Raw genomic sequence first — 62,470 nt, 5'->3', positions numbered from 1 at the left:
GCACCACGAGGACTCCCAGCGTGTCCCGCCGTGGCCTCCCAGCTCCTACACCCGACACGGGAGACGAACCGCCGCTTACTCAAGGAGCGCAGGGACCACGCGGAAAACCGGGAGCTGCGCAGAGGCAGGGACCCCCGGCTGTGCCCCGGCCCCTGGGACGGCGCCTCGGGGTGCTGGCCTGCTGGGACGCCCCGTCCCCGAGAGCTTGCTGCCTTCAGAGGAGTGATCACCAGGGAAAAAAGAACAAAGTGCACTGGCTTATAAATTTATTACCAGTGATGGCTTTCAGGAGTAACTTTTTTTTTAAAAAATGAAATGGTAAAAAAAAATAGCAAGAGTAAATGAACCATTTTTTTAAAAAAATGTTCTTTTTCGGTTCCTGTAAAGAAAGCCTGCACTCTGGTAGCAGAAGTAAAGTTGTCCCAAATGTGTCTCTGTGTGGAGTTGCTGCTTGCTGTGCCTCTCATGCGCTGGGTGGCCGTGGCTCTGTGGCACCCAGACGGCATCTGAAGAAGGTCCCTGGTCAGAGGCTGGCCGCCGGGTCTGTGCTGATGAGGGCGGCTGGGGGCCCCAGACACCCCAGGGATTCTGCATCCCTGCTGAGGGTACGGGACATCGGGGCAGTGCATAATTAGGAGGCCGGTGGGTGGGAATACAGCCTCCCCCTCCGGCGGGATGCACTGTGGCGAGGGTCGATCTTGGGTGCAGGGGCCGTGGTGAGGCCGAGCAAACGTCCCGCCGGTCCTGCATCCTTGGCAGCGCGTGGGAGGGAGCGCGGCAACCCGGGGTGCGCAGGTGTCCCCGTGGCTTTGTCATCCACAGCCCTGTCCTGCTCAGGACAGATTTGTGCATGGATGGGAAGGGTTAGTGCTGCTGCTGGTGCAGTCGGGCCTGGCATGGGCCATAGCGTCAGGGAGCTCGCAGCCGGAGCGACCAGCACCAGCCTCAGCCAGGAAGAACATCTGCTTTTGGAAACCACGCTGTCCAACCGCGTCCTGCACCACACTTACCCAGAAATCACACCTACGAAACTCACGGTGACTGTCCCTAAGGAGGGATGTTCAGCATTGTACCCATCGGGTGTACGTGGTTTCTGTTCTCCCCGCTGCAGCCACACGTGAGCCCTGCTCACGGCCCAGCGGGGTCGGTGGCCTTTCCCACGAGGGGAAGGTGCCATTTGCCTCATTTCTGCAGCCACGCCGTGTTACCCTGTGGCAGAGCGCGATAGCTCCCAAAGACGCCGGGGTGAAGCGAGGGAGCGGGGTGCGTGCCAGTGCTGTGCCGGGGACGTGCTGGGGAGGAGCCACCACGGCTGCCCGTGCCTGTGCTTTGTCCTGGGGGACTTCATGGTGCGGCAGGCGCCGTCGGCACAACCCTGCAAGCCCTCACCGTGCACTCGGGTGCCAGGGAGGCATTCATTCCTTTTCCACAGCTTAGCTACGCGCAGTGGGGTGGATGGGCTTGGGGTGTTGCTTTCTTTTAAAGCAGTCCCTTCTGGTCATCTGCAGCCTGTGGCAGCAAGGCAGAGCGATGGGGATCTTGAGGGGCACTGAGGAGGGGAGATGCCTGTAACCAGGCTGGGAACCTGTTGTATTCAGCAACTGCAGTGAGCCCTACATCGGTCAGCGAAGCAGTCACCCAGCGTGGTACTTGAGCTGGCCCTTGATGTTCATGTGCATAAAGCTGTCCAGCTGCAATCCCGAATGCTTTCTGCAGATGTAGAGGGGGTTTGAAAGTCCTAAGCGATGCTGTATGCAGGGGCAGCATCCATCCCATGTGCGGAATGCCGCCCGGTGCACGCGGTGTCTCAGGGGCAGGCTGGCGGCTGACAGCCCGCAATCGATGCCCTGCTCACTCATGCAGGGAGCAACATTATCACATCCCAGGTATTGGCCCCGCAGCCCAGCCTCAGCACTAAATATCTCCAATAACAGGGCTATGTGGAGTGACAAGGGCTATTACTCTTGCCCTGCAGCCCGGTCTCTGGAAAATGGAGCTGCTGGACCTTTCTGTCCTGTGACAGCGCCTGGGGAGCGAGTTGGACCGCGTCGAAACTCCACCTGGCATCAGGGGCTGGCTCAGCAGAGCGAGGCAGGAGATGAGCACTTCCATTTATCCAGGGCATCTCTGCCACAAGCCGGAGCCACTGGCTAACAGGAGCTGGACTCCCCTTTGCACACCACTTGCAGGAATGGCTCGGGGGTGATGGCGTGGGGATGCACGAGCTGCTCTGGGCGGACTGTTGAGCCCTCACCCTCGGCAGCCTGATCAAACACCGGATCTCACGGAAACCAAACACAGTTTTAGCTCCACACACAGGCTTGGCAGTAAATATGTATATATATTTTTTTACTGATCCTAGCATGCTCCTGGCCTTGAGCAGTGTTTCAGCTGAAGCCGACAGATCAGCGACAAGGTGGGGCTGGGCCCTTCTCCCTGCCCCGGCCAGGGCTCGGGTGAGAGGCTGCAGGTCGCTCCCGGCATCGCGGCGGCTGCAGGGCTCGCTGCCTCATCGCCTCCATACAGACACTGGCAGTCAGTTCATCATGATGAGGATGGGCAGTATCACTGAAAACATGCCTTCCAATGCCCGGCACAGGGAACAGTGGGTCCTGCAGTGCTTTTCAGGAAGAATCTGGTTTTATTTTCCATTTGAAATCACTGCTGATAGCTGAGTTGGCTTTACAATAAACCTAAAGCAGGATCTGATGCAGGAACAGCCTGCCTGGGTGAGCCGCAGGTTAGCGGTTATCATCATACTGTCTGCCCTGACCCGTGCAAAGGTCTGATGCACCGTGCGTGGCACGGCACAAGCATGGGCACGGCCATGACAAGCCCCATTCTGCCTGTGCCGTGCCGTGCCGTGCCGGCCCTACGCACCGTACTGGGCAGGAAGGGGCACACGGGGCAAAGGCAGGAGGGCTGTTGTTCGTGGTAAATCACTAGGAGTGTCCAACAGCTCACCCTCGTCAGCAGGACGAATCTCATTATTTGATAAAGCATTAAAACAGTCGGTTCCTCTGCAGTCCGTGTGCTAATTCACTGCTGTTCTTGGTGATGAATTTAAACAGCGGCACCTAATTAGAAGCTGCAGGGCATGGATTATACTGTCAAGGAAATGTTATTCAAACAGACACTCATTTACCTTCACATTAACTGTGTGACCTTAATTTACTGAAATGTGCACGGATTCAAGCCTGGGTTTATTCCTCGGTGTGCAGTGCACGGCCAAGCGGGGTGGCGGGGAAGGCACCGAGCGTTTTCTTCCAAAGAGCCTCTGGGTAAGTCCCGGATACTCAGAGAGCTCTTCAACATTTCCAGCAAGGATTTTGACATTTAAAACAGCCGTATTTGTCTTTACCTTTGTGAAAATCAAGTTACATGTAGAGCGCTGAAACTCAGCTCATGGAAGGATCGGTCATGGCTGAGGCCGTGCTGCTGTCGATGGGGTTACACGGGGCGAGAGGGGAAGCCCGAGACGTGGAGCTCTCGTTTCCAGGCATTTTAAAAGGTTGTGGCATCGCCCCTTCAGGTGCTGAGATCAAAGCTGAGCCTGGCTGCTCTGCAGGGCACAAAGGTGCTGGGCTCCTGGTGCGGGGCATGGGGGGTCCTGCAGCCGCGTCCCTGATGCTTCTCCTCACAATAACTGGGGTCCCCCACGTCCTTCAAACGCCTGGAGTCCTTTGGGACAGCACTCGAAAGGTCCTGTGCCAGAGTCCCACTGAACGCCTCCTCCCTTCCCCATCGCAGCTCCCTCCTGTGTTGCTGCAGAGCCTGCTCGGGGCCATGTCTGGGCTGGGTGCCGTCCCCCCCGGCCACGTCTGGGCTGGGTGCCGTCCCCCCTGGCCACGTCTGGGCTGGGTGCCGTCCCCCCCGGCCACGTCTGGGCTGGGTGCCGTCCCCCCCGGCCCTGCTCACCTCTCTGTGCAGCCCAGCACCCTGCTCTGCCGCCAGCACGCCTGCGCCAAGGAAGCGAGGGCACATCAGTGAAATATCATTAGAAAACCAGTGCATATCAGCTCAAAATTAAATCTTAAACAGATTATTTGGGACTGGAAGTTCTTATTCGCTCCCACAAGTGAAGATGAGATGTGATAAAATTAGACTTCTGTGACTGTCATTAGCCACTGCTCAGCAACAGCCACCCTCCCACAGCACAGTGAGCCGTGGCATCGAAGTAAAATCACAAAATTCATAATAAATATCTTCCCACCTTTCTGGAAGGACCTATTTCACCTTTCCTTTCCTCGCTGCGAATCCCTGGCTCGCTCCCACACGCCTCGGTTCGTGCCAGGCTGGGCACTGAGCACAGCTCGGCTTCGGCAGGGTACAAGGGCGAACCGCCGTGGTGAAGGCACTCACCCACCTGGCGTGCACGGCTGGACCCACCGCAGGCCGGCAGCCACGTCACGCACAGGAAAATAACTTATTTCTAAAGCTTGTGGAACGAACATGAAGAAAGCGAGAAGGAATAGCTCTGTTGAGTTGATACCCGCTTACTGTTGCAAAATAATAGCGGGAGTTGGGTGCGTTGCCGTGCGTTATTGCCGTGGGGGCAGCTGAAAGCGGTGTGGCCGGAGGGCAGGGTTACGGAGCTGGGGCCATCGGGCACCGCGCCCCGGGGGGGGGGCACCGGCTGGGAAACATCCCCGACGGCTGGGAACGTCCCCAGGAGCCGTGAGAGGCGCAGGTCGGGTTGGCGGCACAGGTGGCACAGCCTGGGAGCCGCGGTGGCTGTCGAGGGACCCCCGGTGCTGCCAGCTGCTCATCTGGGGAAGGAGCAGGGTTACAGGGCCCCGTTTATTGCTGTTTGCAAGACCGGCTGTGATCCTTCGGGAAGGCTCCGGTTCTGTGCTGGCTCCCAAAGCAGGAGACCGAAGAAGAAACCACGGAGCAGTGCCAGGTCTCTGCTCAGCAGCTGGAAATGGTGACACAACCCAAAAGGAACTAAATCCCGAGATACAACTGGCTCTCCAGTGGGTGACAGACTGCAGCTCCTTACCCCAGAAATTAGTCCAGCTTTTCAAAATTTGAGGATTTTCCCCTTTCCTAAGCTTGCTTAGATTTAACTCCTGCCCTGCCAGCCCGTTGTGAGCGCTCAGCCACAGCAGCAGCCCGATGGCAGGGCCAGACCGGGGGAGCTGCCAGGCTGTGACGGGAAAGGTGCTAGAAAAGTTGCCAGCATCCCTTATACCCAACCTCCCCCCCGCAGCTGGGGGACACAGGGAACTGTGCCCAAGGTGCTGCAGGGACAGGGGACCCGCTCCATGATGTCGTGCATCACCAGCGCATCCTCCGGCAGCATCGCTGCGGCTGCAGCGGCAGCACGCCCCCCACCAGGGGCCCGGTACGTTAGGTGTAATTACTTTATCCGCAGAATAAGCAGATAGATAAATGTTAATGAACATCTGGTCTCCATAAACAAGATAAATTAAAATTAATAGCAATCTTATTCATTTAATGAACAAGTTAACCATATTTTAAAACATCCATAAAAAATGCATGGCTTCCTCCAGGGCCGCGCTAAGCTGAGCGAAAAGAAATTCACTTACTGGGCAGAGCGGGGCTCCGTCGTGCTCTCACAGCGAGCGGGCATCTTGCCACAATTCCCACCACCAGCGTCCTACTCTGGGCACCTTCCCCTTCCCAAATGTGGCCACGGACACGGTGCTGTTGCCGAGGGCACTCGAGGAGACATGACGGGCCACGCCGTGTGCAGGGACGGCTGTGGGGTCCCCCTGCACCCAGGGGTTCAGAGGATGAGCGCCAAAATGAGCTGAACGGTCTGTTAGCATCACCACTGCCAGCTGGAGTCATCTCACCCTCCGCTGCCAAAACCTTCCCGTGCTGTGGCTTAGTAGATTCTTAGTTTGTTCATAAAAATGAAGATTATTAAGAAATTTAAAAAATAAAAAACCCTCTTGCTGTTCTGTTTGCCCAGTAGGGATCTGGCTGGTGACAGGCACGCGTGGCCGTGGCAGTGTGGAGTGGGGCGGCCGCTGCTGGCCCCCCCAGCCGCCCCCCGGCCCCCAGAGCCACCACTCCCCGCTGCGGGGTTTGCTTCGGGCGCCCCGCACAGCACCAGCGCGCGGCCTTGGCTGGTCAGGGCAGCGGCCGCCCGCTGCAAAGGACGGGTCCGGCTCGGGGCAGCTCAATGCAGAACCAATGCTTTTTTTCTGAACTGATGTTATTGCAGCAAAAACTTTTGACGTTTTGTTCTTGGCAAAACCGTTCCGGCTCACCTTGTACTGTGCTCCCACGCCAGTTCCTCGTGCCCCTCACTCCTGTTTTCAGATGTGAACAAATAAATGTGAACTCTATCTGCCTGAAGCAGGTAATCCAAAACGCTCGAGACATCTGACATTCAAACATCAAGAACTTGTTAAAAATTAAGACAACTGCTGAGGGTCCGACTTGCTAACACAAGTTTATCAGCAGCAGCTGTGGGATTTGTCCAGGTCCAACAGCACGGGCAGGCAGGGCTCCCCACGGGCCCTGCAGAGCGCTCCGCAGCCCCCCCCGCTCCTGCGGCAGGCGTACAGTCAGGACTGCACTTTCCAGCTGGGAACTACACTTCCCACAGGGTCTAACATCTTTGGCCTTACGCAAGCTACAATCCTCCTCACTCCACTTCCACTCCCAGCAAAGGCGTTGCCCTGCGCTGGTTTCCGATGCCTTGGGTACCACCACACTGACGGAGCGGGCAGGCACTGAGAGGAGGGATGCTTGCCTTGAATTTCGGGAGTACGTTCTTACTACAAGCACCATGTTTCAGATGTCAGCAGTACAAATCCCTCCCAAGCTGTCTAAATCTTTGTGAACAACCTTCCGTCTTGGTGCTCAGACTGCAAGTCCCAACGGCTGGCCACTGAAAGAGTAACTGCTGGGGAGGGGGGAAAATCAGTTTCTCATGGAAGAATCAATCCTTCCCCACCCTTCAGCTCAGAGGGAGAGATCCATGTCAAATACAGAAGAAACAGAAGGAAATACTTTGACACCACCATCCCTACCATGTCATATTTAAGCAAAAGACTAAAGAACTAAACTAGAAAATAATTTTGCTTGGCACCCCATTGCACGTACGCTGACCTGAATGCTGCTGCTGAAGTTTAATCCGATGTCGCGCACTGCCTCAGGTACTGTTTTGCCAAACACAGCCAAGAATTTACATGATATGACTTCAGTTGTTTGCTTTACTCTTAAATTCACAAGTCCAACAAAATCCAACAAAAACTGGTATTAGGCCTGTACAATCCATATATAAAAAGGGTTGGTTTATTGTAGTTCAAATACATAAACTGAACAATCCCAACATTTCAAAATTAAACTTTAGAAACACAAGTTTAACATTCAAAACAGGAGTATAGTTTACAAGAATTGCCCAGAGGGGAAATCCACAGTCTAATCCAGAAGTATGTAAAGATCACTTTATCGTAAATAAAAATGTGTTTATACAACCGTCCTGTTCTGCTCCAGTAACCACTGTTATTTACCAAGTGTTTCCAACTTCGAGTAAAAATTATTAGACAAATCTTCACTTGGGCAGAGCAACCTGATTTTGCGTCTAATTCATGGATAGGGTAAGGAACAAAGCAGACCTGTGAACAAATTTAATTTGGTCTCTTAGTCCTAGTTCTCCTCTCTCGGTTCTAACTCTGGCTTTAATGGATTTAGTTCCATTTACAAGGGTGAAAGCAAGCAGAGAACTGGAACTTGTGTTTCCAGAACGCGGCCTTCAGTAATCAATAATCAGACAGCATTTCACCTCCTCAGCCAGGGACCGCGGGTAACCATGGGGAAGCTGGTGGGACACACGCAGTGCAAGTTCAAACCACAAGCATGGTCATCCTTAAGACTCACATGTATGACACTGCTGAGAAGAATGCCTCCAAATATCAGACATCCACACCTCATATACAGATACTGCATTGCTCTGAGATCTGAAGTTACCAAACAGCCCCCATGTTTGGATTTTTGTCAGTCACGCCCCAAAGAAACTCATAAATACCTTTAACATGGGTTTTCTGTTGTTGGTCTTCTCCCCCCAACCCCCTGAGACCATTTTATGTTCACAAATGCTGCTTCTTCCTCTGCTCCTCAGATGGTTTTGCAATATATTCACGGTAATGTATATGTATAAACCTGACAGATGGCTCATGCAAGCTTTTTGATTTAACAGATACCCTTGGCTTAAGAGTATTTCATAACTATTTTGTTGTTCGTCTTGTAGGCTCTGAAGCTGTGGGTGGTGGAGGTGGGCCTCGACGGTCCAGGTCATCTACGTAGGACACAATGAGTTTGCGTCTCTCTTCTGGTACGCAGTCAAGTACCAGATATCGCTTGTCGTTTTGTAATATCTTCTCTACATCTTTCAGATGCTGATCTGACTCCTGGATCAACTTTTTGGATCTGAAAGCAAGCGTAAGAATTACCACCTAAGAGTGGTCCGGGACGCACAGAACGGCCCGGGAACCCACCCTGCTCCTGGCGGTGGCTGCTGCAAGCTCACAGAAGCTGCCCTCACCATAAGAAAGCACAGGTAGAGTCAATGAAAGGCAAAGCAGGGAAAGAGTGTAGAGACCTGCCTGTCTTCTTGGCTAGAAAGATGTTGCTTTAGGTTAGGACTAGGCACATCAACAGTACTCTATGCACAGGAAATAAAGGCTTGTTGTCTACATTTGGGCTACATGAATTAAGCACCATGGAAGACCCATGTCTGGCTGCAATGGCCTTGTACAGCACTACACAAACGCTAAAACCTAGAGGGGACAAAAAAAAAAATACATCAGAGTTTTAATTTCAGCATCTGAATGAGGCAATCAGAATTTGGATGTGGAAGTCTCAGCTGCGGTCCGGCTTGACTGATTAACTGTGTCCACAACACCAGCTTAGAGCAGCGTCATCCAGCTCGCTGACAGCAGCACCACCTGAAACCAGAACTCCAATACACTACAGCGCTGTCCGCAAAGGAACCATGCGGTTCATTAGGATCCAAAAAACTTAATTTCATTTTCTCCTTTTTAAGCGAACTCATGTTTCTGATAGGAAACTTGTTTTGGTCCATACCCAAGATTCTACATCAGCCTTACCATCCCCTGAAGCCGAGTGAAAAAGTCAACCACTTTGTAAATCTACTCACCTGTAAGGCACACCCTGTCAATGACATCCTCCCACAAAACCCAGGCAAATTATTTATGCTTTTTTAATAAAATTTCAATGGAGGCAATATTTGTTTTCTGTCTACTCCACAGTCCTGAAACAGAGTCCTCACTTCAGTGTTGATCCCTCCTGAGTCTAAACCAAGGACTACTACAAACATGAAAGATGGCCCTCACCACAAAATGCATTTAATGCCTGACAGCGCAGAGCACTCTTCACAGAACACCATTCCGAAGCCAAAGAGAACCTCAAACCTGTCTTGGTTTGATTTTCATAACTTGTTAGTCAGCAGCAGAAATGTCAAAATAAAGCAAAAAGAGGTCTCTAGCTGCTGCAGACTTTTTTTTTTTTTTGGGCCAGGTTATGAAAGGTTGTAAAAGTGTAACTTGACATCACCTTATGCTGGGGGAAAAAACAGACATCAGTTTGTTTCCATTTAGATGGAAAAGCACAATAAAAAGATTAGTCCTTTGTTGACATTATGCTACACACCTGTATGTTATAAATTTGGTCTCTTTCAATAGTGTTCGGAAGTCAGCTTTGGCAGTTATGTATTTGTCTCTAATGTATTCCTCAAACTCCCTTTGTTTTTTCTGAAAGAAAAAAGATAAGCTTAAAACACTGGATGCAGGTTAAATACTTCACGCAACTTAACATACTGAACATAAGCAATAATTACATGTTAATTATATTTTTCCTTATCTTTTACATTTTTAATTAAAAAAAAAATCTTATTTAAACAATAATACTTCTGTTCACATAAAGCAGAAACCACTCCAGCAGCCATTAACTTATTTTCTCTGTATCCTGCAATATACTGAAAGTTAGCAAGTGATGCAAACCACTTACCCTGTCACTCGAAGAAAATTTAATGCACCTTGGATCTTCTTTAATGATTTTTTTCACTTCTTTCCATGTTGATGTTAAAGTTATCTTTCAAAAGAAGCAAAAATAGTTAAATTAAAAGAAAATTAGATTCTAAGAATATGGAATGTAAATATTACTACATCTGAAGCTTTTAAATATCTCCCAAGTCCACTGACAAAGTTGTTGCTGTATTTTTAAGTGTTGGATTTTGATTATTTATACTACTACATTTGTATTTTTAATTAGTTGATTTTATATATTTACTTTTCTTCAGTATTTTGGAGATTGCATTTCCAGATCAAAGTCCTCACAAGCACCATTTACATCCCAAAGTCTTTTTCTAGTACATATTTATGTATATAAATGTGTTGTTAAAAATTACCTACAGAAAACTTGCTTCAGAGTTACACGTCTTCCCTTTTATTCTACCGCACTAAAAATCTGCCTGATGTTCTAAGTGCTTTTAACTAATGCATTAAAAAGTGAGGTAAAAACTTTCGGGTTGAAAGCAAGCTGACTGAAATTGGCACGTAACTAAAAAAAGAGCAAGACTCAGTAAAATCCCACAATACACAGAATAGGTGATAGATCTCCATCCCATTACACAGAATAAAAGTTCAGATTCAGTAGCACAAGATAAACCAGGAGAACATTAAAACAGATGAACTTTGTAAGATTATATACTGATATTCATTAAGACAAACACACTGGATATCTGAAAGAGCAAGATGCCATATAGTAAAGAGCATCAAATAACTCAGCATTGAAGAAATGTAACATCCTGCAGGAGACAAAAAGATCACTGATTAGAAGTTTAAACGTAAATGAACTGTATGTTAAACCAAAATAACACTCAAGATACACAGGTAAGAAAACACAATGCACAAAGTTTGTTACGAAGAAGAAAACATAGTGGTGAAGCAAAGGGGCCCTGGAAATAAAAACAAACAAATCAGATTGTGTGACAGAAAACTAGAAAAAGATAAATCACAATAGGCTGGCAAAGATTTGAAGTTTGAATATATACAGCTCTTACCGCTGAAGTTTCATCCAGAAGTTGCCTAAAGTGTTCCCTCTTCTTTTTGGTAAGTGCTTCAATGTGTTCATTAAAGAGCTTCTCTTTCTCTTCTCTTTCTAGCAAGGAGCCAGATTCCCATCGATGATCTTTGCGTAGAGTCCTTCTGGTATCAGACCATGACACATCTGAAGAACGCACCTGAGCCAAAAGATTTTTTTTTTTTTAAAGCATTTTTTCTACACTTCACTGATATTTCTTACATACTACTTAGGTTTTTTTATTTCTCTTTAGTTAAGGTTTAAATTAAAGATAAAAAACCAAAACCAAACCAGCTTTTAAGTAAGAGACTAGTAGCCTCCCCACAAATGCTAAACAGGCAGCAGCAGAAGGAATTACTTTGCATCAGTTCAAATACAGATGGAGATAACCCACTGACCTGGCTCAGTATTCTCTCAAAAAGAGCTCCTCCTCTGTGCGTAACATACTATATTAACCGTAAGTTGTCTGGAAAGGCAGCCTCAGAGAAAATTATTTCCAAAGAGACACTAGGAGCTTTGCAGTGCCTTGCTTCTATTCTGGAGAGCATCCTCAAGGAGCTGTTGCTTTATGTTACCGGCTATACCACCAGACCAGAGTGATGAGCCGTTTATATCCTGCCCCCTTATAAAGATTTCAGTGCTGAGACGTGGAACTGAGCACTAGTAATGTGTTTGGATTCCATATCTTACACCAGGGAGCAAGGGCATAGTACGCATACTGGTGAAAACTCTAATCCTGTCCTCTTAATAGGACATTTGCCACAGGAACCGCTCTCTCACAGATTAGCTTCACCAGCAGAACAAAGTAAACATACAACACAGCAGAGAAACAGTAAGACAAAGGCGCTGTGTTTGGAGCATGAAGAAGAGACAATGCAAAAATAAGGGGACTATTCCTAATGCTCAACAACATCTAATTTTCCAACAGACATACAGAAGTTTACAGTAGCATGACTGAAAATCTGCCATCCCCTGTGAGACTCCAGAGAAACACAGCAGGAATAATGCTGTCCACTAACTGCCTGGGCACGATGCCAGAACAGGAACGCTAAAGGCAAAGCGTTCTGTTCCAACCAAGGCAAAACTCCCAGCCGCGAGTGAAGGGGAGGGGGGAGAAGACAACAGGATTCTATTTCTATATAAACTTACCTACAAATGCCAAAAAGCTTTTACGTAGTGCAACAATTAGAAAAAGAATGCACTGACAAGCTGAGAAAGCCTGTCCGTATCTCACCATGTCAGACAGAAGCGCTTTGAAGTTTTGTATAGCTTCTTCCCGTTTGTGCTGCTCACGTTCTCTATCAATTTCCTTGGTTTGCTCCGAACGAGCTTTCTGGACTTCCCTTTCGCGTTCACGCAAGCTCGCCTCAATGCGAGCTTGTCTTTCCAGCTCCTTTTCTTTTTCAGAATCTAAATTCTGAAACATAAGAACGAATTTTTCTCAATAAAAAACAATACAACACCTTTCACATTTTCATTGGACAGGTAAGTAAATAAAAAGGTTATCAAACTAAAGGCATCTTGGAACAAAATACTTCAAAGTGATTTGAGATCTATGGATTACAAAATTTTCCTTCAACAGCTATGTTGAAGCATTATAGGCTTTACATGGGGGAAAGAGAAGTTTGGTACAAGGCTGATCACAGAACAACTATTCTCAGGAGCACGCGGTATGCGTACAGTGACAAACTGCATAATGGGGGGATGGGGGAGAGTAGTATCACTATTTGTTAGCCCAGTTTTACATTCTCAACCATTAATCGCCTGGAAGAGAAAGGTAGGAATATTGGATTAAGAGAGAAGAACCAGCGAAGGAACCATGCATGAACCATCTATATTCCTGAATGAAGCTGAGCTGATACAAAAAAATCACAGTAACAGAAACTCTGATCATCCTGGTAGGAAGTAATCAATGTGGTGTCGGTATTTTCTGAAGTTTTACAGCCATTTTTACAACCAATGGCTTTACATGAGTCTCTGCCTTTCTTGTTCTGCTGGATAAATTCTCCCAAATATCGTGTGTGTGTACACGCATATGCGCATACACGTGCCATGAACGTCTGCAGCACCACCACCACCACCGGGGACAGTACTTCTAAGTTTCAAGCTGTCATTCTGGGTTACTTCTACAAATAACCATGGTATCGAATTCTCTTTAAAGCACATATTAGTCTATCTTCTAGTTAGTTACTTCACACATTAACAGCAATGTGACCAGCAGAACATCCAAAGTTATACTTCCGAACGTCACATGCATACCTTAGCTATTTTTTCGATGTACTGTTTGAAAAGGTCTTCCCTCTGTGAAGAGCTATCCACCGCTTTGTAACGGGGGTCAGTCTCTACTTTGTCCTTCACTTTGCTCCAGCGAGACTGACTGTCCAGGTGGTGATTAGCCAGTAGTTCAAAGAAGTCCATTTTGATCTGTTTTACAGATGGAAACAGAAAGACAATACTTGAGAAAGATACTTTGATACGCAACAGTTTGCTCTTACGAAAAAAGGAGTCAACTTACCTCCAACAGAGGGAAGCATATTAATATTACATACCATTACAATTTAGAGAAATCACTAAAACTCTGAATTTAGACATAACCGCATCTAAAATTCACTTCCCCTTGGGACAATTTTGCTAAAGCAGATACATTAAGAAGATCTGCTACGTCTAAGATGAAGTATGTTCTTTAATGAAAGATTCACCAATACAGTTTTTATTATTTTACTCCAATTCAAGCTTCTTTTTTGAGCTTTTATGTATTTCTCTCTCAAAGTAACAAGTTACTGGTTCTACATTATAGCATTTTGCATATTAATACTACAGAAGCTATGCAGTTTTAAACAGACAAATTAGCCAAATCAAGTATTTATGGATTCATCCTCCAAGTGTACAATGAACAGAGGTAAATACCTGGATCTGCTAATAAAGAACAATGTCTTAAGATGGATCTAACCAATAAAGAATTACCCATATACGGTAATTAAGTAATTACATTTAAGATGGATATGCACTTGTATATAAAAGCTTAAGGAAATGTTTTAGTCTACTTTTTCACTTGGAAATGGCATGTCAGCACTCTGTCTATAACAACAGCCATCGCAAAGGGCTGGCAGAGGATCAATCATATTAGTTTTTTTTTTTATCTTGAGACAACTAGCAACACATTTTCATCCAAACTCCCAGAACCAGCAGTTGCCAGAGCGACTACTGTGCCTTTACTACATCTCTTTTTTCTGGGGTTGATGATCTCCCTGTTCCTGCTGCACTTTAGGTCCTAGGTATTTTCTCCTTTTTATTTCCTTAGAAGTCCGGTTTGGCATTTAAGCCGCCGCCTCTCTGAGGCAGCGAGGCGAGGGGCTGGTTCGCCTCACTCGCTGACTGCCAGGGAACGACTCTGGGGACTCCCACACACAAGGCGAAGCATGCTGCCTTCACAGCATCCCAAACCCTGCTGGTCCACAAAACAAAACCTGTCTTTGTTGCACACCAATTAAAAAAAACCCCAAAACTAGGAGAAGGGCTGGCCATTTGGTTTTTTTTTTTTGCTATTTATCTCCTCTCCTCATCCCTTCGAGAAAGTAAAACCATCAAAAGCAGTTTAGCTCCAGAACACTGAGGTCCATAAGGGAAGCGGGCAGATGGGCAGGCGAACAAGCTCTGGCTTGACAGAGAACTGTCACATCCCGATTCTCTAAAAATGCGTTTAGTTACAGAATACAAGAACGAAACGCAGATCAGAACCAACATTCTGCAGCCTTGCCCACCGATAGTTTTAGTTCTTCACAATATTAACATATAAACATAAAAGGCTTTATAGGCTTTTTTTCTTTACTATCTCAACAGACAGATTAAGATAGTAAGCAGAGATTAGAAAACAACTGGTTAGTGGCAGTGGGAAGTTGCTCTACATCTACAGCACTATCGCTTTCTCTTAAAGTAGCTGAACAAAATGCTAAGCAAACTGTTTATTCATTGTAAAATTAAGAATGTTGTTTCAAAACATCTTAAAACATGCATGCAGTATCAAAAATATGAAGCTTTCTAAGCCATGGCATTAGAAATATTTGTTAAAAATCAAACAATTCCCAGACGTTACTACAGAAGTCTATAAAGTAAGGGTATCTCAAAGTTTCTGCACGAATCACATACGCATATATATATATATTCCACAGCATAAAAACTGCATACCCGCAACGCTGCTGGAAGCACGGTGGCACCAGCTGCAATACAAAACCGGACCTAAGAACACCACCACAACCTGCAGAAAGATGCCGGAGGAGCCGCCGGCAGCAGCCCCTTCGCTCCCTCAGAAGCACTACCGAGCTCCCGCACTCCGGTACGGAGATGCCAGCAGGGCCATCTGCTGCCTCGCAGAAAACCAGGAGGGTGCAGCCAATTCCCTCCCGAGAAAAACGAATGACACTTCCAGACCTCTCATGCTCTTAAAGCATGTGTTTAACTTCAGTCATCTGCAATGAATATAGCATGAGTATTGCAATTTGGTTTTCAATTTAAAAAAAAAAAAAAAAGGCAAAAACTTCTCAAAAAATTGAGTCAAAAACATCTCACCAAGGAATAATCTCTTAAGATCATAGCTCTACAACGTGGCGAGTTCAGTATATCTATACACAGTAACTAGCTCGACTAAGTAGGATATCACATCAGAAAACTGTTAAGAGATGTGGATGCAGGGTAGATGACAGATGAGACAGCCCTCAGCACCGGTGGGCTGCAGGATGTTTGCAGCTGAACATTCCAGCCAGTCTACGTGAAGTGGGACGCCAGGCTCATCTGCTTGCACAGCTCATCTCGAGGACAGGCAACAACACTGTGTCCCGGGACAGCACCTGAGCAGCTTGGTCAACGTTACTAGCTCATAGTCCTTTCCCCGACATCCTCAGACCCACGCATACTTTGTCATCTCTCTCATCTAAGAAGTATTAGCGTTGTATTTACTCACTGAAATTAGCCACATAAATAAAAACAACCATCGGAAAAGCTGGCTGCTCCATCATCACCCAATAAGCCATAACTCAATGAAGCAAAATCAAAATATTATATAATTTAAAACCCTTACGTTAAAGATTTCTGTAAAGTTGATCCTCCTTAAATAAAGATTTTGGACTTTTAAAACAGACTGAGAAAGCTTCAGGTTAAATGCCTTAAAATTTTCTTTTATGTTTTAAGCACTTTCAAAATCAAAGGAAAATAAGACTGAAAATATTTCAAGGTGTATTTAGAAGTCTTTTTTTTTTTTTGGCAGTTAACACATTGCAGGTACAACTCTCATCACTTCACAAGGAAAAAAACTAAAAAAATGTAAAGTACCGGAACTGCGGGAGGCTAAAGTCACCACACAGAGATACCAATTCTTTCCTCACTAGGGAATCCCATAATATTTGCGTGTCAGTGATTGACAGCTGTCAGACTGAACTGATTGACAGGCCGCACAGCACATAACTGTAAAGTCTATCCACTTGTTATAAAACAGAATACATAAAATGGTTACAAAAGGCTTTTGGAGAAAAAACATTATTTCAAAAGCAAACAAACACAATCTCTCTTCTTTTAACTTTTCAACTTTAGAACAATCATGCAACAACAAAACAAATATTTACTTTTTTTAAAGTCTTCAACTGCACTATTAAGCTGCAAGAATGCTTTAAAATTCCATATTCATAATTGAAATGCAGTATGTAAAAGTCTAGCTTTGAACTACATCAGTTCTCCTCTGAAAGCACAATCATTTATTGAAAATATCAGTAATAAGTCAACATTTGAAAAAAATTGAGTACAGAATCAAATTAGACCAGAGCACCTAGATTAAAAGAAATATGCAAAACTTATTCAATAACGAAACTGTCCCCAAATCTAACCTGTTATTCAGCACTTTTCTCTTCTGTAAGCATTCTTAGTAGGTGAAATTTGCAATAACTTTATACTACAAAATAAATATTGCAGACTTTAAAATGTCAAAAATGATTAGGCTTTAGAGGTTATTCTCTCCATTCGCACAACACACAGGGACATTTAAGTAAGCGGCTCCATATTTTGATGATAATATTTGATGCCACCTCCATAGCGGCCTGCTTCCCCAGCACTGAAAGCCTGCTCCCTGCTATTGACAATACGGTCAAATGACATTTGGAATTCATTAATCTTTAATAGCTGACCTTTAATTCTAATAAGCAGCAGTTTATACATAAGATATATTTACTGAAAGATTAAAAAGTCACTGAAGTGCTAGCTTTTAGATGGAAAGAGAAGATGTGGAAGCCGTCTGAAATTTAAACGGAGTATCCTACAGAGAATTTCAAGTTCTTACTGCCTCCACTGAGAGAACAGAGAGGTAATGGCCAGTTCTGGGGTTTCCAGTCAAACAGGACAAGAATCCTTTTCCTTTTAATGCTTCGGGATAATAGAACTTTAAAAAAAAATAAAATAAAAATCAGGCATTATTCCAGTTAAGAATATAACGTTACTTGCTTAGGTAAACAAAAAAAAAGTGTGATTATTTAAGTAAACTGAGCTTCACAAATAAACCTAAGTTCAATTCTATATACTCTAAAAGTCAGTATACCTGCAAACTTAAAATAGTTAGTTCAGAAAGCCCAAAGCGACACCCGTGAAGTGTTCACATTGTAAAACCTCTATGGAAAGAGAAGGACCGTGTCTCAGAGAAGGCTCACTGGAAACCAAGCACTGGCTTTGTCCCGTCTCACTCAGCCTCACACCATTCACACTGCTGGAACTAAAAAAGTCACCTTACCTTCTCACCTCTGGTCTTCGAATCTTCTTTTTCCTTCTTTCTTGCCGCTGTGATAAACTCATTAAACAAGGCCTCTCGATCTTTCATCTTTTCAATTGCCTTGAATCTCGAGTCTTTAGCATGCTTGGCTGCAAATTCACTAAAAGTAGTTCTGCAACAAAATGGCAAGTGAACTCATTTGGCAGAGCTGTCTTTGCTGGGAAGCAGGTTCAGCACAGAAATATTTCTTCTGCTAAACTACATGCCAGAGCACAATTTAAAAAAAAAAAAAAAAAAAGGCAGCAACATCCTATGGTCTCACTATAGAGATGCTTGATCAATGAACTATATAGGAAGGAGTCAGGTTTAGGCACACACATGAAAGGTATTGTTAGAGACTTACAGGGGTTTTTTTGTTTGTTTGGATACAGCTACCTGCAGAAAGTGCAGGTGTAGGAAGAGAGATTACAATGCAACCAAGAAGAAGAAATGAAAAAACTCAGTTGTCTACAAAAAAATCTTCTTTTTTGTGGGTTAGCAATTCAGACACCAGTCTGTCCAGGTATTTCACAGCTGTGAAACTGAAAATTTTACGTGCATTCACTTGCAGCCAAACCATGCTAAGAGTTCACCAAGAAAATCATCTTTTGGTATTAGTCACAATAGAACACTGGCTGAATCAATTTTTTCTCCTACAGTGAACATTGTATAGCCTCATCTTAAAACACACAGAGCTGAAAATATTTTAAACACTATGGGCAGATGCAGCAATACTGGGCTTTCAACCCATTATCCCCATAGCATTTCCCTGACCGTTCTCTCACCTCCAGGGCCAGATTCCAATCTGTGCAGTAGATATAGTACTGCCACTTACCTCGAAAAAAACCACTATTGTGCTTTTTCCAAGCTCTGATGCAAATCTGGCCCCAAGAATACGTGAGACACTTATAATCATACGAATGTTTTCATCACAGCATGGAAATAATTAGACTTGGAAAATCCAGCCTACTGTTGCTGTAGGGTAAATTGAAACAAGAAGAGAATTTGGTAGCTTATTCAAAAAGATTAGAAAGTGAATGTACAGCTATATTGAAGAACAAGAGCTGTTTAAGTGAAGTGGAACACAAACTCTTGAGCATGTTGGACTGAGACAGATGATAAAAAACCAGTCTGGCACTCACAGAAGTACAGCAATATCTTTAGACAAACACTGAAACCAGAAGACAAAGGATAAGATTAAACAAGACAGTATTTCAGCTGGAACTCTCTTTCCCACCCCAACCCATAATCAGATAAGAGTCAGTCCCAATATGACAAATGGGAGATATCTTGAAAGCTGAGGATACTAAAGCTAACATAATAGTCCATGTTAGTCTCTGAATCATATATTAAACTTATTACTGATGAACTTTTTCTTAAAACATTTCTATACCTCCATTCTTGCCAGCCTACTACTGTTGAAACTGCTACCCTTATTAAATGAGCAGACAGGTGTTTTAAGTAAGAGTTGTTAATCAGATTTGAAGTGATTTAGAAGTTAACAACACTGGCTTCCACCAGATTTCCAAAACAGGTCACTGAAAAAAATTAAGCTGAAGTGAAACAAATGAGTTATTTCCACTGTAAAAGAATTAACGCCAGATAAACCAAGAGATGCTGAAAGAGAATGCTTTAGAGCTCATCTGGTGACATAAGCACATATTTCATGAACTCTACGTGAGAAAGCTGTGAAACAAACAATTCCAGCAATAAAATCTTAAACGTTAGTACACTCACTGTCATCACCACGTTATCATCACTGCAAATAGGTCTGAATGTGAGGGGTATGTAATAATTTCTATATTAAAGCAACCAGAACATTCTATCATATTATTATCAACATACTTTGGAACCAGAAAAACTTCCCTTCAGCCCCCTCCAAACTGAAGAAACCTCCCTAGTACTTCTCAGAGACTACTAATACTCTTCAGAAGAAACAAGGTTATTGAAGAAAACTTGTGGTGGGTCATGAGGCCTTTCTCACAATCTGGACAGTATGCTGGGGATTTCTTCAAAACGACTTGAAATATGTAAATCACTATAATCACAAGTTCTATTATTTTATGGGTTCAGTGAGTACAAGCAGGCAAAAGAAGATTTCAACATCTGATGATTTTTCTCCTCTTTGCCCATTTTGCAAGAGGTTTATCTACCTAATACCACCCAACATACTTTGTTCTAATAGAGCTTATGCGTACGAACAAGAAGCAGCTCCTACCTTGGATTAATCTTTGCTTCTTCCATCATTTTCTTGAAATCCTCCTTGGCCTGCATTATTTTGTTTTTCTTCTCCTTGCGCTCTTCTTCTGCTCGCGTTTTCACATACTGATCAAATACCTACAGAAACACCAGTCACCGACACAAAACATACAAACCTGAAGCCACATAAGCTCTAGGCAAGAGGGAGGAAAAAAATCCCATTTCTTTCCTTTTCTCCTATTTGCCTTTCTGTCACCACAGAACCAACACAGACGAGGCAGAAAGAAGGGTCAGGGACTCTTTGTATTTGAATATGCAAATTACTCCAATCTGCTGGACAGGTAGTGTACTGTACCTAAACACATAATCTGAGACCTGTAAAGAAGTTTCTTACACATTCATGTTACGTTACCATTTTTCTGGGTCATACGTTTAAGACAGCAGACACTTCCTGTATTCTTGAAGTTTTCCATTTCCCTACATCCATTTGAAGAAAAGCTTCTGGAGTGAGAACTTGCTTAACAATAAAAATGCACTTTTGTTTTTCCCCCAACCACTTTTTTTTTTTTTTTAATAAATAGATAGGCTATTCATTATGCCAATATTTTGAAGAGATACTGATGATTGTCACTATTTCATTCACATTTTGGGAGCTATCTGTATGCATACAACTTTCACTGTGTTAAAATATTACCATCTTCCAACGACAGGAAAAATAGAAACTATCAACTCACTTCTTTTCTTGCTGGCTTCTTCCGTTTCCAGACAAACCCTAATCATAACAAAAATCCCTTGCAACACTGATTAGTCTGGAAGGTTAGCAGGAACAAAAATAGCAGACTGAGGATTTAGATAAAGCCTGTAGTAGCTGTGTCTGGATGGGGAGGGAATTTAACTTCTCTTTTACCTGTTTTCTTTCTTTCGGGTTGAGAAGTAAGTAACGAGGATCAAAAACTATCTTGTGTAGCTCTTTCTCCCATGTTGAAAAAGCAGACACCTTTAATTAAAAAAAGTCAGATTTTAACTAATGGTTAAGTTTCCTCAAATATACAGAAGTTGTATAGTTTTGGTTGAAAGATATAGGACATCTGATGAAAAGAGGGAAACAAACTCATCTGGAAGTTTTCATCACTAATAGACAACAGAGGCTGCCATAGCAAGTTTCAACACTAATCGGCTCTGAAAACTTCTAAATAATAACAAATGCTTAATTGCTACTACTGAGGGACATTAAAAAAAAGTACATCAGAAGAAAGCCTTGAGATTCTAGGTTCTCATATCCCATGCCGGCTCTATACCTTTCTAAATGTTATGAGTTTAAACAGTTCTGCTACAAAAGAGATTGATTTAAACACGTTTGAGCTCATCTTAAATAAGCTTTATTAAAACTATCCCATAAAATCTAGTTATTGAAACTAAAGGAAAGCTGCATAGGCAGCTGGAACCACTTCCATTTTTTGCAGTTGCTGTATAAATTTATATTCTAATAGCCTAATTTATCTATCAAAACTGATTGGTATCAAGCAGATTTCAAATTTAGTTAACTAAAAGCAAAAAGTGTCCCATTTAAGGATAAGAGTGTACAGACTGCAGTGAAACTTACTGCTTTTCTCATGTAGGAACATTTCCAAAAACATTAAGGATGCGTCCAGTTTGTGTCTCCTATTTACTTTCAATGGCAGCTTTTAATTAGGTAATTACTTAACTTGGGGAAAAAAGTTAAAAAAAAAAATCTGTCTTGATACTGTTCAATTTCAGTTACTTAGAAATCAAAATGTTGCTATAATTTTAACATTCTTTGAAATATGGAGTCTTGTACCAAATGCATCCATTAACCAGAGGAAGGATGAGATTGTTTTCCTTACATAAAGCACTGCAGGTTCTGAATTCGCTAAGAAATGAGGCCTCTGCCTGAACCTCCCCCTCCCTGTCTCCCCCTCTCACATATACACACAGACACACTGATTTCTCTGACCCCTCTTTCTAGAAGCATGTCCTTGAATTGTTTCATCCGAGCCTCCAGAGGGACAATGGCTCTCTCTCGAGCGGCTTTAATTTCAGCTTCCATAGCAGCTTCCTTCTCTGAATCAATATCTTTGTTATCATCTTTCCTGAAAAACATTAAACATACAGAATAACTTGAGAAGAAATATGTCAGCCCTGGTCTAGTTCCATTTCTAACCTACAGGACAGAATGGATATGACCAATTACTTCAGAAGCGTAGGCTTACAAATCATGAAAGCCATTCTTTGAGACTTGGATATGAATGCTTTCTGAATGAGCTCCAGAACCAAGGTATTCTCAATAACTTCAGTGCCAACAAATGACTCCAAGAAGTTAGCACATTCTGGTTGTATTCAATGGTCTCGCCAGACGTGCAATAGATTTTACATTAGCTGCACTAATTTTCTTATCTCCTGTTCAAGACCATGAGCCTCTGTGAAAAGACTACGGCTAAGGGAGTTAGTTCACATTGAGAATACCTTACAGTCGTTACAACAGAAAATGCTGTAACACAAGTGACACATTCAGCCATCAAAGCATTTCCGGAAAAAAGCTTGCTGTTTGTTGATTGATGCTTAGTAAGAGCAAATGCGCTTCGTCCCAAACAAACTCAAAGCCCTAATTGCTAACAACTTTATGGTCATCCCTAGGAGTACACAATAACAAACAAAATGGTAAAACTACTTTTAAAACAGTGCGTTTAAGTAACCCAGAATGAAGTGACATATATTGCTTCCAATAGGTAAAACAGACCAAAAGACCTAAACAAAACACTTAAACCTTTATAATACAGTGACAACAGAGGAATCACTATGAAAATCTAGATGGCTGGATTTTTTGGCAACAAAATCTCATGCGCAGAAATTAACAAGCTAGATAAACAAGCAACAGGAGCAAACTATTTAAGATAAACTCACTCAAAATATTGTTTGGATTCACCAACTTATACCATTTATTTCCATTTCAAATTATTTCCGAAGGAGATGCTATTTCCTCTATACATGAATTTCAGCTACCTCAGAGAAATATCAAATATTTGAGCTGCTAAAGTAAAATAGCAGAAAGCTGATGATTGTGTTCAGCAATCCTATTACTGTTCCTCTGCTGAATACAACAGTATACACACTGCTCAGACAAAAAACATTATTTATTTTACCTACACAGACCACTTGGTATTAAAAAAGCAAACTTACTTGCGCTTTTTAATTTTAATAGGCTCATCTTCGTTTGCGTCCTCTGTAGATTCATGCTCTTCTCTAACTGTAACAGATTTCAATAATACTTTACATTTTATTGTTATGAAAAGTTTGTAAATAACAAATGAAGCCTTGTGCAAAAACAGAGGACAATGCATGCAGCAATAATGTATTCTGACAAAGGAAGACATATGGATTCCAGTTGCTTTCAGAATAACACTATCAGAATTCGGTGGCAGGACTAACAGACTTCTGGCCAACTTTGTATTTAAAATGACAAACACTGATCTCTTATTTCCAGGGAAAAAAAACCTCAGACTAACAGTCTAATAAAGCACATTTGGATCTCCTGATTACCTACTTGCACTTTGCTCTCCTCCAACTACCAAGCCCACATGTCATCCCAGGATCATTTACTAGAACTCATGCCAGAAAGAAGTCTCATCTCAGCAGCCTCGTGAATGTTCTCTGCTCTTGGCAGCTGTTTCCAAAACTGTATTCCAGTAGGATGTTCTCTAAGTTAAATCCTCTTCTCTGAGAGCCCATTCGTACACTATGATTAATCTTTCCTGGCCCCCAAATTCCTCTTGCTTATAAAACGAACACAATCCCTTTTTTTAGTCAGTAAAAACTGTGGGGTTTTTTCAGCCTGTTGGCATTTAGAAAAAAAAAAAAAAAATCAACCTTGTTAGTACCTACTTTCTTCAACAGACTGTTCTTTCATCCAAAGGACTCTATAAATCTGCATTCCCACCAGCCTTCTTAAATTCCAAAACTATATACATTTTTCAATATGTCCTTACATTTCTCTCACTTATTTAAATGTTACTAGTTTTGGAAATCAACACAAAATAAGTGATAAATTATATTCAGACTTCTTAAGAAGGCAGTAAGACGGCTCTTACTAAGTTTTTTTCCTTCTTCCATTCCTTTTTTGTGAGGAGGTTCTTGAATAATTTTGTCCACATCAGCTCTTCCAATTAGGTCATCTGGTCGGTCCCACATAGAAAGGCGAGTGGTAGGGTTATAGAAGAAGACACGCTCATCACCAGTCCACACCACACACCTAGAAGTTTAACAGTCAGACAGGAACTCTTGTATTATCTTTGCCTTCATTCATTCTGTATTCCTGTTACCGTATTCAAAGACCGAAGCAAGCATAATGGTCACAGACAGATCCAGGTTTTACTTACTGCACAACTACCTAACATTCCTATTGTCCAAATGGGACACTGAATTACTGCTTTTCTCTGCTAGCAGATTTGAAATACAATTTTAAAAATGCTTTTTATCAGGACCTGCAGTATATTCAGTTCTTCTCTAGAAAACTGTTTTATACAGCTGAATCAGATTTTGGGATAAAATGTACCTCATCTCTTCAATGCCCTGCAAAATATGAGGAAAAGCAACCTAATGCTCTTGCCAGAATTTTACAAGTGACAGGATGAAAGAACCACAGAGATAATTTGAAGTGAGACAGTTTTAAATATCAAACATCAATAAAAAAGCATCAATGGCTAAATTGCAAAAATTAAAACAATATCCCTTTCCCATCATTAAGATTTTTACCTTGCTCATCCAAACACACAAAGATGATTTACATATATTACAGCCAGAGTAACCTCATCATGACATTATACATATAGGCACCTGATGAGTATCTATGCCAAGTGGAAGAAAAAAAAAAAGGGGCTGTTTTGGCCAGCAACTGCACCTATTTGCTCCCCAAGGCATACGGGCATAAGAAGTCAAAGATTTTTTTGGGGGGGGGCCAGCATTTCATACCAGATCAGGAGGTATGACCAGTGGCAGATGAAGGGGGCTGGGATACAAAATCTATATCGGTGAAGTCCCTCATTGGACAGCAGTCAGCGTGTGGTAGAAAGGCTATACGCACACCACTGAACATTACGAGTGCTGGCACAGTGTGAACAGTGTTGGCTGGAGGAATCCAACGTTATTTGGGACAGAAGCGTACCAAGAACAGGATCTTCACACACTGTTACTTGTTCTAACTACCCAGCGACCTTCCTGGTGGCTACAGGAGACCATGTTTCAGGGCCACAGTAGCAGGCCATAGGGAAAATCATTACCTACCATGGGGTTCCTGGAATAGGAGTGGTTGCAACTGGCTTGGCCTTCTGAGCTGCTTTTTCTTCTTCAGTCATTTCTTCCTCTTTTGGCTCCTCAAGGAAAAAACAAGTTACAGGATTCAGGCAATGACAGCTAGCTAATTACTTATTATACAGTAACTAACTTGTTTTAAACAAGCAAATGGATTTTGAAACAATGCTAATAAACAGCTCACGATTACACTTCATCCATGCTTAAAATGGAAGTACTGGGATTTCAATACATAGCCAGTACCTGCCATTCAAAAATCTCAATTCAGAAAACCTTTAAGCATTTACTTAACTTTGACTTCAATGAAACCTTATTTAAATGCCTTCATAGATCTCCATGAATCCTTGAATCAAGGCCTGAATACAGGGGCAAGGGTGTAGGCTCTCACAAAGAAATTTTGATTTATTCTTAAAATTAATTTACTTGAAAATGAGAAATATAGTACAAAACAGTCAAAAATGTGCAATTTTAACAGAAATAAGCAAACTAGCAACTATCTCAAAAGTAAACAGGGCAGAGTGGTAATAAAAACCAGCAACTAAAGTCTGTGCTTTTGCCTACTAAGCTACATTGAAGTTCACAGAAATCAGTATAAAAGCTTTAATTTTATTCAAACACCTTAGCATCTTCAAGAACTATGCCTTCTCAGCATGACAAAATGCCTTACAAGAAAAAAGTTTGTTTACTGTAATGTAAACACTACAGACATTTTCTAGGACAGGTGTTCCTAACAGACTAAACTTATCAGTTATAGCACTTGGAGCACGTATAAGCTTTTTGTTCCAAAATTGTACAAAATAAAGAAGTAGAGAAATAGATAAAAAGGTATTAATTTAAAGATTTCAAACATTCAGGACAAGTTTCATTTTTCTGAACACCTTAAAATCAGCAAGAGAACATCATGTCTATGTAACTAGCTAACTTTTTTTTCCATGTTCTTATTAATTTCTTAACTCACATCCTCTGTATTTTTCTCTTAAAAGTCCTTTTTTCCTTATGTTAAAAAAGGGAAGAAAAAAAAAAAAAGCTATGAGTCCAAAAAGGAAGGCTTTCAAAATCACCCCAGGAATTTAAGAACTCATTACTAACCATGTCTCCTGTCAATATGCCTGGTCTACAGATGCATCCACACCTGTAGGATGTAGGATTCAAAATGGCGATACTGACTATTTGGTTGCAAGGTCTTTTACCTCCTTTATAAGTTCTTTTATAGGTTCTTCTTTTGGCTCTTCTTCTTCTGTCTCCATTGGTAAAGGCTCCTCCGTAGGTTCTTTAATTGGCTCTTTAATCTTCTCTTCCATTTTTTCTAAATAAAGATAGAATTTTCCTTAGTATTATTAAAAAGACATTATAGAACCACAACAGATTTATTTTTATCAGTATGATTTTTCAAGCACAACAGCAAAACAAAACTTATTTTTCATGTATTTTCACCACTTTCTGTCCTTCTTGGGCTTTACAGTGTCTGCTTATAAAGACGTGATTATCTCCTGCACCAAGATCAACTTGGGACTGGAAAATGAAATATTGTAAGGCCGCCTATTAAACAGCTAACTGAAGCGTACTAACAGAAATAGCTAAAACACCAATAAAATATCAGCCAACAGTTGCAACCAACAGTACAACACTGAAGACCACTTTCAGATTTGAAATGGTGTTGACAAAAAAAAGAAATCAGAGAAAATTCATGGAGAATCATCTGAAGATTGCTCTGTACCCACTTAAAAAAAATTATAAAATGTATAATCTTTACTCAGCAAAATTGATATTTGCTGACTTAGGTGTTTTCACCTCAGTAAAAAAAGACCTATTACTTAAACCTGAATTATTAGAAAGATGGGTATTAAACTAGCTAACTGTGTAAGTGTTCGGAATTTGTCTAAACAAAGATTTCTTGTAACTGAAAAATTCAGCAGACAATAAAAGGAAGAACTATTTGGGTCTGACTGGATTTGTTTTCCTAAAAGACTATAAACCGAATAAAAGTCACAGGATTTTTGCCCCTTCTTCCTTATTTATGATACAAGAACAATCTCCCTCCAATATAACGCACCCATGGATACAATGAGGATTCAACTAAACACAAGTCACAATATGACCAGAATATGACTTAGGGATGCGGACGGGGGAAGCAATTTATTTTTTCCTCATATTCCAAGTCTGTTTACATATTTAGTATTTGAAGATCTGAAATTTAGCATTTCAATGATCTTTGTTCTTCCCTGCTTTACAGTCTTGAGAATAACTGAATTTTTCTCTCACACTCTATCTTTCTGCAATTGGGATCTTCTCAAACACATGAGTATGTAAAGTACTTACTTTCTACTGGAGTGGAAACACACATTTACCCAAGTGTCACAGGATTTGGAAGCAACTCTAGAACCAAATACTCTTACAATACAGTGGGAAGCAAAGAAACTATCACTTTCAGACTCAAGAGCAATTCAAGTAGATACTTATAATCAGGATTTCGAAATATTCTTAAGGGATTAGAAATGTTCTCATTCACATTTTCAAACACAACCGTTAATGGTCTAAGCAATTTTGCCTAGTATACAGCTGTTTTTAAAAAAAAAAAAAGTACCTTTTTCTTTCAGTTCTTGGGGTTTTTCCCACGTTGACTCCAAAGTCCTATTGTTGTAATAGTAAGTCTTGCCATCTGCTGTTTTGTACTCTGTCCACTCAGAGACTGCTGTTGCTCCAGCCAATGTAGCAGGGGAAGCAGCAATAGCAACCTGAGGATGGATCATAGGTACAATGGGAGGGGCCATGCCTGGCAAGACACCTGTGTAAAGAAGGAAAAAGAGGGGGGGGGAAAAAAAAAGAAAAAAGAAAAAAAAAGAAAAAAGGAAAGAACACAGTAAGTGACAATGAAGTACCGAAGAACCAAAACCTAGCACTTCACTGACTTAATTTACAAATAATCAACCTATATAAATAAATTGTTTTAAGAATTAAATTGGAAAGCAATGCATTGTTACTAAATTTCCTTCCTGTGTTTTACAATCAGTAATGCCCATATTACCAGGCAGATTAGACAGGTGTTTATTTTAGACTAATGTGTAATTCTGCACAGCACAAACCTTGTTAGTTTTTAGACATTTCCTTTAATACTTCAAAATTAAGTGATTTATTAAAAAAAGTCTTTATTAGATCTCTATAGAAAAGAATTATTAAAAAAAAAAATCTACTCCACTGTTTAATTATGCTGTCACTTTAAGAGATATTCTTGTTGCTCTTGAAAAAAAGACAACAGTGGCTTGAATTTGAGCCACATAATACCGAGCAGAACTCTGATAAATCTTAAATCCTGACTTAAAGAAAGTTAACATTAATTCAGAGCCCTGAATGAAAACTCATGAGAATGAAATAATTTCAGATTGTGTGACGGTTTTGTTTAGTACTGAAGATGATTGGAAAAAACATTTTATTCACATCCTAAAGCAAAATGGCAAGTAAATATCCAAAGATAAGAAAGCCAAAATGCTACGTTATCCTGTTATTTCTCTATTCATCCCAACAAAATGGATATACTGAACATATTTTGAATGACAAGTTCTAGAAAAATAGATTGGATAGTACTAGAACTACAAGATCATAATTTTGAGCTTCTAACATTTGTATGAAAAAGTCTATCTTTTTAAATAATGGAAAAGCACACATTACACATTGCCATAAAGTATTCTCAGTGAGTTTTCTTAAATCCACAATTTGAAAAATGGAAATTTATACTAAGACGCACATACACGCACACCAACATGCGAGCACAATCATGTCACTATACATGTGGAAGTAGGAAAAACAAAAATTCACACACAAGAAACCAATAACTAAGAAGTATGGGCATGAAGAGGTTCACAATTATTACAGAACTCAATGATTACAGAAAACTGGACTGGATTTTTTGTATAAAATAAGCTAACACTAACAGTTATTTGGGAAAGTTATTTCCTGGCCAAATATGATATTTGCATTTATACTGGTTTTAAAAATAAAGGTATATATTCATTCAATTGGGGAAGCAAATAAATAAATAAAAGATAAACAACAACATTCACTACCATGCCAACTTACAGACAAAACGAACTAAGATGGTTTTGAAAATTACCGGTCTTGGTGGTAGCGACTGTCTTTACATACGGGCAGCTGACTATTTGCATCATTGCTACACCTGTAAAATGGATAAGCAAGCATGTTGGAAAGCTGCCATTGTATGTCAGCTACCACTGGGAGTCTGGATGCTACAGATTTCCTGCTACAATTTGGAATGCCATTTTCAGCTGGCAAAGAGAAAGCCTCCCGGCAAGAAAATGCGAATCATTTTTGCTCCAACATTTTATGCCAGATCAAATATAAAACTAATTTTAAGCTGCAACAACAGTTTCTGCCTACATTAAACCAGCTGTTTAGCAAGTTACTTGGATGTCATTAAAAAGAAAAAAAGGAATTTCAATGAAGACTCAGGGGTTTAAGTTCATTCAAGGGGGAACTCGGCTCTCCTGGTAGGGCAGTACCATGGGAAAATATTCTGCTAACGGTGCTGTTTTCCACTGACAGCCTTTGCTCAGAAAGATCCATCAGAGGAGCAGCAACAAAGTGAAACTAACGGTCTTTGCTATTTTCAGTCTGCTGCTGCATTTAGAAAGCAGTGGTAAGAGTAGAAGGACAGATTTAAACTAGTCAGACTAGCCAGGCGTGGCAGGGTGAAAGCCAAGTTCAACCCAGAGGGAAAGCTGAGGTTATGAGGGTCATTACAGAAAGGCTGGGGGGTGGGGGGGAATAAAAGCAATGAAGCTGCAAACAGAGGTACACAAAGCTGCACAAGGTCAGTGGCAGCAAACAGTTTCTTTATTTCTCATTATCAAGAATGTCACAAGCTGAAAAATGCTCTAAAAGCAGCATAACTAGCCCTCAAAAAGGTAGCATCATGCACTGTTCTGCCTCCAGCTCATTAAGAAATGACATAGAAAGGCCACAAAGAGGGAAGCATCTAATCCTCTTCAATTAGACACAAAATTCAGTAGGAAATTAGACAGGGGTAAGGGGAACGCGTTTCTAAAAACCTTCATTTTAGGGTGCGGAAGGAAACTGTAGAAGTTCTCTCTATGTTGCCCCAGTCTGGACAACTCAAACTCTAAATACTTCAGAAACTTCCCCTTAAATGGTTTCAATTCCACCACCTGAGGTTGGAAATCCTCCAGCACAAAGTGAAATTAAACCCCTGTGTTTATAACCAAAGTAATTTCTATTTTTCTTCATTAGAAATCTAGTATGGAAAGTATACAAAAATACTGCCAATTTATTTTAAAAATATTTCTGAGAAGACAGAATTGTAATGTTCTTTAATAATAATTTCAATGAAAGAATCCAAACCTAGTTTTATTTAAAAAAAAGTATGAATTGAGACACAAAAACATTGACTCAAACAGCACTTGAATGAAGTGTTTGTTTAAATTTGGAGGGGGTCAAGTCATGTTATGTACTTGAAAAGGAATCTGAAAATTCGTTTTGTTAAGGAAGTTACAGCATGTCTTAAAACTGGGTCAGTATAAATAATGCCATCTGCGGGATCACTGAAATTAGAGATACTGCAGCGCAGATAAGACTTAGCAAATACCCAAGCTGTTTCCTCTGCCAAGTTTATTCTCAAACATACAACTAACTTTTAACGTATGAATTAAGAGAAAGCAGACTTACTTTTTAAGATCTGAGATTACGAGATATCACTAATCAACTCTTCCATTGTTCCGTCTTACTATAGTATAATACAGAGATTAACTTTGAAATCACTTGACAATGGCATTGTTCAGCTCTGTCTCTGTAAGTTGAAAGCAATCTGGCTGATATTATCTAGTGCTGAAAGCCCCAAACATCTATACAGTAAAACTCTGTAAGCATTTTTGATTTCACCTTACACTGCCATGAAGTCATTTTGACTTCTCTTTAGTTCCTTGTTACTGTAAAATATTTTAAAGGGTTCCTTTTCTTTTACAGTGTTTATAAACCATTGCAACAAACTCAAGCCAGAATTAGCTGAAAGAAGTAGACTGAATTTATTCTGTAATCAGGCAAAATGACAAATTAGATTTGTTAGTGGAAGCATGGACTTTACTGCTAGGTATTATTCCTGTGTATTATGGGTTCCACCCAAAAGGTTCATCTCGCTGCAAGAACAGAAGAGGCAAGATCTAAGACTTGCTACCAGGAAAGTTCTGAAAAAAAATAATTTTCAAAAAAACAAGTTTAAGAAGGAGAAGATTGATGTTCTTGCTCTGTCCTTCCTTCTGTATTACACTACTTACAAAACTTTTTGACTGAGAGCTTATGAAAAAACCCAACCCAAGCACACCCCCCAGTGTATCCATTTTCACTGGCACTCTTCTCTACTGCTTTGACCATCCCCATTTCACCTGACAGTTCACACTTGAGTAGATTATATCCTTCAAAGGTATGTAGGGACCCTTCACTCTATGCTGATCCCTTGCTGGCAAGGTCAGAAAGTGCAGTTAAAGACATTCAGCTGACCACCTTTAAGGCTTAACCCTTTTTATTGTTCTTCCAAACCTCCCAAATATACAGACATCAGAATTCTCCTGCTATCCTTCACCCATTTTTTGTTCAGCCTTGATTATCATGTTCAGAACAGGATTTTTTTCCTGTCTTAAAACAGTGAGTACTACACTGCAATTTCCTTTTCGAGCAAATTACAGATTAAAGTAGCTTCGCCCAGTTATTTTAGAAGACTACCCTAAAAGCAGAGGCAACTAAAAGTTGGTCCTCTCTTCTAGTTAGCAGAACTAATACGCATTTTAACTACTTTGATGCTTACATCCTTTATCAAAGAAGTGTTATAAAGGATTACTTTTCATCCAAGCAATTCAATGGAAGGTAAAGGCCTCCCTTCATACGTGTTGGATCAATGTGTTAAAAGGACAGCAGGAAAGAAGTCCCCTCACTCAGCTTGTACAGTGAAAAATATGAGGATGCTGCTCAGAGGTGCTTCTTTGTAATTCCTAACCAGAAACTAACTTGTATCCAATACAACTGCAGTCTCAAACCCTCCTTCGTGACAAAAAATCATCAGCTCTTGGCATATACTTAGTGCTACCGCACACTGAAAAAACATACTTTTGTACTAGAACAGGAACTCAACTGTATCCATGCAAACTGGAACATGGTGTTTAAGCAATGAGTGGCCTTAGCGACCTCTTAGGAGGACCTCTGCAGCAATTACGCACAGCAGTTGAGTCCAAAATTTTGCCAGCCTAAAATTAGTTCCTTAAGTATCTAAATATTTTATAAAAACTTAAGAATTTAAGAACTTAAGAAAATATTATTTACCCAGGAACCAATGGGTTGCCATCTAAGATCTCTTCTCAATAGTGTTTATATTCTAAAGCCTATGAATAATACCCTAGCATCCTGAATGCCTTCATTATGGTCCTCAGTTTAAACCTCAACGTTTTGTGTAAGCATTCAGCATCATACTTGATAGCTGCAAACCAAGAGAACTGGAAACACCTAACATCATTCAGGGGTAATGAATCTGAATGGTAATTTTTCCTGCTTATAAATATGTTATTTTCTTTTCATTTCTTTCAGCTATAATCCATGTCCTAATAAATATTTATGCACAAGACTTAAGGTCTAAATCAAGCAAGTAGAAAAAAATCATAGCAATATTGCAATTAGTAAAATACAGTGCTACAATATTCTCAGTCACATATGGATTCTGTCCAGAAGGTTGCTTTTTTTTTTTTAAATAGGATGACAAGATAGACGTGCCGTGAAATTAAGAAGTGTTTAGTGCAATTCTTATATTTTCCTATCATCTAAAAGAAAAAGGTTTACATGTTTAAATGGAGCTGTTTTCTGATATGTATATCAAAGAACTAGAAGTCAAAAAAATTTCATGTTCTTTGTTAATTAAAAAGTCTGTCTGCTAACCCTGAATTCTTTCAAAAATACTCTGAGTGGAGAGGATTCAGGCAAGTTCCGTACACAGTGGACACATGAGTGCAAACAAATTGACAACATGGACATGTAGCGGACAAGACAATTACAGTTCGCCAATTTACCTGGAAGTGGAATAGGCATGCCAGGAAGGGGGACACGAAATGGAGGTACCATTACTGGTGGAAAAGCAGGAATTGCTGCAGTTGGTTGAGGTACTGCATGAGGAACTGCAGGAGGCAATGTCTGTGGGACTGGCTGGGGTACAGTCTGCACAGGTGTAGCAGAAGGAGCAGAGGTTGAAACACTGACTGATGGTGTGGCAACTGAAACACCCGAACTCGGGGTCTGGTCTTGTGTGGTAGGTGCTGATAAAAAAAAACAAAGAACACCTTGTATCTTAGACACTACAATATATTTGGTGCAAACATACTGGCTCTCTGTTTCCCAACAGACCTTACATAAGCAGATATGCTTAGATATAATCAGCAGGAAGACACTCTTGGACGAAAAAAACCCTTGCCTTCTCTGTAACATTAAATATCCACACAAAAAGTCAATTTCAAATTTTACTTTGTCCCGTTCCTTACACCTAATAAATCTCTATAGCAGTAGCAAGGGTGTACCAAAGGACAAATAGAGCCTCTGTATCCCTGTTCAGAAATATAGAAAGGGAATGTTACAGAGTTTCAAATGGAAAAAGATTGTCCTTATGTTAAATGAACGCAGGTTCTGCTTTTTAACAATAACGGCAGCAGCACGTGCATGACAACAGCCTGTCTAAAACTATGCTTTTTAAGGTGGGATCCAAGAATGGAAAAATGTCAATAAAAAAAAAAAATGTGTAAATAAGCAAGGAAAAGGAAAGTACTTTTGTTCAGAAGCTGCAAGAACTTTCTTGGTCTTCAGTGCCTCCCAGTGGGAAAATACACTACTAGCATTCAATTCCATAATCCTTGCAGCATGACTGAAATCGGCACTTAACCGAGAATAAATAGCGCTGTGTATCAAAGCACTGGCAAACAGGAACTATGGGCGTGACTGATTAAACTCATTGACCAGCCTTGCAAATTTACACTGTAAGATTTGAGGGAGGGGGAGGAGAAACTGTTGTAAAAATGAGCTAATTTAAAAAAAAAAAAACAACCAAAAAAAACCAAACAACCCACACCAGCTTATGACCACATTATACATGGGCATACTGTGCATTTTCTTCAGTATTTAATGACTACCAGAAGCACTCCCAACAACGTACCAGTATCAACACATTTAAATAAAGATTTTTGATCTGTTGTTAAGTGTTTCAGAAGGAGTGAAAGTTCTTAGCACTGCCTAAAATTTAGGGAAACAGAGCAGACAGTCAGTATGTGATTTGTTTTAAGGCCTAAGTCAAATCAGTACCAGACAAGAACGAAGCTCAGCCAGCAGTCCCAGGTTTTATAACAGGCCAAGTCTGAGAGTTATAAAATTATTTTAAATAAAATTTTATCACCTAGGCACAGACACCAACAGTAACAGTTCTTGAAAGCAAAGACAAAGTTTAGCAGGTAGAAGTGGAACAGACTCTCAGCGTTTGATATTAGGAAATTTTGCTTCAGAGAAGGCGCATAAAGTGCTATTCCAAAAGCAGGATCAGTTCTCAAAAGCCTGGCATTAGGCCAGAAGCCAGCATTCACCTCCTGCCTGATTCTTGTTACTCAGCAAAATGGTTAGAGTAGACCATATTTCAACAAAGCAGCTGAACGTAGTACTAAGTTACCTTTCAAATTAATTAAAAGCCCTAAAATGCTCTGGGCAATGTAAATTATTTGCTACTCTAACGAACTGTCCTCCCTCCAGTGTTAACTGAAAGCATGATTTGAAGGTTGCCTAAATTTGACTCCCTTTCATACACAGATCTCCAAAGTGTGGGTTAAATGGTGAGTTAAGCTTGGCTTGTCTCACCTGTTACAGGAAAAAGATAAAATAATTCCAGGGGATGCAACTATACACTACAACTGGAGTTAAAACAGTTCAGCAATTGCTCATCTTCTGCATACTCTTTGGCCTGACTCAGTGCACACATTTTTGCCAGCGCAGCTACAATGATCAAGACCGTCAAACAACAGGATTCCTGATGAGCATAAATGTTGTGCTTTCAGTAGCCCTGCATGTAGACAGTAACACTCATCAAACTGTTCCTTAACAAGCGTACCTTGCTTCCTTCATGCTACGTGATCTCACTCATTGCTTGCTGGTGACACGCTCGTGTGCAAATAGTACGTAAGATACATCTCTATGTAGATGCTCTGCACTAGAGGCACTTTGTTAGCATATACATGCCAAAGTACAGTATAAATCATACTATTTATATTATAAGCAGATAACATGTATAAACATGCACTATATGCATGCTGCATAAATTCAGTCCCCTTTCCTCTTGCGGTTCCCTCAGCTGGCAAACCCTTAAAAGCAAAGGCTCAGCTCATGTAAACAGCAGTAATCTTCAGACTATTATTCAAAGGTCATGAGTGAACAATAATGGCTCTAAGGACTTTCTTTTTCCTCTTTTGTGCAACTCTAGCAAATGGGAACTCAGGAGGCTTAGTCAGAAGAATAATGCTAATAAAATACACCAGAAGAAGCTCTATTCTGCAATCAACCAATTCTCTGCAGCCCAGGAGCAGCGCTCAAAGAAAGATCCAGCCTCTTAAAGCAACTGATGCTATTCTGGAAACAAAGAGAAAACTGCTACAACTATAACTCCTACCTCAGATTAACTTTTCTTGTGAGATACTTTTAAGAACAATTTAGCTTTATCTATAGTCAAAGGGAAATGGACGCGTAATAGCTCCGAGATGATAACAGCAGAAGAAAAATATACAAAGACCTAAAGAAAGAGGGTTGCATACTGATCTAGTATTACTCTCCTGAAGTAACTCTTTCAGACTGGGGGGGGGGGGGGGGGGGGGGGGGCGAAGGTTCGCATGGAAGGTTCTTCTGGATTAAATACTATGCTTTAAACTCATACTCCACTTTATGTTGAAACAACTTCCTCCTGGATACCAAGTTTTTGCTGCAGTAATTCCCCAAAGCAGCATCCCCACCATCTGTTCCCCACCATCGCAAAGCTTGAGAAACGCTCAGTTACTCACTGGAAATCGTCTGTGAAACTGAAGTGGCTGTGGTTGTCGTAGAGGTTGTGGAGGACTGAGTACTCGAGGATGTGGATGGAGACGCTGCAGATGCAGGGCTACTGGTGGTCGGTGTGGAGGCACCTACTGCTTGCGCCTGGGCCTGGGCTTGCGCCTGGGCCTGGGCTTGCGCAGCCAGCATTGGCGTCAACTCCGACTGCTGAATAACTTTGACCCCATCTGGCTTAGTCCACGCTGACTCACGTGTACGCGCGTTATAGAAATAGACCTACAATTTAAGAATGTCACCATCAAACAACTGCTTATCTGGAGGAGGAGCATTTATAAATGGTCCAGTTCCTCCTATTTTAAAAAATAATTAATAAGAGGATAGACAAGAGCATAGGATTTGACTACAGTGCAAGACTCTGTATGACAACATGCTCACAACAGCAGTAAACACCCATTACTTCATTGTTTCTGGTAACCATCTTACCTTGCCATCTGGAGTTTTGTTTTCTACCCATATCTCTTCAGCTGGGGGCATTGCTGGTGTTCCAGGGGCAGTGACAGGCGGCATTCCTGGAGGGAACATCATACCAGGAGGTGGTGGCATGCTACCCATGGGAGGAGGCATAAATGGTGGTCTCTAAAGGCATATAATAACAATAATAATGATAATAATAATAATAAAAATTTCAAGCAGAGTTTTCCTTATTAGAGCACCAACAGACAGTGCAACTATAGCAAGGTTAACTCTACCAGTCTTGAGAGCTTCTTTAACAACCTAATGCTTCCAGCTCAGAGGATGTGCTTCCTGACAAGCCACCACCTACGGCAGAACAGCTGCAGTAAGCTTTTCACTTCTGAGATGCTAACATAAATGTAAAGCATCAGAAAGAAGTGGCATGAAAAGAAGTGGAGTGAGAGAAAACTCCTCTCCTGAAAAGGCAAAAATATCCCAATGTAAGAAAGAGAAAGAATGGAAGAACTGTTCCTGAATAACTGCCACTCAGACATTCCCAGCTGTGAATCAAATATACCACTAAACAGTTACACAAGGACTCTTCCAGTGAAGAAATATTTAAAAAAAAATTACAAGCAAGCATCCAATTTATTAGCAGAGCAGTGGATTTAATTACAAACCATTATTCTTCTCGATTTCCCATTAACTAAAATTCTTACTAGTGCTAATTTAAAAAAAAAAAAGAAAGAAAAATACCAAATTACATTTTCATTATTGCATCATCATAAGACATCCAGAACTGCCCTGCACACCACTGCTACCTGAAAGCCTGAACACCTGCTTTCAAATTCAAGGAACATTAAGTTATTTTATTCTACTTGTTTGTTTGGACTGTTCTGAAATGTCCTGCGTATAACAAGTATAGTGAATACTTCCCTATTAAAAAAAAAAAAAAAAGAGAGTCAACAAAATCCACCGGCTTCTTTAACTGATACTGCATACACCTACAACTGACCTAATTATCTGTGTCACTCCAGTTCTAATTGAACCTGTAATGCAAAAGACTTCCTCTTCGCAAAGGCAATGCCAAGACAGCTCACTGGTACAAACCTTCTAGCTCTGCACTCATAACTGACAGGCCCGAGAGCGAACCGCACACACGCAGCAAGACTAGGACTCTGCTGCAGCTAGGATGTGCGCAGGAAATCCAGTGTCACAGAAGCAAAAATGAAAGCCATTAAGGTAACTATAGCCTTTCTTTCCTTCCTTATTTCTCCACAGCTCCTCCATCTGGCCACAAGATGATCTTCCTCTCTACCGCTCTACAATCTGTAAAAGAATCTAGTAGAGCTCCCTTTTTGCCTGCTGTTGCTGCTTTCCGAACGTGGTGGGTTGACCCTGGCTGGATGCCAGGAGCCCACCAAAGCCGCTCTGTCACTCCCCCTCCTTAGCTGGACAGGGGAGAGGAAATATAATGGAAGGCTTGTGGGTCAAGATAAGGACAGTTTAATGAAAGCAGAGGCAAAGGCCACACATGGAAAAACAAAAGGAAAACAGAAAGATTTTATTCCCAACTTCCCTTCAGCAGCGATGTCCAGCAACCCCCCGGGAAGCAGGGCCCCAGCACGCGTAGCGGTTGCTCCAGAGGACAAATGCCATAAAAACGATGAATGCCACACACCCACCCCACCCCCCCTTCTCTAAGTTTTTATTACTGAGCGGACGTCATATGGTATGGAATATCCCTTTGGACAGTTTGGGTCAGCTGTCCTGGCTATGTCCCCACCCAAGAGACAGCCTTGATGCTGCGGGAGCACTGCTCAGCAGCAGCCAAAACACTGGTGTGTTATCAACACCCTTCCAGCTATTGATACAAAGCACAGCGCTACGAGGGCTGCTATGGGGAAAATTAACTTCATCTCAGCCAGACCCAATACACCAAAAAAAAAGGGGTTAGACTGTTCCAGGGCATTCCAGGGAGCAGGGGGTGGGGGGATGCCAGGTGTACAGCCAGGGGATCCAGAACACCCTTCAGCTCCACTGAAGCACACCCTCTCCTTTGTTTCTACCACAGGACCTTCCAACATCATGTCTTCCCTTGCACCAGAAGCAGGACGAGAAGCTAAAAACCAAGCACGCGGTGCAAAGCAGAGTACAGGGCTAACATGGCATGAAAAATTTAGACATGCTTGGTGCATGGATTCCATGCATGGTAATGAGTTGTAGAAGACATGCTTACTGCATGGCATGACAGAACAGCTACGATGTAACAGCTGAGAGCTGAAGCCCATTCAGAATATAAATCAAACACATAAATCAAGGAGACATCAGCTGCTAGGCTTGGGGCTTCAATTAATCTGGCTGATTCTTGAAACTGCAAGAAGGAAGCAAGGTCCTGTTTTCCCCTCTCAGTCTGAGTTCCACTGCACACTCTGACACTCTTCATTGCTTCAGAGCTTTCAAGGCAGTGCACGGGCACCTGAATATTAACACCAAGAGGGAAAATGGGATCATAAAGCACCAGAACAAAGGTGCAGTAGGTGGAAATAAATAAACTTAAGCTGAGCATGAAAACATAACATAGAACAAGGCCCCTAGTACTGAATGAAACGAAGAGAAAAGATGACATTTGAGGTGAGTGGGGCTGTTTACACCCCTCAAAGGTACTGTTTCAGTCTTCAGTGCCACAGGACTTTTGTTCAGCTGAGAATGTTTCAATGAAATGAACAGCTACTTCACACCTCCCTGAGCACTCCAAATTCTAACAAGAGGCTTTATGTTCCAGATGGAAAACATGCACTGGTTTCTTTTTGAAATCTTGTGCTTGGGATGATGATAGCACACAAAATTAAAACTACAATTCGATGTTAGTTTATTTCAGATGAAGTCCAGCTTAAGCCCTTGCTCCTGCTTCTTTCCTTTCTCTCATACCGCTCCCTCCATTTCACACAAAGCTGTCTGCAGAGCAATACAGTGAACCAATCTGCATTAAGAGTAACGTGGAAAAAAGCTCCCATAGCCCTGCTGCCAAAAAACATATGCAACGCAGGGCCTAAAATACCACAAAATAACCTATGTCAGCATGTTCTTTTTCCATCTTGCCCACATCCCTACATTTTAAAATAAATTTCACAGCACTAAAGTTTTCACTATTTTATTACAAATAGTGGATTTAAACCATTATTTATAAACCGCATAGTACTATTCACCTCCTTATAGGCCCGCCTGCAGTCCCACACAGTAATTACACTGCCTTAGTAGCACTGTACTCCTACCACTCTATTGAAACAATACATTTCTTATTCACAAATGTGTTGTACCTTTCAAACTGTCCAAGTCTCTGAAAGGTAGGCAAAAGAACTCAAACATACATCACTATGAAAGGCAGACAGAAATCTACCTTACTTGACCTCAACAGGCTCATACTATCCCTGTAGGTGCTAGGAATGCTGTAAGTTTTAAAAAAACAAACAAAGCACCACAACAACAAACATAGACAAAGAGCACTCTCCCTCTGCTGAGAGTAAGCTTATATCAGCACAAGGACCACCTGCAGCTGCTCCAGTCAAACACTAAGCCTGCTCTTAGTTTTTTTTCCAAACATTAAAGTTTTCTTTGTCAGTGTGTTGACAATTTTGGTGCATAACTAACAATGCGCCCTCCTGAGCACAGTGCTGAAGCAAAACATACCTGGTCACTGATTATATACCTGCTTCTCAGAATCACTACCCGCCCACCTAACCAATCCCTTGGTGATCAGTAATAATAAACTACCGCAGCAATGGCAGGTGTCGCTCATGCTGGAACCCACACAGAATTCAGCTGCACCTTCTCCGCCAGTCTTTGTGCACGTCCATCATTACCTAAGCGAATACAGGCAGAACTAAGGTAAGCCTGGAAGGCTGATGTGCGCTTCACATGCCTGCTTTGAGGTGTTCAGAAATCTGAGCACAGCCGAATCCTGCATTCCGCACGGCCACAGGGCGCCAACACAAAATCAGGTTTTAGTAAATAAAGACTCTGTTGGTGAGCGTATCCTAACAGCATAATTGATTAATTTAGAATTGCCTCAAGGAGCTAAACAGAAGTTGCATTTACATACCACAGGTATGCATTAGTTTTACAATACCATGCACGAGCCTTATGTTTTCATCATGCCCTGCTATTTTACAGCCATCTTAATGTCTCTCCTCTTATTATTTCCACACATGAAAACAAACAAGAAAAATCCCTAAATCCCAACTCAGCAAACCAAGAGAATCTGCCATTCTTTACCTGTAAATGTGGAGGTCCCATTGGCGGAGGAATCCCTCCCGGAGGTGGCATCGGAGGCATGTTTGGATCAAATGGAGGACGTCCGAAAGGGGGGCGAGGTGGTGGAGGAGGACCTCGCATCATACCAAAAGGTGGAGGTGGTCGCATGAGAGGCGGTGGGCCTCTCATGACTGCGTTTGGTGGGGGAGCTGGGCCACGAAATCTCAGTGCTTGCTGCTGTGCCATTCTGTGGATAAGGCCAAAGGGAAACAAAGCTTATTTTCTTTTGCTGTTTAGCCGTAGGAAAAACAATTCTTACAATAAACAAGGAAAAACCCTAAGAAAAATCAAAAGGGTGTGGAAAAAATGCCACGTTTGAATAAACAAAGTTAAAGTGTGTAACTACTTCAATAGTTTCTTTCCCTTCGCAATTCAAGTTCATTACTCCTCAATTGTTAATTTTTATTCATGGAAATGAATACCCTAGAGTTGGGATCAGGGTAGGCAGGCATTGCGGAAGCACATCCACGTCTGCCAAAGCTCCTTCAACACGACCTGCAGCTCTGATTTCTGTCTGCACATACATCCTAGACTTTTCAAGCAACGGCTGTGAATCGTGCCAAAGGTTTTAATCATTCTGTAGTACGAGTGTCTGTCAGGACAATCTACATGCTTCACATTTGTGACCTACAGTAGGGTTTGAACTCTGACCATCGCACTAAGCCCACTGTGCCACCCAACCCTCTACACGGGGAGCTTTGTAAATGTATATATATAAAAAAACGTTCACCTTTGGAACCAACAAACGCTCTTCTGCTGCTCTCAGGAAAACAATTTTGCCCACCATTTAGTGCCAGTGCAATACCAATGTTGGCATGATGACTCAAAATTGAAAAAAACAAAGGTTATGAGAAGGTGAACGGCAACACACACGCGGCTCAGCACCCAGACCGCAGGGGCAGCCCCTGCTCCTGCTGACCTGGACTGCAAGCGGCGCGGAGAGCCCGAGGGGCAGGCGCTGCCCGGCGGGAGCTGGCAAGGCGGACCCCGCCAGGCGCCCCGACCGACCGCCGCCGCTCCCCGGCAGCCCAACTCCGCGCCCGAGAGCGGAGCCGCGGCCCGGCGGCCCCGGCCCGGCGACGAGGGCTCGGCCGCCCCGGCGGGGCCCGTCCCAGCGCCGGCCGCACGCGGGGACAGAAAATGGAGGCGGCGGGAGTAGCTCCCGCCGGGCCGCCCGCCCCGGCCCGGCCCCGCCCCGCCGGCCGCGCCCAGGCCCAGGCCCGCTCCCCCGCCGCCGCCGGCCGCAGGCCGGGCCCGCGCTGCGGGAAGGCCGCGGCGGTCCGGGCCGGTCCGGGCCAGGCCGCGGCCCCCGTGAGAGCCCGCCCCTCGCCCGCCGCCGCGCGGTACCTGAGCTCGCTGCCGTACCGCTCCGCCGCCGCCTCCCCCTCGCCGCCGCCGGCCCCCGCGCCGCCGCCGCCGCCCCGCTCCGCCATCGCCGCCTCACAGCGCCGCCGAGCCCAGCCGCTGCCGCTGCCGCTGCCGCCCCGGCCAGGCCCCGCCGCGCCCCATTGGCCGCCCCCCACGCCCGTCAGCGCACGCGGGGGCGGGCGCGCCCTGCCATTGGCCGCCGCGCCCGCCGACTTTGAATGGGGGAAGCCAGGCGCGCCGGGATTGGCTGCGCGCGGGCGCCCCGCGCCGCTTGCGACGCGGGTCACGTGAGGCGTGACCCGTGGAGAAAACCGGAACTGACCTCACGTAAGACAGAACGGGCCGTAGGGGAAAAAAAAGGGACGGGAGCGGCATCCAATCAGCGGGCGGAACCCCGTGCACCAATCACGCCCCGCAGGCGGCTGCGCGCTCCCAACCAGAAAAGCCAAATCGGAAGCGTCCCGCCCCTTACGTCACTAGGGGCGGGGTTCGAGCAGCAGCCAATGGCGGGGCACAGGGGTGGGGCAACGAAACCCAGTTACTGGGCAGCAGCCAATGAGCGGGCCCGGGGGAGCTGCGCGCGCCTTGCCCCCGCGCCCCGCGGCCGCTGGGGGGCGCTGTGTGCCGCGCGGGCCTGAGGCGGCGCGGGGCGCCGGTGGTGGCGGCGTCGTCTCCTTCCTCGGCCCCGGCCCCGGTCCCGGCCCCGGCCCTGCGGGGCGAAGGCGGCTCCTCCCGCCGGGCCCCTGGCGCGGTCAGGGCCCGTCGGTGCCCGGCTTTGCCCAGCTCGCTCCCTGCTGGCGGCGCTGCCCGGCCGGCGCCTCAGGGGAGCCGGTGGTTTGCTCCCGTGCCGAAAGCTCTGCAGCTCCAGGTGGAGCTGGTGTGAGCCAGCCGGCAGCCCGACGCAGACCGCAGGATCCCCGGCACCGGGGCTCCCCGCAGCGAGCGGCCGGAGGGGCACGGGAGGCGGCTGCGTGCCCTCTCCCCGCTACGTGGACGCGTCTGCTCCAGTGCTGGGGTCTTTGGGGCCGGCCCCAGCCGGGCACGCAGCGGGCAGCAGAGGGTGAGGGGCTGTCGCTGGGTCCCTCTGCCCCCGTCGGCACCAGCTCGCTGACAAGGCGCTGCGGCGGCACCCTGCTCCGCCTCGCGGCCCCGCGGCCCTACTTGACACAACTGCTGGCAAAAGTCCTGATGTGGACACGGCTACGCTGGCAGAAGGCCCTTGAAGATGCAATTATACCAGTAAAGCCTTGTTTTGACAGGGGTAGCTTATTTCTCCTGCTGGAATTTGATTTGCCGTAACAGCACATGGCTGCATTTGTAGTAAAAAACCTACCAGCGCACCCAGCGTGTGTGGAGCTGCTGCTGGGGCTCCCTGGCTGGGGCCCGCAGCAGGGTCCCGGCCCCAGAGCCTCCCGGGAAACCCACAGCTCTGCGGCGTGCTGCAGGGGCTGGGCTGGGGCGGCGAGACCCCTGCGTGGGGGGACCAAGGGGGCTGAGATGGAAGTTGTGGCAAACTGAAGCGTGGGGAGATGGGGGGGGGAACATGGTGCAGGAGGGCAAGGGGCTGCTGTGCCCGTGGTCGGGCTGGAGCAGGAAAGGCATGAAGCACACGGCTAGTGCCAGCTGCTGCACTGCAGCAGAGTGCCCCGTGGTGCCCCACGGACTTGGAAGTGAGAGAGTTCATGCTGCACTATGTTTACTGCGGGACTCGTGGAGACACGAGTGGGTTCCTGCTGCCCTGGGGAGATGGGGAGCCCCACTGCGGTGGCAGAGACTGCCAGGGAGGCGGCTGCGGTGGGGCCAGATCCGCAGCCCTTGCTGGGAGGCAGCGTTGGCAGGGTCCCCTGAGATGTGGCCCTCAGGACTGCCCGGGGAGCCCACGGGCAGGTAACGAGCTGATGACTCATTACGTCCAAGTAACGTACGTGAGAAATCAGTCAGTGAAGGAAACGCATTTTCAGTTCAGGCACCCAGTCCTGTTTGTTTTATGGCCCGTGTAACTGAAACACTCAAGACACGAGAGGACAGTTATTCCTGTGAAACACTTGCTAGCCCTGACTTGTTAGGTGAGGACTGAGAAAACTCTATGAGTAAAGCCTGCAATAACCGACTGCAGAAGCTGGGAGCTCAGATATGGCACTGATGTTACATTTGAGACGTAATGAGATATAAAATATTCTGTTGAAAAGCCTCCTGCAGCTGAATTACATGTTTTTAAAAAAAAAAAAAAACAGCCCAGAACAACAGGGAAGCAGATCTTTCCCCCCTGCAAGGCTGCGTTTCGTGTGCTGGGGGACGTCACCACCCCTCCTGCTGTGGGGAGGACGCCGAGAGCCTCGCTGAGCCATCGGGTCTTTCCATCTCTAAATGCTTTGATTTTGTGATCCCACTTTTCCCATTCCTCTCTTTCTGTCAAAAAAAAAGACCTGACTTTTCTTAAACAATAAAAATAATCAGAATTACTAAGGGACCTCTTGATGGTGCTGTGCTAAAGAGATCCGTACATACTTTGATTTTGCTGCTCGGTTTCTTTATTCATGTGTTTTGCTTAAAGTCACTGCTGCTGGGAGGATTTTTGACAGCTCGGCAGGTGGCTGGGGCTCCCCGGGTGCATGTGTGCCCCGCTCCATCCCCGCGTGTCCCCAGCCCGTCCTGTCCCCGAACCCAGGTGGCAGCGGCTCGGGGGGCCGGGGGTCCTCCCCGTTGCCTTGGCCCCTCCGAGGAGCTGCGGGAAGGAGCTGGGGATAACCACCGCTGGCTCTGCCCGAACGGCGAGATGCACAGTGCCTGTCTGTGCTCTGCGAGGGGAGAGGAGATGGAGCCGCGAGTCCCCACCCCGCGTCCCCCCTCGCCAGCGCTGCGAGCGATCAGTGCTTTCTGACGGCAGGAGATTAAAACATTTTTTGGACATGATAGCTTAGATCCTCCCCAAGCAGTGGGGCTGTCTGTCTTCCACTAGCATCTTTCATCCCCCTTTTCATCTGTTTGTTTCAGGATTGTCTCAATAATTTATTAATTACAGGCTGGCAGATAGGAGCATCTGCAAGGCCCTTTCCCGTGTGCGGGGAGAGCTGGCCCCGTTCCACGCGGAGCCCCGTGCTGCTGTGCCGTGGCCTCCCTTACTGCTCAGCTTTATTTTCTCAAAACGTTTCAGCCAGTAATCCTCAGACTGTGGCTCTTTCAAAAGCAATTAATTGTGAGCTGCAAAATGCGAGTCATTTTGATGAATTTGATGGCAGCTACCTGTTCAGCAGGATGTGGCTTTTGGAAGTAGTACAATTTATTGCGCTTAATATGTACTTTCCCTAGATTTCATTCAAAATCTGAATTGTAATAATGCAAGTCACTGTTTGCAGGGACAGCCTCACTAATTAACCAGCAGAGCAGGCTCTAGGAGTGCAGATACAAGAGGGGACCCATGAGCCGCAGCCCCTGGACACGCTCACGTCAACACCAAGGCTGCTGCAGAGCAGGACCTCGCCGGTACTGGCTCGTTCATCTCCTCAGGAAGCCTGCTCTCCGGGCTGGGAGGCACCGCTGGCCGTGCTCCCTGCGGGAACAGGGCTGCGGCCAGCACTGGGTCTGGGGATAGATCCCTCCAGGGCAAACCCAAACCTAAACCGACTCCAGTGGTCCTGGATCTGCTGATGCGGTAGTGCCAGTGTAATGTCTTTTAGGCCAGCTGGGTATCCAGTTTTTCAGAAAAGTCCACGGCCAGGGCGCCCGCAGCAGCCTGGTTTCCCCTCTCACTGGTCCGTCCCCAGGCTCATTGCTCCGGGGTGGCTCGGAAGCTGCTGGCTCCACTCTGCCACGTAAAGGCACAGAGCTGCTGCCACTGCTGCTCGAGAAAGAGCATTCTCTGTGGAGATTTTAAAACTGTAAACCTTTTCAAATGTTTAGATCTCTGTAATTTTTAAAGGCCTATTTCTTATGTGGTCCGACTTCTCTGCCAGGCGTACAGGAAGGACACTTGAAATTTCACGTTTTGGATGCTCCCTCTCCAATCTGCCCAAGTTCCCTAGGTCCAAAGCGAGTGGCCTTTTTCTTCTTTGCAGCTATGTGACATGAGCTGATTTTCTTCACTTTCCTTTGGTTTCCTCTGGCAGCGTCACAGCCCTGGAGCTGCAGTGGGCTCTCACGAGGGCAGGCGCCCCGCGCCGCCGCAGAGCACTGCCCCCCGTCCGTGGGACTGCGATTGGCCGTTCGGTTCTGCAGAGATGCTGACATCTTGTCATTCTTTTTTAATTTTTTTCAGATTTCAGGTTGAAGTGTGATGTCGAATTAAAAATTTTGCCCTGGGCTGTCTGCAGGGCCTCTCGGCTGCTGCAGTGCCAGCATCTGCCAGGGAGACCCCCAGGTCCCGTGTCGGAGGGCGGCAGCCCCGAGCTGGCACCGGGCAGCAGAGCCAGGGAGGCTTCTGCCGGTGCAGGCGAAGGCGGCCTTCGCTTTCCCAGCTCCCTGCTTGGCCTCGCATCATTTGACCGCTGCCCGCAGAGGTGCGCAGGGCCCAGGGCAGGTCCCTGCGGAGGGAAGGTCCCTACAAGGACCTGGCCCAGGGATCAGCCTGACTCCAGCCCGCCCGACTGCCAGCCATCAGTTAGCAAAAGCACGGCACGGCTTTGGCAAAGGGGAACACCGCACGCTGAGTCTGGGCATCCCTTGAAGATGCTTATCCCCGAAAAGAGCAGCTTCTGCAAAGCCAAGGGCAAGGCAGCCGCAGCACAGCCCTGGGCCAGCACCGTTGGCAAACAAGACACCATGTATATGTTCAGCATCAGCTGAACTCGCGGGGCTGGGCGGCGTGCATGGTCACGGGGCAAGGAGGAGGGAGCAGCCATCTGCACACCACCTCTGCCTGAGCCGTCCCCTGGGGCCCCATCCTGCAGCCCCGCGGGGGTTAACGGGGGCTCCCCCAGGGCTCGGCCACGGGCGCAGCAGACGCTGGCTGCAGAGGGTGAGATAAACAGAAATGCCTTGGACCGTGGCTCTGATTGGGATCCAGTCCTCACTCTTTCAGTAATATACCCGTTTTTTCTCCTGATGTTTTTTTTTTTTTACACGGAATAGCAATGATTAAAACGGTAATTGCCTTCACTCTGGCTAATTGCATTTCACAGCCAACCTATTTGTAGAACAATCCTCTCATACTTTCTGACTGCGAGGCTATTAAACTAAGGGCAGAAAAAAGAATTTATGGTTGTGGTTTTCTGTGAGGTTTAAATAATTATTGGTTTTGGAAACTATACCTTGGATACGCAGAGGAAGGAGCAGTCTGAAGGAGCCTGGGGAGCCAGCGATGGGGAGTCCAGCCCCTCGGCGTGCCCGCTGCAGTGGTGGCACCCACCATCACCCACCATACCGCACCGCATTGCACCACACCGCTCACCACCCACCCCTCTGTTTCTGCAGCCCCCAAAGGGGATAATGTTATTTAAACCCTTCAGTAACCTTGCGATGGGGCTCCAGAGGTGCATTTTGGGGCTGAAATCATGGGGCTGGCCACCCCCTGCCCCATGTGCAGCACGTGCTCATCGCACCCCTCCATCGGCCACGAGTGCCGTGCGTGTGCTGTGCTCCTGCTCGGCGGCGGGGCTGGGGCTGGCCCGTGCCGACAGCCGTGGGGAGGCACCACGTGACGTGACGTGACGTGAGGGTGTCGTTGGGGAGCAGATGGGTCTGGGCGTTGTTAAACTTTAACAGGGCGCATCCCCATCCATCACATCAGCTGCTGCATGGCACGGCGTACGCAGACCCCAGGCATGGAGCTCCCCAATCTGGCCTAATGCTTTCCCTGTATTTATATGAAAAAATCCTGGGGTTTCTGTATGTGGGGAGTCTGTAGGTTCCCCCCCAACATGGGGGAAGGGGGCTGCGGAGTTCAGCTGTGGTGAGCGCTGCAGAGACAGGCGTAAGGTCCATGGAGGTGCCCAGAGTCAGCCAGAGCTGAGGGTTTCACTCAAACTCAGGCTCGTTTGGAGGTTACAGATGACATATAGCCAACAAAGCCGAGCCCAGCCTCTCTGCTTGCTGTTTGCAGCACAATCATCATCTCTTGCAGCTCCTTTGCCGGGAGGGACCATCCTGGGGCTGTGCCACACCACCCTGCAAGTCCTTCTGAAAGTGTTAGAGACCTGTGACTGCTGTCAGCCACCGCCACGGGGCCTGGGAGCAGGCCCTGGCCAAGGAGGGCACGCTCAACCCCTGTCCCGAAATTCTGGGGGCATCCAGGGAAACTCCTCCTGCCTGAAACCCAGCCACAGAGCTGACACTAATAGAAAAAGACCATTAAAAAGCTCTGTGATATTCTGTTCTCCTGCTTCTGGTCCCTCTCTCCCTTTGTTGCTGCTGGCATTTTATGAATTATTGATGTGCCTAGGTGCTGCTGCTCTCCCGTTTCCTTCGACGCTGCTCCCGCTGCCGCAGCCGTGCCGGACCCACATCATCCCGGGGACAGGCTGCCATCAGGCTATGCCCTGGGAGGCAGCAGGAGGGGCTCAATCCCCAATGTGTCCCCACAGCAGAGCCGAGTGCAGCCCCTGCCGCTGAGCAGCTCGATCCCTGTGCTGGGGTGCAGACCCGAGCTCCTGGGTGGCACGGGTGGGGGCTTTACACGGACACGGAGATGCCCTGCGTGCTTCTCTGCTTGCGCGAGGCTCTTCTTCAGCTCCTGGCCATGACTTCTGCTTGTCCCCAGGTCCCTTCTCCAGCCCACACTGTCAGGGGCTTCTCCTCCGGGCTGTCTCAGCTCCCTCCCGCAGGGCCCATGGTGCAGGGCCCATGGTGCAGGGCGCATGGTACAGACATGATTTGGCAGAGACCACTGACCAGGGGCTGCCCGACCCCAGAAGTGCCCCTACGAAGCCTCGCACCAGTGTCACCCCAGGCGATGGGGGTCAGGGCGGCCGTCGGGAATTGCCGCAGGGTCAGCTAAGGGGACAGCCCGGCAGCGGCTCTGCATCCCTTCCCAGTGGGAGACACGGGCTGGAGTGGCCATGTGCCAGCCTTGTGCAAGTCTGCGTGACAGGGTATCCGGGAAATGAGGCCTTCCACGGAGCACTGAAAATGGGCTTCTTTCCCTGAGAGACCAGAAACGCTCTGTCTCTGGGGTTAATATTGAATGAGGCGGTTTCAGGATAGAAGCTGTCTGCTGAGGGACAGGGCAGATGTGCTCTCCCGCTCATGCAGCAGTACAAGAGGGTCACAGCACTGCCAGGACAGTGTCCGTGGGGCTGCTCCGGGGGGGACGAGGCCGGTGGAGGCAGTGGGGTGGGAGCCGCAGTGGCCCAGGGGCCGTGGCACCCGCAGCCACCCACAGCAGCTCCTGCTCGGGGGGCTGAAGCGCAGGGACGCGGGGGGGCTGCAGCAGGGTGATGGGATCCATGCTGTTCGAGAGGGGTGCTCCCAATCCAGTGTCCATTTGGCTGCCTGGGACTGTGGTGAATTGGAGCAAACCCGCTCCTCGGGTTCCGCCTCAGCTCTGCCGTGGCATCCCGGGGAATGGCATCGATGTTAAATCCCAGGACACCGAGTCTCATGGCCAATTTGCTCAGGTTTCCTCAGTGGGGGCTAATGTGTTTTCCATGTTAACGTGCCTGCACGTGGCATCCAACCTGTCTGCAACGTGGAGCCGCTAATACTACATGACTGGCTCACGTGCCCCGTTTGCTGGGGGACAGGCTGTGCACATTGCCACCACTCTGCTCCTCCAAACAGCTTTCGCCTGGACTGACCCCAAATTTACAATATTTCAGGTTTCCTCATTAAAGGAGGAAGCAAACGTCTCCTCCTGCCCCAATGCCTCTGACAAGGAAAACACTTGCTCTATCCAAAGTATTTCAGGTTCCTTCACTGCCCCCTGCCCTTAAAAAGCTACTGAAAAAAAGCACTAAATCTGTCTTTAAAAAGTCCAGCATTTAAAGAATATCAAAATTTTTCCTAAATATTTCCTTCTGTCTTTAGACTAGAGTTATTCTGAGTTGTGAGGCATTTCAACCTTGTTGGCAGCATCAGTACTTGGTCAAAACATCCCCCTGGTGCTCCCCTTAGAGCCGGGCCCCGGCTCCCCCTCCATCTCCATCCTATTTGCAACTCCCTCTGAGGTTGCTCTCCCAGCAAAGGGATCCAAGAGAGCCCATCCTTGTTGCCTACCCAAAATCACCATCCCTAAACCTCCCATCCCGTTGCTACCCCAAGGAGACCCACACGCTTGTGTGTCCTCTGCTCCACGGGAACACGATGCTTCGGGAGGAGAGGCCAGCCGAGGAGGAATGGGCAGCACAGGGCACGATGAAAGGTGGAGAGATGGAAGCAGGCCAGAAGCAGTTGCCATGCTGGTGATGGAAGGAGATCCTCCCTGCAGGCAGCAAGGGACGTTTCAGCCATGGCTGGAGCAGACTGGATACGTGCTGCAAAAAAAGCGCCTGCGTGCTGCCTGTCCCTTTGCGAGTCCCCGAAGCCACGGCCATCAGCCGGCTGGGGGATCGCAGAGCATAAAACCAACCAAGCAATAAACAGAAGTTCAGATGTTTTTTCAGATGCTTTTATATGTTCTCACTACATTACTTAAAGGAGGATCTCCGAGGGTTTTTTTTTTTTCAGGCAGAAAACTACACTTAGGCCATAATGTGGTAACGTTTGTAGACTAATCTGTTTTGGCATTTGGGGAAAAACAGACGTATTCTGAAACAACCGAGTTATCAAACTTTAACTATCATCTCTGTCTCAGATCCTTGACATGTTTTGTTCCTGCTCGCAGAGCTGCTGAAGGAATACGTACGTGCTGGGCTCTGTCGGAGCAGCGCAGGGGGCTGGCGAGCTCAGGGGACAGCCGGCCTGGGGACCCGCCAGCTCAGCCCCCGGGCTCGGGGCAGCACAGCCGGCACCCCACTGGCATGGGGGGTGTGTGGGAAACGAGCTGGATGCCTTCGTCCTGGCAGGCACTGATGTGTCTCAGATGAGCCAGCGGTGACCACGGCAGACGCGGGGCTCGGGCTCCAGCCCGGGGGTGTGTGGGTGCAAGCTCCGGTGGAGCCCGTCTGGTCGCGGCTGGCTTGCAGAGAGCTGTAGGTACACTGCACGTAGAGAAGAGACCTGCCAGGTGACTTGCAAAAATACTTCAGGCTCTGGCAAACGACGGGTGACCACGGGGTGCTCAGCTGAAGCTTCCTTAGCTATGCATCCTGCAGAGGTCTTGAAAATTTAATCCTTCTCCCCAAATAATTTCCTGATTTTTTAGTGGGTTTGTCTTCTAGGCCTAGTATCCTTTTATGTGTTTTTTGTTGTGTGAATTATACAGCATATTTGGGCACGCTCTGTGCAGCACTGTCCCACAGGTAGCTCTGGAGGAGGATTTCAAACACGGGAGATGAAAGGGATGTTCTCTGCCTGCCATAAATACTGCAGCTCCTGCGCGTGGCCCCGCTTGCAGCACGTCTGAAGAGCACGATCAGCTGCCGTCCTTCCTTGTCTCTTCTTCCCAGAACCGGTAACACAGGCAAGCCCAAATACATCAGAGCCTCTGCAGTTTCCATCTGCCTCTCTGGCCGTGTGCTGCAGGGGAGTCCTGGGGAGCGGGCATTCGCTGGAAGGCCAGACCCTGACCGTGTGCTCCCCATGCCGGCCCTCTCCCGCTTTTCCTCAGCCCAAAGAATGGCTCCAGCTGCTGTTCAGAAGTGACTTCAAGATGCAAACGTGAAGGTGGTGGGAGCCCTTGCTGTGAGGCCAAGGGGTCTGTACCATGGCAGACCAAGGAGCATCACCTCCAGCAGCACCAGACCCAGCTCCCCCTGAGCCCTCCTGTGGGTGCAGAGCATCACGCGACAGCTTCCCATGCTGTCCAGGAGGGATCAGCGCAGCGGGGCTGGACACCGGCTCTGCGGTGCTTGTGTTCCCCTCGCATTCTGGGAACCACCTTATTTTTTGTGCAAACAATTCGGCAGAAGCCTGTTAGGAGGATGCTAACTCTCAGCTGCACAGGCAAAGGCAGCTCCAAGGGCGATGGTGATGGGGGTCTCTCCGAGGTGGCCTGTGCTGTCACACCCGCCACCTCTGTCACATCCGCCCATTTTGGGGCTGCCGGGGCGCTGCCAGGGCTGCTCTTAACTAAGCCAAGTGACAACAGCCCTGGAGGGTGCTTCTCCCCCAGGCAGCCCAGGGCGCTGCCTCTCGGCCCCTGCCAGAGGGACACTGGGGGGGGAGGCTTTGTCCCCCGTACTGCGGTCCTCCCTCCAGCAACCTCCCCAGTGCTTTTGAGATCCAGTGGCAGGGCTCGCCCCGTGTAAACAAGGGCCCCGGTAAACTCGCAGAAGGCATGCGTTAGACACACCAGCCTCAGGAGGAGAAAAATCAAAGGTTTCCCTGCAAATCCATCTGCCCTACATCTCCTCTCCATTTTGATCTCCAAACTCATGCAAGTTTAAAAAGCAAGTAAATGCTGACAGTGTGATTAACCTCCCCACCTGCTCCCTGCTTCTTTCTCTCCTGGAAAGAGAAGCTCGGCTCACCTGCCTGGTGGGAGCATCTCCTTCAAGTGCGAAGATGTGGGGAGTCAAACCAAGATGGTTCCACTGAAATTACAAAACACTACACTTTTAAATGGGCGCTGAATTATTTAGTGCCCTCGCACTACCCAAATGCTTTGCTCTTTTGGTGGATGATGGCTTGGTTTCCTTCCCAGCTTTTCTGTTATGACAGTGAGTAAATGGAGAGATCAAACATTTATAAATAATAACCCACGTTAGGATCAGGCTCTGCCACTATGAAGCAGGCAGGGTGGGAGGCCGTGCCGGGGGGGTCTGGTCCCAGGCGCAGCGCGGCGCTGGATGCTGCCCAGGCGCTGGCAGGGCTGCCCCCCCTGGCCCCCCTGGGCTCCCCATGCAGCCACCAGCAAGGGCTGGGTGAGACGGCTTGTGCAGGCAGCCGGTTCCCCTTGTGCACCTGGAGAGAATGAAAACACGTAACGCTTTAAGCCTCAAGGCACGGAGTGAAGGCACCGAGAAAAGAAGTAACCCCAATGGGGGGGTCAGAGCCCAGGTCTCCCAGCCGCAGCCCCATCGCTGCCCAGCGCAGGTCCAGACCCTTCAGCCCTCGCCATCCAGCGATTTGGTATTTGCCTTCTACACATAAGGGTTGTGGAGATCCTCGCTCATCTTGGTGTGACACAACAGGGCACTGGATAACTGTCACTTATTCCTGAATTTATTACTATATTACATTTATGTCCCAGAAACATCTCATTAATCCTCAGCAAGCCTGTGGCAGAAAAGGCAGCAAATCTGCAGATGGTCGTTTTCCATGCGGCCTGTTCCATTTTGACAGCGCGCTATGGCCAAGGGTCCCTGCTCCGACCCCAGCACTGGTCTTCCCAATCCATGTACCATGAAAGTGAGTGTCAGGGACTGAGCCGACTCTGAGCACCCACAAACTCCGCTGCCTGAGAGGAGGATGTGGGGGTTCAGCAGTTTTGAGACCACCTCTACTTTACACTCTGCATTCAGGAGCTTCATTTTCACCAGGCAGGTTGAAGATGTTTAGCGTATGTCAGTAATATCTTACAATAGCTGATCTAGATTTATATAACATTATTGTACATTTTAAATTCTCTTTGGATTTAAAAGCAGTCAAAGTGTTTCATTTTCCGCTGTGTATTGTTTTATTCCTCCATATAAAATTCTACTGAAAATGTTGTGACATGTATCTCCATATAGAATCCTAAATTTGCTTAAAGAAACATGTCTTGATGTTAGAATAAATTTGTATCTAACATTTCCAGGCAAACTGCAAAGCACAACTACTGTCATTAAAGACAAATTTGCTTAATTGCTTTAAAACTCTCTGTTCTGAAAATAACTAGTGAAGCTGTATGACTGGAATGAATTCCTTCTGCTTTGTATTGGTGTAAAGCGGCATTTTCTGTTGAGTCAGTGAGTCTCCACAGAGCTCCTGTCTCTTTGCTGTGAATGCCCACCTAAAGCCTATGGCCACGTGTGCTGAGCATCCTCGGGCTGGTCCAGTTGAACTGGTGGGTGATGGAGGGGCCAGTCCTGTCTCTGTGCTGGGCTGAGAGCCGGGCTTGTTTGGGTGGCAACAGGCCGGCAGTGGTACCGGCTGCTGGGGACCGCCAGGCTGCCCGGCCAGAGCTCCCATCTCAGGGTCCCCTGCTCGCCCTGGAAGCCCTCCTCAAAGGCGGGTGACTGTCCTGGAGCTGCTCCGACCGCTCCTCCCTCACTGAGCCGGGCTTGGCTGGGCTGGGCTGAGCCAGGCTGGGCTGGGCTGGGCTGGGCAGCCCGGGGTGCTGGGACTCCCTGTCCTCTGGCCCCAGTGCCGTGGCAGTACCTCACCCTCAAGTCCCACATCTCTCGAGTGCAGATGACGATTCTTGCTCCAGCCACGTGGACCACAGCCCCGTGCACGGGGGCCTGGAGCTGGGCTCTCGGCACACATCAGTTCCAGCAGAAACTGCTTTCCTAAGAAACATTTTGTATCCCAAACTGGACGTGTCTCCCAGGGAGGGAGAACCTCCTCCTTGCAAACTCGGGAGAAGTGAAACCTTTGGGGGGGGGGAAGTGTGGAGAAAAAAAAAGACTGGAAATTAGGATTTTTGCAGCTGAAAATCACCAGTTTTCTCTGGGAAATGAACACGGCCCCAGCTCCAGCTTGTGCTCCGCTTGCCAGCAGCTGCCTCCTTTGACCAGCCCCTGGTGCCACCCCGAGTGCACGTGAGCTGCTCTGCACCCCAGTTTGCAGGAGCCAGGAGCTGGGACCCTCAGCAGGACCCTGTAGCTCCCACGGGACACGGGTGGCTGAAACCTGCCCCGACGGGCAGAAACACACGTGCACACACACACACGCTCCTGCCAGGCCGTCAACCGGTCACATCTGCCCCGCAGCAGCAGGCTGCTGCCTCACCCCCACACTCCCCAAACCCCCGCGCCCCACAGCCCCAAACCCGCCAGTGCTGGGTGTCCCCACGTGCCCCGTCCCGAGGCCCTCGCCCCCCTTTCCCCCCTCTCCCCCCTCCCATCCCACTCGTGCTTTTGCTCCCCCCCGCAGCTCCCGTGATATCAGATGTGCTTCTATTGATTTCCTCCCTGCATTTGTTTTTGTTATTCATTATTAATGGGATCATTTTTCCATCCTTGGTGCATGAAGGCAAATTTTGTGTAAAAATCAATTGAGTGAGCACCGCCAATGGCTTGTTTGGTTTTCTGTGCTTTCATCTCTTGTGCGCAGTCCCCGGGAGACAGAGAGCAGGATATTAAGGAACAAGCATGGAATGGGGAAAAAAATAATAAATCAATTGTTAGTGGTTCAGAAACCATAGACAGGGGTTTGCCTGCTGAACCTTTGTCTCGCACGCATGGGCTTTACTGGGCATTTCCCTGCCCATCTCCCAGTTCAGCAGGTTTCACTTTCCGCTTTACCCAGGCTGTCACTAAAAGGGAATTCCATTTCTCAGCAAGTTTGGCCTGCATTTTTTATTTTACCTGTGGGAGGTGGGTTTGTGGTGGGGGACGTTGAGGAATTAAGTGTCCCAGGGTAGGTCCCACAGGCGTGCTGACCTGGACAAGGAGCCCCAGCCCTCCAAGAAAACTGAGAGTCCTGATCCTCATGCACCTGGAGAGATCAGCAGGGCACGAGGGAGTGGGGGGTTGCGTTTCGGTGGCAGCTCCTCACAAAACCCACACCCCGAGAGGGTGAGGGTGACCCCGGCACAGCCCCTGCCCAGCCTGACCGCGGCCGGCAGAGCCGGGCTGGCACTGGCCTCCGTCAAGGGTCCTGGGCGCAGCAGGGAGCCAGGCCCCGGGGCTGAGCTGAACAACGGCCCCTGGCCCAGGCGTGCGGGGGTGGATGGAGGCCGGGCAGGATGGAGGCAAGGGGCTGCACCCCCCTGCCAGGCTTCTCCCAGTGACGCTCCTCGCTGGATTTGTTCAGCAGCTTGGCAGGACACAGTTTCTCACGAAGACTTTTAACAGCACAACGGGTACCAAAAAGTGAGCGGTGCCTCGTGCGCGTAATGCATTCGTCTGTATCCCAGGGCACAGAGTCCCAGGATCATAATACAGATCATACTGTTTAAGACCAGCAGCCAGTAAAACTCCCTTTGCAGCTCCCAGTTGCAGCCAAAACAGCCTGTGCTTTGGCTTTGCGGGGAGATGGGGGGGCAGAGAAGCCGGAGGTGATCACGTTTGTGGCAGCAGAGAGAAGAGGGTGAGACTGGCGGAGAGCGCTGCACCGGCGGGCCTGACTCTGCGGCCAGCCGGGGATCCCGCTGAGCACTGCCTCCTTCTGCCTTCCTTCCACCGCCCCTTGGCGTTGCCTTCTGGCTTTAGGGCACTACTTGTTATACCAAGAAAAAAATGTAGGCTGCTTCTTTTGTGCCTCCTCAGCAATAAATACCGATTCTGAACTATTCCGACTGAAGTCGAAGGAACTTAATCCCCAGCTCCAGGAAGATCAGATGAATTTGCTGAATCACAGTGTATTTATCTGGCACCAGAGCTTTAGGAGCCAAAGCCAGGGAAAGACCAAGGCACCAACAATGATTCAAACAGCACGTACCTGACCTCCACAGTAAAATCCCAAATGAAGTGATCAGGTCCTGTATATGACATCTGGGCAGAGCAAGGCACAAACCTGCACGTGCAGAGTGAAAAGAAACCCGGAATTTGCAGAGTGAAATCTGGGCAAAGAGAGCCTCCGCAGCACTGTCTCCGTGCAGAGAGGAACCGGGAACAAAGGAGGACGAGCAAGAAGGACCAAGCGCTTCAGATGTCACTGGTCAGCGTATTTGAGGGAGCGGAGGAGCACACCGAAGCTCGTCTCTGGGACTGTAACGGGAGGTTTGGGAAAGGTCATTTAGGACTTATTTTGCATCTTTAACACATTTGCTGGACCTAGCCAAAAGGGACAAATGCAAAATTGTCACAAAAACATCGCAGATCTAGGCAAAACCAGAACAGCCACAACAAGGAAAACTGCAGTGACACCTTTGCCATTGTAAGAACAAGCACGGTCCGATTTCCCTTTCAGAAGTGAACAGGCAAGAAGAATCGGCCGCCACGGCTGTAAGGTTGTCTTAGTGAAGGCTGGCGAGCAGAAACACGGGCTAAGGGAGGCTCAGGCTAGGTTAAGTGAGGCTCAAGCCCGGTTTAATGCAAACCGGGGAGGATAGTAATTCCGTTTGAGGACAGCTTCAGGACGTTTAAGTTATTTCTGTTCCATGCTGGAAGGCTTGTGAAACGGTGCGAGTTTGCGGTGCCCCGCCTGCAGCGGCTCTGCCTGGGTTTCAGGCTGGATCTCTCCTTCCCGTGCGAGGCTGCTGCCTCTCGCCCGGCCGCGGGGCCCGGGACGGGGCTGCCGGCGAGCCGGGGGTTGGCGGGTCCCGGCGCTCCGCGCTCCGGGGCGGCCGAGCGAGCGGCACCGCGCCGGGAGCGGCCCCTCCGCCGGGCACCACCGCACCCGAGCCCCGCTCCCGCCCCGTCCAGCCGCAGCCCGGCCCCGCCGGGACGGAGGCGCCCGCTCGCCCCGACGGCCGCCGGGGCCGGTCCCCAGCCCGAGCCGGGGCCGGGGGGGGAGCAGCCGCGACCCCCGGGGGAGGCGGCGGGGGGATTCTCGCAGCCATGCACGGGGACGAGGGAAGAGAAAAAAACCCCGCCTCTTACCTGGCTTGTTCGTGTAACAACGCCGGCCCAAAGCCCCCGCGCCCGGCGGCAGCGGGAGCCGTGCGGCGGAGAGCATCGGCCGAAGTCCGAGTGGGCAGCGGGGGAAGGATGCCGTCTGAGTCGCCTTCTGCCCCTTTTATACTACGGTAGGCGATTAATATTGCATCAGCCTTATTTTAAATTTTCAGAACCCACAATATAATGTAATGGCATAAGGGCATTTATTATTAAAGGACATTTGATTGGGGAAAAATCATTGGGGCCGATTGGAAAAACACGGAGCGAGGGAGAGTTCTGGCTTCCCGGCGATCTGCAATTAAAAGGCTGAATTTGTAAGGTCCTTCCCTAATGGGGGAGGAGGGTGAGACCCGGTTCTAAGGTTTGATGTTTGTCCCTCATTGAAATGCTAAAGTGAAATGTTCAGAGGAGGCTCGCGCTTCGATCATTAATTTTTCATCGTTAAGGTGCTTCTGGGAATCGTAAATAAAAGCCTTTTCCCCTTTTAAACAGCATTAGAAATGAACTCGCCATAGGTTTTGTCGGGGGGATTTTTTGTTCGCCCCCGACGGGCGGGAGGCGCCCCGGGGCCGGCGGGGGGCGGCTGCGGGGTCCCCTCCGCCGCGGTCCGCGGGCGCGGAGCGGGGCCGGGGCGGCGGCGCCGATGGCACCACGGGGGCCCGGCGGGGCGAAGCCTCGTCCCCTTTCCCCGGGGGGACGCCCCGCCGAAGGCTTTTCGTTGGTTTTGCTGCTCGCAAATATTTTCTTCGGTGCTGGCGGCGCGGGGCGGCGAGGAAAGACACGTCCCTTCGGGTTGAAAAATAAAGATTTATTCCGCAGTGGGGTGGGGAGCGGCGCCGGCTCGGAGCTCTGCGCGGCGGGACGGGGCGGCGGGGCCGACGGAGGGGAGCGGGACCGAGCGCGGCCCGGCCCCCGGGCGCCCGGCGGCTCTGCCCGTCGCGGAACGGAGTCCGGGGAACGGCGGAAACCGCGCGGCCCCGCTCCCCGGTGCGGCCCCGCTCCCCGGCCCGGCCCCACCGCCTGCCGCCGCGCTCGGCTCCGGCCCCGGGGCGGGCGGGCTGGCGCCGCGGGGATGCCTCGGCGGGGCGGGGGGGGGCTCGGGGCCGTCCCGTCCCGGGGGTCCGCGCCGTCGGGGCGGCCGCGGCCGGTGCGGCGGGGCCAGGGGCGGGCGCCGTCAGTGCACCGCCGAGTACTTCATGCGCTTCTGCTTCTGGCGCTGGTTGCAGAACCAGACGCGCACCACGTTCTTCTTGAGGTCCAGCTTCTCGGCGATGGCGGCGATCTTCTCGGAGGAGGGCCGGGGCTGGAGGGCGAAGTAGGCCTCCAGCGAGCGCTTCTCGGGCGCGGCGATCGAGGTCCGCTTGCGCTTGCGCTCGGCTCCGGCCAGCAGCAGCTCGGGCCCGGCGGCGCGGTCGCGGTGAGCGGCCTCGGCGCCCTCCAGCCAGGCCTGCAGCACCGGCCGCAGCGCCGTCATGTTGTTGTGCGACAGCGTCAGCGACTCGAAGCGGCAGATCGTGCTCTGGCTGAGGGAGCCCACGCCCGGCAGCTTCAGCGCCGCCAGAGCCGCCCCCACGTCGGCCTGGGTCACCCCCAGCCGGACCCGCCGCTGCTTGAAGCGCTCGGCGAAGGCCTCCAGCTCCCGCGGGTCCGACTCCGCCTCGGGGGCGGCGGGCGGCGGCGCCGGGCCCCCCGGGGGGCCCACGCCCACGGCCAGGGGGCCCGCGGCGGCCAGCGGGTGCGGGGGCAGCGGAGCGGGCAGGGCGGGGGGCTCGGCCAACCCGCCGACGGCCAGCGAGGGCGAGAGATGCTCCAGCAGGTCGCCGCCGTCCAGCGCCGGGTGCGGGAGCGGGTGCGGGTGGGCGGCGAGGGCGGCGGGGTGCGGGAGGGCGGCGGCGGCGGCGCAGGGGACCCCGCTCATGGCGTGGTAGGTGGTGTCCGGCTTGAAGGGGTGGTGGTGGTGGTGGCCCTTGGCGTGGGGGACGATGTCGACGGTCGCCAGAGCCTCGGCGCGGGCCAGCAGGTTCTCATCAAAGCTCCCGAATATATTGCCCTGCAGCTGCGAGCAAGAACGCGCATGGTGGAGTCAGTGGGGAATACTGTCATCTCCGGATGAAAAACCTGCCCCGGCACCGCGATTCCTCCTCAGAGCTCAGGTCATAAAAATTAATATGAAGGCAGCAGCCCCGCTCGCGCAGACGTGTGGATCAGAGACGGGAGCGGGAGAGGGGGGAGAGAGGTTCCGAGACGCGCGATTGTTCTGGCGACATGAAAAAAACATTAAGCCGGTGCCTGTCAGAAAATGTGCCTTAAAGCGGTAATTATGCTTCATCTACATACCTGCGGGGCCGGGAGGCAAACTCTGCGCATTGCCTCCGCGCTGGAGTGCAGGCTGGAGAACTTGGGCTCCTGGAGGGCGGCGTGCATGGCGAACGGCTGCTTGGCGTTCATGGCCATCATCTTTGCGCACCTCGCAGGTAGGCAGCCCCTGACATCGGCTCAGGGTTGTCTCTCTGGCTCGCCACTGCCCAAGTGAGCGATTTTCGATGGCAGAGCTTCCCCTGCGCGCCCGCTCGCCCCCCCCCCCCCCCGCTTCTTCACTCATCTTACACGCTGCCTGCCAGCCCCGGGGCCCGCGCCCTGCGCAGGCGTGCTGCGCCGCGGGGAGCCCCGGGCAGCGCGGGCAGCGCGGGCAGCGCGCGGGCAGCAGACGGGCAGCGCACGGGCAGCAGACGGGCAGCAGGACGCCCCGGCCCCCGGCCCCCCGCACGGGGCGGCGGGACGCGCCGTCGGGGCGGGCCGGCTGCCGGCGAGGCGCCGGGGCCGGGAGCGACTCGCAGCCCCCGGCCGGGCCGGGCCCCCCCGCGGCGGGCCCCGGCTGTGCCCCCCGCTCGAATCCTGCCCTTCCCGCGGCCGGCGAGGAGCGTCCGGGGGACGCAAGGCGGCGGGTCCCGAGGGAAAGGGACGGGAGGAGGGGGCATCTCTCCATGGGTAAAGCCCACGGGCTGAAGTTTGGAGCAGAGGGACCATCCTTGCCCAGGGACCTGCTGCGGGGGCGTTTGCTGTGGCTGCGCCCAGCCGCTGCTGGCACCGGCCACTTGCCCATCACCAAAAATCTCCCCCGCAGCTCCCCAAGGCCGGGGACTGATGCTGCTCGTTCACACGCCAGGGGGATAAACCAAACAAGCCACAGTGCATCAAAGGGAACGCGTCTTTTGTGGTTCCTGCATGACTAACAGACACCCTACAGCACTGCCTTAATGTAAGAACGCTGTGCCACAGCCGGCTGGGAAAGCAGGCAGTGCTCCAGCTCCTCCCGAGGTGCCGCCGAATCAAGCACCCAGCCACCACGAGCTTGGATTTAAACTGCCCAGCACCCCTCCTCTGGCACCCAGTCCCTTCAGACGCTCACATGGCACTCGCGGATCCATCCTGCACTTCTTACTGAGGCGAATCCCCCACTGAAAGCTGAGCGGCAGGGCCAGGCGCAGGGCCTGCGGTATCTGCACGGGAGGACGGGCCAGGCAGAGGAAAATTCAACCAGTGGCAACTTCCGTCAGTGCTACAGGGTTACTGGGGGACTGCAGGCAGGACTGCCGTTAAAACTCAGAAAGTGCAAGGAAATACTTCCACTGAGGAATTTGTCTTTGTAGGAAATTGTGAGAAATCTATCTGTCTGGGTAGAGTACGGGGCTTCTTAAATGTCTTTGGTGCAGCTTCAAGTTTCAGAGAGCCTCTAAGATCCCTGACCAGAGCTGCAGCTTCGGGCGCAGAGGTGGATCAGGGTAATACCAGTGCTGCCCTTCCCTCGGCGGCTGAAATTGCTCTGCAAACACACACAGACACACAGACACAGACACTCCCCCCGCCCCATATATCCTGTAAAATACACTCTCAAGTACAGGAGAGTAGAGTAAACTGAGAGATGTTGAGTGAGTTAAGCCCCCGTAAGCTGGCTGGTGAATCAGAGCTGTGCCGCGGTCACAGAGATGTTGAGGGCTGGAAACATCTGATCCTTGACTCGGGAGAGGGAACAGGCAAACAACGATCCCCCCGAGAAAAATAGTCCTGAAGCTGGCGTAACTCTGCTATTGAGCTGTCGTTTTAGTTTTGCTTTCTCCTAATCTTCACACGTCTTCAGACACTACTAGACTTTGATGGTCTAGGGATGCAAGAGTGAAATATGAAG

General features: G+C 47.7%; 2 protein-coding genes across 6 annotated transcripts; both read right to left on the bottom strand.

The window, feature by feature from the left end:
- Positions 1 to 7,271: 7,271 nt before the first annotated feature.
- Positions 7,272 to 42,669, bottom strand: TCERG1 (transcription elongation regulator 1; the record flags this gene model as incomplete). 5 transcript variants are annotated; one of them, XM_082324511.1, is made up of 22 exons in its annotated part: positions 7,272 to 8,409; positions 9,652 to 9,752; positions 10,009 to 10,092; positions 11,063 to 11,242; positions 12,317 to 12,499; positions 13,342 to 13,506; positions 17,849 to 17,999; positions 20,085 to 20,203; positions 20,973 to 21,062; positions 22,041 to 22,176; positions 23,264 to 23,330; positions 24,172 to 24,332; positions 25,364 to 25,452; positions 26,581 to 26,696; positions 27,975 to 28,175; positions 29,499 to 29,561; positions 33,469 to 33,711; positions 36,478 to 36,745; positions 36,953 to 37,105; positions 41,198 to 41,423; positions 41,967 to 42,058; positions 42,584 to 42,665. In XM_082324511.1, the coding sequence occupies 20 exons, from the start codon at positions 41,420 to 41,422 to the stop codon at positions 8,208 to 8,210; spliced, it is 2,997 nt and encodes a 998-aa protein (XP_082180637.1). In that variant the 3' UTR covers positions 7,272 to 8,207. The 5 variants fall into 5 exon arrangements, with proteins under 5 accessions (XP_082180637.1, XP_082180636.1, XP_082180639.1 ...); XM_082324510.1 differs by lacking the exon at positions 41,967 to 42,058 and having other exon boundaries at positions 42,584 to 42,669; XM_082324513.1 differs by lacking the exons at positions 33,469 to 33,711; positions 41,967 to 42,058 and having other exon boundaries at positions 42,584 to 42,653.
- A 16,789-nt stretch (positions 42,670 to 59,458) lies between these two features.
- On the bottom strand, positions 59,459 to 60,741 carry POU4F3 (POU class 4 homeobox 3; the record flags this gene model as incomplete). The annotated part of the gene is made up of 2 exons (XM_082324350.1): positions 59,459 to 60,340; positions 60,622 to 60,741. The coding sequence occupies 2 exons, from the start codon at positions 60,739 to 60,741 to the stop codon at positions 59,459 to 59,461; spliced, it is 1,002 nt and encodes a 333-aa protein (XP_082180476.1).
- Between the last annotated feature and the right edge of the window lie 1,729 nt (positions 60,742 to 62,470).

The sequence above is a fragment of the Platalea leucorodia genome, assembly GCF_965183815.1.
Source record: "Platalea leucorodia genome assembly, chromosome: 11".
NCBI classification, from domain to species: Eukaryota; Metazoa; Chordata; class Aves; order Pelecaniformes; family Threskiornithidae; genus Platalea; species Platalea leucorodia.
The sequence above is the reverse complement of the archived record's forward strand: the minus strand, read 5'-3'. Positions and strand labels throughout refer to the sequence as shown.